The 70,959-nt window shown below is 45.4% G+C and overlaps 2 protein-coding genes across 6 annotated transcripts in view; one reads left to right on the forward strand and one right to left on the reverse strand.

Moving 5' to 3' along the window:
- Window positions 1–1,513: 1,513 nt before the first annotated feature.
- SPTY2D1 (SPT2 chromatin protein domain containing 1) lies at window positions 1,514–19,787 on the reverse strand. Of its 5 annotated transcripts, none has more exons than XR_008489301.1 (7): window positions 19,679–19,787; window positions 11,280–11,394; window positions 8,496–10,088; window positions 6,982–7,138; window positions 6,281–6,358; window positions 3,450–5,103; window positions 1,514–2,806 (listed from the first exon to the last, which is right to left on the reverse strand). XR_008489301.1 is itself a non-coding variant. In XM_054390287.1 (7 exons), the coding sequence occupies exons 1-6, from the start codon at window positions 19,736–19,738 to the stop codon at window positions 5,007–5,009; spliced, it is 2,100 nt and encodes a 699-aa protein (XP_054246262.1). In that variant the 5' UTR covers window positions 19,739–19,787; the 3' UTR covers window positions 1,514–3,550; window positions 4,997–5,006. The 5 variants fall into 5 exon arrangements, 2 of the variants coding, with proteins under 2 accessions (XP_054246262.1, XP_054246260.1); XR_008489300.1 differs by having other exon boundaries at window positions 1,514–3,055; XR_008489299.1 differs by having other exon boundaries at window positions 2,911–5,103.
- Window positions 19,788–64,921: 45,134 nt separating this feature from the next.
- TMEM86A (transmembrane protein 86A) overlaps window positions 64,922–70,959 on the forward strand; it is a 7,087-nt gene continuing 1,049 nt past the window's right edge. Inside the window, exons 1-2 of the mRNA XM_054390439.1 lie at window positions 64,922–65,038; window positions 67,115–67,379. Of these exons, the coding sequence (XP_054246414.1) occupies window positions 64,922–65,038; window positions 67,115–67,379 (382 nt within the window). The remainder of the gene's footprint in view (window positions 65,039–67,114; window positions 67,380–70,959) is intronic.

Below are 70,959 nucleotides of genomic sequence, written 5' to 3' on the forward strand. Positions count from 1 at the left end.
ATGACATACTGATGTGTTACGGGACCACAAAGTGTTTATGCAATGCAAGAGCTGAGGTGAGGGGAGAACTAGTGTGATAAGAGTAGAGATCAGCCCTATAATGAGCAATATATTTTTAGTCATTCAAAGAAGTTAGTTACCTCTCATGAAGTTCACAAAAGAGGTTAAATACATTGAGATGTAAAAGGCACTCAGGCCTATCCTGTTACACTCACTGTGCTTAAGCATGTTCTCATAGTTATTTCAAGTGCACTAAGAAGTGGAGTGCTACACTCAAATTTTTTAAGTCAGAATCAAGACCATTCCCTTAACAAGACAAAACCAAATTCTCATTGAAGCCCTTGATTCTCTCTAAATGGTCAATGGTTATCAACTTCCACACACATAGCATGATAGGAGATGGCATCAGGTATATGCCTTTCCTTAGCTGAGAGATGTTGAGAAATCAGGCAGAAGTTGCATCCAGCATACAGGAAAAAAAAAAAAAAAAAAAGTATGAATTTGCTAGTGCAGGGAAAAGGATATTGGTAAAACCCCATTACTCCCATGAAGAATTGCAGAGAAAATCCCCAAAGCAAATTAAGCACCACACAGTGTGGGAAAACAAAACCATTCATCAGTTTTGGACAAAGAAGTCATGACTGAACTGGGATGACTAAATTGTGTATCTCTTGTGGAACTAAAGTGTTGTTTCAAATTACAATTAAAAACTTCCCTCAAACAAGAAAAAAAAAAATCTGTAATTACTTTTTTCCAGGCCTGAGAACTCAATCTAGACTCACCCCCCAACTCAACATTTGCTTTGAAATTACAGCTATTAAGATATATTAAAAAAATCTTAGAAGAGATACAAACCAAGTAAAATTTCATGCCTTCAAAGCAAGGTACTCATAGGGCACTGACGAAATTTGCATACTGCTAATTTGCAGTATGATTAAAATAATTATTTCAAGCACTGGAGTGTGCAAGCTCTGCTGTTTCAAAGGGAAGGTGGCCGTGCTCACTGAGGTGTAACAACGTGTCTCGAAGTGCGTAGCAACACTGGCTGCTTAGAACAGTCACTGGGACTGACCTTCACCTGTCAAAGCAGTAAATTGCTCCACAAGAGACAGCAACTGAGGAGGTTCAGAGTCTTTACATGGAAATAATCTGAGAATGATGTTGTTTGTGAAACTGCAGGGTGAAACACCACATCCTAAATGGAGGAGACTAAATACAACTGGCACACTTGTACACATAGGCATCCTAAAATACATGGACCTCCAAATATATACATGTCATAAGCCTAAACTGCAGGAGACACCAGCAATTTTCAGATCTTTTCTGAATGCTTAAGTGACTCCATTAATTTTTCCTAAGTTCTTCCTGGCGGCTTGAGAACAATTCTTGGAGGACATTCAACCTAATCCTTGCTGTATGTGACAGCTCAGAGGAAGGCAGCAGAAAAGAATTCTGAAAAGTCTTTCATAAAGTAAACCAATGAGAAATAGCAGGAAAACATTTAATGCCTGTCATTTATTGTATACATACTCTGCAAAATGTATATGCATTTGGTGTGTGCAAAGTATACACTTTCTTGACAGCACCAGAAAACAGTTAAGCTATGTACGAGTTGAACCTGATTGATCACATTGTGTAAAAAGACATTGTGCATAAATGATATCCCCCAAAAGGAAAAATAAAATAATTGCCTAAAACTAGAAGCACCCTTATTTACACACTAACACTTCAATATTGCATCACACCCACTCACCAAAATAAATAGAAGTACATTCATCACGATTTAAACACCAGTCTCTCCATATATTTATTTTCTGACATGTTTTGGTCTCCAGAAATATGCAGTATCTAGAAATACGTATCAGCTACTAGATTATGTTACAAAATGCAAAAAAAATAGAAAATTCGTCTTCCTGGATAATATTTTGGACTTTACACAAAAATAAATCCAGATTTCCATAGAGATCTCATATATTTCTTGAAAGGTTTTTATTTTAAAGCACAGCACAGAGTTGCACACTAAGGCTTCCTGTGATATGCAAAACCCTGGCCTCCAAAAGACATCGCTGTAAAGTGAAGTACAGCTCAAGTGTAAATACAAGACATTTTCAAAAAGTAGTCATCAATAATAAGAAAGTGCCCTTCATCTGATTTAGCATTAGCAGTAAAGAAGTAGCTACTGTAATTGTGCAATCAAAGCCAGACCTGGAAGGGGTTTATGAAAAGTATGTCATTTCACACAATCAAGTTTAAGGATATAGAATCTGAGATAGCAGAAACTGACCAAACCTTTTATACTCCTACATTCATTGTTGGTTTTTTTGACACAATTTAGTGAAAAAGGCACATTGTCAAACAGTGAATTAAAAATCTAAAACCCAAACCAAAATTACACACAATTAAATTCTTAGCTTAATATTGGATCCTCAGAAACCAATGGAAGCATTCTTCCAGTTTTCCTTATTCACAAATTCAGATGCACTTTGATTACTGAAGTAGTCCCATTAGATTAACATTATTAATCTGGCAAAGAGTGGGTTTGCATACAAGGTCAGGAATTAACCCCCCCCAAATTTACTTCCTTCCTAGCCAATTTACAAATATGCAGCAAATGCAACCACTTTAAAACCCAAACCATTTGTACAAAATTTGAAACCCAATTATGAGAACGTACTTGACTGGAAAATTACAAACGTGTCTTGGAATTTTTCATATGAAATAGACAAAATCTAAACAAGGATCACTCTGTGAAGAAACAGCTACACAGTGTCTTAGGGAGGCTAGCAGAGTACATTCCAGTCACCACCTAAAAGACAAATGACAAAGTGCTTTACAGATTAAGAAATGTAACCATCTTGCATGTTTCAATAATCAGAAAGAGGTGAAATAATCAGATTTTATTTAATCTACCTTTATCTGATTTATTTCCCAACTGAACCAATTGTGAATTAATATTTCTTTTGCTTCATAAGAGACTTTTTTTTACCAGCCAGGCAGGAAGCTGCTCATAGCTGACATAGCTGTCTGGGTTGACAGATCCAGAACTTTTCTCCAGCTAAGAGGAATTAAGAAGTAAAAAAAACAGTAACTTGCTTATGGTCCCAGTATTCATTTTCTTGAATGCATAATTCTAGAATCACAACAGAAAACTTTAGATGGTCCCAGTGAAGCAGAGCAAATACAACACAATTCTAGACAAGCAGAGAGGTTGCACTATCTTGCAGGGCTTCAAGCGTATACACTGAGAAACAGTTTTTGTTAAGTTAATATAGAAAGTTAAAAATAGAGGAGCAACGATGGTGTCTTCATCTGGGCTCCCTGTCAACTAACACTGAATTAGTTTATAGAATCTATCCCAATAGCTTCCTCTATCAGTGTTTTACCGAGGCAGTGAAATGCTACACCATTGACAGAAAACGTCTTAAAAAGACATATCTGGTTTTTCTTACATTAAGAGTCAGATGTTTAAACTTCAGCAGCTTCCAAGATTGCTCCTTGCAGGTTGCCATCTGAACTCCTTCCCAGAAGCAGCACTGTTAAGAGTAGCCCCCTGCTAGGAAAGGTTCCTTTGTCATTTTTCTACAGGGTAATTTTATCCCTTTTTATCCCTTTAACTCCCCAAACACCCACATCCCTTTTTGTACTTTTCCAAGTACTTCTATCATTAAAACATAACAGCCTCAGCAGCTGAAGACAGAGGCACTATCAATGAAGCCCTGGAGCTTGAGGCAAAGCTAAGTAGTGATACTGTGAGCTTCGAAGGGCAACCTCAGGAAATCTAGGTAGGTGCAACACCAGATTTGAGCTTCAGGCTCTTAGTACAACTCCCATAGACTTCTGTGAACCCTGTGCTGATTGTAAACAAATTCAGTTACAGAAAGAAACAGTCTTTAAGTGCATAGTTAGAAATAATGTGCAAATATGGGCATTAAGATAAGTAACTGAACTAACTCTCCTGCTATGGACCAGTTTAGATTTGGTTTGATGAAATTAATCACAAGTATTAACTACATAACAGGAAGTTGTTAATATTGAAGAGCTGCAAATACATTATAATAAACCTTCATCTTGATGTGCTCTCTAAATTGCAAACCTAATTAGATAAATGACTGCTTCGCATTTTAAAATCATGGAACTCATCAGATGTTTAATGCAAGAACCAACAAGTGCACTGAACACAGTTTATAAGAGCTGCAGAAGCCGTTAAGTGAATCTGAAGATTGACAGGGCAGGAGGAGGATTCCCAAGCATATGCTTGAGCCCAAAAGCACAGGATACACACAAACACTAGGAATTCCTGTTTTCAGGGTGTGTATTTATACTGAATTAGATTGGGATTGGAATTCCAGACATAGCGAAAGCCAACAGTCTTTTGGCCATACCTATAACTGTACCATTTGCACGTGACATGCACTTTTCCATTCAGAAGTAAAGAGGTTCAGATTACTTTTATGGGTCCTCAAATCAGAAAATATGCAGCACTTTATTGCTTTGAACATCTGTGGCAATGGCTGAATTTACACCCAAACTGCTTCTCTACAGAGAAAGACATTTCAATACTTGGAGGCTCAGGCTGGGAGACAGAGTAGGGTAATAAAGCAATTTCTCTAAGTCTCAAGAAATATCAGGAACAAGAATGTTATACCTTTCTTTCAAGTGAATGCAAAATTGATTGACTGGTATAGGGGCCCCAACAGTTCTGAGTCAGTGCATAGCTAGTCAATATTTCTGCTGGCATCTTGAACTGGTTTAATCAATGGAAACATTATTAATTTTATTCCACTTAATATGCATTAGTGCATTAATTTCTCCATAAAAAACCAACCCTGGCAAGTATTAAAAATAAATATCTTATTTAGGTCAAACTAAACCCTTGCTTTTCAGTACTCTCATCCCTTTAAATACTCTTTTGCCCTCTAATAAGCAAATGGAAACTGAAGTAGAATAAGAGATGTATGGAGGCAGAGGGTAGCAGAAACATGAACAAAGTCAACACCGTAAGTCAGTTAACATGTCCTCAGCTTCTTAGACTGTCTCTTGCGTTTTAATTCTTCTTCTTCCCGTCTCAATTCTTCTAAGTCCTCCTGAACGCCGAGTCTCAAGCTGCCAAAGAAGATTAAATCTTTTACACACTGCTACAAACAGGAATTTTGACTTTTATCCCTCCCCCAGGAAAAGCAATCCTAAAATTATGACAGCTCATTTGAGTTAAAATTTTACCTTAATTCAACTATCAAATTTTCTCCAACTACATCAAGAAGATAACTTTAAGAAATCAAGAGTTTAATCATTACATTAGAATCAAATGTTTTCACGCAAAAATTATGCAAAACTTGTTAAATAAATCGAGATTAAAAAATAAATCGTAATACAGAGGATCATTTTTTCCTGAAAAGTAGTTTCTGAAGCACATCCATCAGTTCTTACTGATATAACTCTTACACACCAGTCACAGCAGGGCTGACTCATTTCTCTGAGAGCCACCTAAACCATTGACATCGGTGAGGGAAGGAATGGATGCGTCAAACAGAAGGAAAAGATTGCAGCTTCCTGGCTTGAGGCACCATTCAGGTAGCTACAAGCCCAACATGGCTCCTCCCTCAGTCCATCTGACTGCCATGGCTCTGGTGAACAGGCCCAAGGAAGAGACTCTGCTAACATGGCATGTTTTAGCCACATCCCTGCATAGTTTCTTCAGCTTCCAAGAAGTCAGTGTGTTGAAAGTGATACTTACACAGTATCTGCAATGACTGATCTCACCAATAAATAAGATACTAGGAACAGGTGTGACAAAGTTACTGCCTCATTTGTAGCCCCACTGAGCGAGTGCATTTGTACACCCATGGTTCATTATGAAGCACATCAGGCAGAGCAGCAAAAAAACTCCAAGGCAAAAGGTTTGACCACATCACCATGAGGACTCGACTGTTCTGGGCTAAACTGCTCCACTACAGGCTCATAAAACAAAAATTAAGCCTAATTCTTTACAGTACTTCACAGTGAGGGCATTGAAACAGATGTTTGGCCATGAATTTGTTTTGGTTTGTTGGGGGTTTTATGCAGGCAAAGTTTGTGATGCATGAGAATGGACATAAAAATTATCTACTGTACCCACCACTGGCTGGCTGTTTTCTCTCTCCCTAAGCTTTCTTATTAAAAATACTAAAGCTTCCTTACCTCTGCTTTACAAAGCAGCAGATACCCACTCTAACTTAGCTCCATGCCTCGAGAAATAAACCAACTCCCCCCCTTGCTACCTGAGTTTAAAATCCATGCTTACCTCCTAGCTTCTTCTTTCTGTTGCTCTCTCCAGCTGCTCTCCATATAACGTAAGGCATAATCACTTTCATCTTTGTATCTGCAAATTAAATATTGGCTTTCAGCACACAAAACCCATGATAATGGACAGTTGAGTTATGAATTCACATTCCTTCTTAGAGAGAACAATTACTGTGCCATATGCAAATTTTGTGCTACAAGCCTTTAAAATAGTTGCTTTCTTATACCTTATTGTCAGATAAAACTATTTTAACAAACCAAGACCCTACATTTTCCAGCAGTTCCTAGTCACACCAAGCTAGATCCTCTTACTGAGCAGCTAACACTGTTGCATTTATAGTCAGGCAGCCCCATTTGGTGAATTCTGGAATACTGCAGATTGTTAGGAAGTATTTTAACATCCAATAATAGGAAAGAGTTGCTATGAACTCTACAGGTGAGACCTTGAAGCTGTGTTTTTTCCCAGCTATGTCCTATTCTACCAAATTTTATTGTTCCCCCGAAGAGCACAGCAGGCTGTGTGAAAAGTCAAGATCCCTTCTGCACAGAAGCAGCTCTGTTGCTTGTTAAATTCCTGCAATGTGAAACCATTTTTGGATACCAGCACTTCCCCTATTTCTAAAACACTTTCATTTGTCGAACTCTAATTCTGTTCTTCTGTTGTTTTTTTCAGCAGTATCTCAAAAGTGGCATTTTTCTTGCCTTTTCCGGTCATAGCCAAATATTTCCCGAATATGCTTTGATATTTCTTCTTGGGGTTCCCCTTCATCTTCAATGAAGTCATCCATTTCAGAGTCATATTCATCGTCATCATCATCTTCTATTTGTCTCTTGTAACCAATAGGTGGTCTTCCAAGACCTAAATGACAGAGGAGTGAAAAAAAAAATCAATTAATAACATTAATTTAACAGTGATTTTCATTGCTATACCTTGGGCACAGCCCTTTTACAGCTCTGGGCTTCAAGGTGGAAAACTTCTGCATTGAGTCAGCTAGCAATTCTCAGAAAATTAGTCAAAGGAAATACTTCCTCTAAGCTGTGTTGTAGAAGATTACCCATGGCTTCCTGAGGAAACAACCAGACAGAAATCTACGTTCTTGTTCAAGGTTTTCTAGGCACTTATTTCACACAGAATCACAGAATGTTAGGGGTTGGAAGGGACCTCAAAAAATCATCCAGTCCAATGACCCTACCAGAGCAGGACCATCTAGGGCGGGCCACACAGGAAACCACCCAGGCAGGTTTTGAATGTCTCCAGAGAAGGAGACTCCACAACCGCTCTGGGCAGCCTGCTCCAGGGCTCTGTCACCCTCACAGTGAAAAAGTTTTTACATATGCTCATGTGGAACCTCCTCTGCTCCAGCTTGCACCCACTGTCCCTTGTCCTGTAACTGGTCACCACCAAGCAGAGCCTGACTCCATCCTCCTGACACTCACCTTTCACCTGTTTATAAACATGAATGAGGTCACCCCTCAGCCTCCTCTTCCCCAAGCTAAAGAGACCCAGTCCCTCAGCCTTTCCTCAGAAGGGAGATGTTCCATTCCCTTCAGCATCTTCGTGGCTCTGCACTGGACTCTCTCAAGCAGTTTCCTGAGGTCCTTCTTGAACTGAGGAGCCCAGAACTGGACACAGCATTCCAGATGTGGCCTCACCAGGGCCAAGCAGTGGGAGAGGAGAACCTCACTCAATCTACTAACCACACTCCTTCTCAATACAGTCCATGCTGTTTGTTCCTGTTCAGGAATGAACTTCTAGAACTGCTTGGTTACTGCTAAGGTCAGTTTGCCAAAACATTTAAAGGTCAGTCATGAGTTTGTTGTATGGTTTTAACTTTCATTAATCACTTCCACCATCAGTTATTAAAGACACTACAAATCTTTGAAGACTAAACAATGCAGTGTTTTTCCTTCTAACAGCTCTTATATACCAACATCCATCACAGGCATCTTCTTTCATGCAGTTCTTCACTACCCAGGTCTGTATTTCAAGGAATAAGGGCACAAGCAAAAATAATTTAAGTGTGACAAGGCAGAAAAAAACAAAAAAAAGCATTCTACTGTTAAATGCACTCAATGCAGTCTTTAAAAGGCAAATACAGTGTTTCGTCCAAGTCTTCCTACTTGCATTTAAAATTGTCAAAGACCTTAACTCAGATGTACAAAATACAAACCAAACAATTCAAAGAAAAAAAATAATTTGCTCTTGAACTTTATACCTTGTGGATGAAGCACAGGTCTATGCCCTTGGAAAGGTCTCATTCCATTTATCTGTCCATTGCTAGGCCTTGTGACAAGGTTTTTAGAAGAAATAGTTTCTGATACAACAGTACACTTGGGTTTTACAGCTGCACCCATGCCGCTGCCTGGTCGCCCAGGTCCAGTGCTTGGGCCAACTCCTGGCCTTCCCGGACCTGTTCCCAGGCTGCTGCCTGGTCGCTTGGCTCCTGTGCTTGGATTGATTCCTGGCCTTCCAGGTCCTGTTCCCAAGCTGATACCTGGTCGCCCAGGTCCTGTGCTTTGACCAGCTCCTGGCCTTCCTGGTCCTGTACCCGTGCTGCTGCCTGGTCGCCCAGGTCCTGCATTTGTGCTGCTGCCCGGCCTTCCTGGCCCACTGGCCAAGCTGCTGCCTGGTCGACCCAGTCCCACACTTGAGCTGCTTCCTGGTCGCCCGGGTCCTGTGCTTGAGCTGCCAGCTGGCCTTCCAGGTCCCACACCTGAGCCACTGCCCAGTCGCCCAGGTCCTGGGTTCGAGCTGCTGCCCGGCCGTCCAGGTCCCATGCCAGAGCTGCTGCTTGATCGCCCAGGTCCTACACTTGAACTGCCAGCTGGATGTCCAGGCCCTCCTTTTCCTAAGCTGCTGCCTGATTGCTTTGCATTGGACTTGACTCCATGCTGAAGGGCTGCAGCAGTTCCTGATTTTGTATGGGCAGACTTTTTCAGGTTGGATTCTTTTGCAGACGGCAGCTTCTGAGCCCCATTGGCTGCTGGTTTTGAGGGTGGCACATGAGAGCTTGATCCAGACTTTCCAACACCATTGACAGGTAATTTACTATGACTGCTACCAGTGGAGCTTTTTAAGGAGCCATTTTGTGAGTTTTTCTCCATTTGATCAAATCTGGAAGAAGATGACCTTGAATGTTTTTCAGTCATTGCTGGTGGTTTGGATTTCTTATCAGTACTACTGAGAGAAGATGACAGGCTGCCTTTTGGTGTGGAATGTTTATCTAGTGAGCTTTTGTTAAGTTTTGCACTTACAAGTTCTTTCTGAAAAGTCACCTTTTTTGAAGAACTGGATATCCCTGTGTTCTTTATCTCCTTCTCACTTTTTTTATGCATTTCTACTTTTTTGTTTTTGCGTACCAAAAATTCCCTCTCTCTCAATTCTTCTGCTGTTCTGGGTCTCTCTTCTACCTTTTTCACTACTTTTATTTCCACTGGTTCATGCTGTTTTTTCTCAGCAAGCCTTAAGAGCTCTTCAAAATTCAGAGGTGCTGGTGCCCTTTTGGGAGGAGCCTTTGGTTTCACTGCAGCTTTGGATGGCTTCTCTTCATATTCTTCTTGCTCATGCTCAGACTCACTCTGACTGTATTCAAGTTGCTCAGTTTCATCTTCTGTTACATGCTCAGCCTCTGAGGCCTGAGCAACATTCTCACAAGTCCTCCTCTTTTTAGGCTTCTCTTCAACAGGAATGCCATTATAGCCATAAAAATTATCCTTTGTTCGTGAGGCCATAGCTCTTGCCTTTCTGTCATGTTTCAGTTCAATTCGTCTAGCCAAGAGTTCTTCTTTCTTCCTTCTTTCTTCAAGTGCTATAATAGGAACCCAGGAGAAAGTTAGTGCTCTTGCATACTTTTTATTCCAATTTCTTCCAAACTGATAAACCATTTAGGACAGAATTTAAGGATATCTGGCTAACAGCTATTCAACACAAATCAAAAAGTGATCAGAGGTCTGCCAACAGGGCAAGCTAACCCATGTGAATCAGCTACTCTGACAAACAAAGGCAAACAATTAATCCAAATGCTGCCATTGCAAAACTCACTGAGGTGACTGAATCACAGCAGCTCTCAGAATGCTATGAAAACTAAGGAGTATTACTGTGTCAGGAGGTACAGGACTTAGGGGTGATTGAAGGAGTTCTGAGACTGAGCAAGGGAATTTTGAGACTACATAGAATTTACTATCAGATACTTAATAGAAGATGAGGAAAGGGAGAGAATCAGACTATTGGGGAGGTAGTGGGGAGAAAAGAATTGGAAAACAGACTGAGTGTGTGCATAGAGAGGTGCAGGGGAGAGACAGAAGCAGCCAACCACCAGAAGCTGCTGGTCATTACATTTGTCTGACAGAACCTTGTGCCTCCAGTCTGTCCTGTGTTCTCACTGAACTGGTTTTAGCTATTTTCTGCATAAATACATTTTGTAACCTGAGTCTGTGTGTGATCTGCTAACAAAATTTAGGCTGAACTAGCTGGTGAATAGGATGAGAGGTCTGAATGCCAGATACTAGAGAGATCAAGAAAGCAGTGGCCAAATACCAGAATGTTTTAGGAAAAGCATCAATTCCCAGAAAATGGATTGAATTAATTCTATAGACTTTTTAAATGAAATAATGTAGTGGAAGAACTGTGGCTCAAACAAAGCCTCTGCCATACAAATTTCAGAGACACTATTGATACACTATGTTAAGACACGATAGGAACTCTCTGCACCTTTTCATACTGATCAAGCTTTTCAAAGTTAAGTCACCAGAAGTCCAGAATCTCTTGACCTTAACTACTGCTTGATCTGCAACAGCAAGTGCTAGTGTAGCAGATTAATATTTAACTCCTTAGGAAAGCATGCAGATATTCCTTGTCCTTACTTAGCCCTGGTTTTCCCTCAGGATCAGTTATCAGAAATAGATATATAGCTCTATTTGCAAGAGCTTCAAATAAGGTGACAAAGCCTCTTAAAATTTGTCAGTGAAGATCTCCCAGAGGAAATATTTTGGGCTATTACCTTTTTTCCTTTTTTCTTCTTCTTGCCGCCTGAGAAATGCTTGCACTGCTGCAGACTCCACACCCTTGACTTTTGGAACCTTTTTGGGAGGGCCAACAGCCAGACTGTACCTTTTCTGTAAAGAACAAAGAAATGTCAGACAAGTTAAAAAATGTAAGCCTGAAAGCTGTTAAAGCTGACAAGTTGTGTAACAGGCATGCACTTGACTTCAAGCGTAGAGCTGGTCCAGGATAAACCATGAGTTCAGCTGAAAGAGTTGTGACAGACACTTGACTCAGCCCTGCTTTGTTTCATGCTCAGGAGCAACACGTCTCATGTCCTTGGGGTGAGCTTGCCAACTAGAAAGGCCCTGGATCAAGTACAAGGGAGTGAAGGTGTCTTGAAAAAATATTTTAAAATGTGGCTTCAAAACCCAGAAGCACAAGATGAAAGCCCAGCCCTGTCTTGTCTATACTGCTGACCAGCAGCCAGCTACTTCACCCTGTAAATATTACCAGCAGGATGGGTCCTGTTTGTGCTCTCCCTGAACTGCAGCTGAACTGCATACCAGGTGACCCTTTCCTTGAGCAGGGACACCTCTCAAAGTCAGATTCCTTACCTAAGACTAAGAGATCAATCCTTCCTTACCCATCACAGAGATCTTACTAACCACAACAGATCCTTGGTAAGTGACTGATAGCACACTGAATGTTCTGAGATATTACTAATCTGTGTAGCTACTCAATATTACTACAAGCATTGTATGGATAATTCCATTACACAAACCATTGACCAAGTCTAAGACTATGATTGGATCTAGCCACTCCTAGGCTCCAAAAGGAGTTAAGAAAGCTGGAGGGGGACAGACAAAACAGCAGGGTCCTTGTTACTCTTTGCATCTCCAGACTCCATGTAAGTCATTCTAACTGGATTCAAACCCTACTTTCATTCATATGTTTTTTCCATGCAGCAGTTAATAAGGTGCCTCCTCTCATTACACCTATTGAACCTTGCCAAATCACAGTTAAAACTTTAAGTTCCATCAAACTTATTCAACTGTATCAAATTCTTATTTTACCTCAAAATATATTGCTCCCTCTCTTTTGAGTGAGGTGCATTCCACTCATCCATGATCAAAGTGCACTCAGTTTTCTGAGGGAATTAACAGGAAAGCAGAAGACAGGTAGGGAAAGCAAGAGAAATGAGTGACATACACTAGACTGAGAAGGAATGTGACAGCTGCATCAGTAACCCAGTACAAGTATTTCAACTGAGCCTTAGTCTTGGACCAAGCAGGAAACAAAAGCAGACTACAGCCCAAACTGCCAGAGCCTGCAGGTTTACAGGTTCATGATGGCTTTCAGCTTTTTTCTGGATGCTCATTGCAGTCTCAGGTTATCTTCTTCAGTGAAAACAAAAAAATAAACTCAAAAAATGGAATTACTCCAAAAGTAATTTGTAACTGACTTCACCAGCATAATTAATGGGTTGATCTGAAGCCAGTGACAGACTGCAGCTCCTGCTACAGTGATCTTAAACAGAAGAATATTATACATCAAGGATTTAGTGATACAAGTAGCAGCTGACTTGACCAGGTACAGGCTGGCACCCTGGGGTAATTACTTGAGATCACTGGATGAATTCAGACTAATGGTGAAAGAATACATAGCATCTGGTGAACACACCACCTGCATGTGGTGTAACTTGCCTGGAGAAGAGAAGGCTCCAGGGAGACCTTGCAGCCTTCCAGAACTTAAAAGGGGCCTATAAAACGATCGGAACAGACCTTTTTAGTAAGGCTTGCAGCAACAGGACAAGGGATGGTGGCTTTAAACAAAGAGGGGAGATTCCGACTAGATATAAGGAGGACATTTTTAAGAGTATGCGTGGTGAGACACTGGCCCAGGTTGTCCAGAACAGTAGTAGATGCCCCCCCTCACCTGCCATTCCCAGAACCATTCAAGGTCAGGTGGGATTTGGCTCTAAGCCACATCTAGTTGAAGATGTCCCTGCTCACTGCAGGGAGGTTGAACTAGATGACCTTGAAAGGTTCCTTCCAACCCAAACCAGTCTGTAATTCTGTCTCAGTACATCTTGAAGCGAAGCAGCATGCTTTCATATAACATCCTTTTGCTAGGCAGAGGAAACAGCTGCTTACTTATAAGAACATCTTATAAAACCTCTAAAGGCTACAGTGCTGGCGATCCTCACCACAGACAGCATTTACAGTGTGCCATGCCTAGATGTCTGTCCAGTGTTGAACCTCTTAGGTTCCAGCAGCTAAGCAGATGTCATTTATGCTATCCCCTTTTTTCCTTCCCCTGTTATCTCCAGTAAATGTTATTTCAATCAATAAGAGTCCCAGTGCCTTTCTTACTGGAATCTATAATGAACACTTGCACTAGTGTGCTACACCTGTTCAGACACTGCCTTTCATAAATGTACCAATTAACAGATTGGGATTTAGAATCATAAAATGGAAAGAAACAAAGGCTTTTTGATCTTCTTCCTACAGACAGACTAGAAAAGATAAACAAAGCAATAAGAGGAGAGATCCTTGCAAAGATACAACAGAAGCCAGTTAAACCCAGAAGCAGATAGGATGCAGAATACATTTAGGAAAAAACCCTACTCTAGTTGAGAGTTGGATTTTCATTTTAGTAGTAAACCAACAGATTATAACCTAAAAATCAAGATTTAACACATGGAAAGTTACAATCTTTACCAAATTAAAGAGTTGTGAAATAAGAGTCCCAGATTAAAACAATAATAAAAGCCACACAAGTCAGTATTCCCACAAATACCTTCATATTCTCATTTAGCTTTTTGAAACCTAAATCAAAAATTAAATAAATATCTGGTAAAGATACTACATCTAAATGTTCTAGAAGCAATTACAACTCAGAAATTGCTAAACCAAAATGACAGACTGTCCACGTGCACTGCAGTAGTAAAACCTGACATGTTGCCTCATCACATTAAAGTCCTACTACACTTAAGCTCATTTACCAAGATTCACCTCTGCATGGGAGTTTACCACAATCTGAGATCTGATTTTGTAAATCTTCACTCGAAGAGTTTCTAACCCAGAACAATTTTTTGGTATTTACAATTGAAATCACTAGATTTGAACATCATAGCTAGGACTATTTAAAGGATAAGATAGCTGAAGCCAAGCCCCTCTCTCCTGGGATGCTGAGGTCCTTCACTCCCTAACTTGTGCTGTTTACACCAAAAGTATTCCAAGACCAAACTGTTTAGGAAACCCAAACCACAATGCAATACTGTGTCTCACTGTTTGCTCAGATGTGGCCCATGTTCGTCTGGCATGCTCTAAATCACAACAGACGGAAGCAAAGCACTCCACACATTATGAGAAATCCTTTCAGGAACAGGTTGAAGGGAATTAGTACCTTAGAAACAATCTGAAGTACTCTGTAGCACACTCAATATTCACACAGGTAGCAATGCAAGGTCTGAGTGATCAATTCTGCCAAACCTGGTTCTCAAGTCAAGCACTCGTGCAACTCGTCATTTTGGCTAGGGGTTTGCACATGCCATGTAAAGACAATTCCACTTGTGCTATCCAGTGTGGACAATGTGCAGAGGTCTCACAGGGTGGGGGCTTTTGTCTGCTTTTCACTAGCCAGATGTGACCCTTGTCTGTTGCAACACTCTTCCTGCTCTTCCTTACCATTCATCAAGGCATGTAACCTTATTCAATGGGAAATCTCTGTTTCCCCTTTTAATGTCCTTCAGGATATAACTTTCTGATAATGTCACCAATGGTTCATTTACCCACTTCACCCACACATATATTGTCTCACTCTTCTCAGCGCTCTAATACTTCCTCTAATGCCTTCCTTGAAAGGCAGCTTTCCAAATTGCAAGTAGCCATTTGTGTTAACTGCACAGGGGCCTCAGCTGTTACCCTGTGCTGGTGCTTCCACTGTCCACTCTGCAGACAGCATGCTGGGGTTACCAGCAGCTCACTCTGCCATTAAGACCTTCTTACAATACATGCACATAATGCTTTCCCAACTACCATTATCACTATCTAATTATAGCAAAGTAACTGGCAGTTGCAGTAGCTCAAATGGAATCTATCCTATAGCATGAATGGAAAGATTTGCTAAAGCCTTGAGCCACAGGCAGTGAACTTAAGTTGAACTTACACTTGGTTATCTGAAGGAAGCCCTGAGACCAATGCATCCCATGAAAAAGAAGGTAACACCTGTTAGCTTCCTACATCCTGTCAAAAAAGATAGCCACATTCACCAGCAGAGGTTGTATCCTTGAGATAAAAGGAATGACCCATCTGAAGACAGAGGAACAAGATGACCTCAGACCCAAATTTCACTATTTGAGTGAAGAGTCATGTGAAGGGAAGATACCTTACACTAAGCCTAGAGATTGCTTTGTTCAGGGTCCCTCTCTGGAGGCACCTTGTCAGGCTGGGTTGTGGGGTTGTTTGTTGTTGGTTTTGTTTTGGGTTTTTTTTTTTTTGTTTGTTTGTTTTTCTTTCCTTTCTGTATCATCTAACAAGTTATTTTTATATGATTGGAAGCCTGAGACTGTGCTACAGGAAACCCAAGGCAATGAAACTTATTTTAACAGTTACCAAGCATGCTTAAATTTGTTTCAGACTCTTCAGGTTCTAGCAACCCTTATCAAGAGAAAAACACTACTGAAAAGAGGATCTTAACTACCAGCTCCTACTGTTGTCACCTTCCCAAACCAAGCTAACAGGCTCATATCACTTGACTCTAACAATTGCAAAAATAATGCTAAGATTTCACAATTTCTGTCACAACACCCAAGCTGAACCATTAGCTGAAAAAATTGCAGAATGTTCTTCTGTTAAGTGTTGCTTTACACAGCAAAACATTAAACCCATACTTTATGCTTTCCTTTCTGTAGTGGTATCATGGTCCCCCATTTTTGTCTGCTTATGCAAAAAGAATAGAAAAAGTTGAAAGCTTTACACATTTTGCTCAGTACTTGTGGGCTTCTGGCGCTTAGCTATCAAGTTGGGTCAAGTCAAGGGTAAAGCCCTCCTCAGCCCTTGCCAACTATTTATATCTCAGTTCTCCTCCTGTGGGTGATGATAAAATACAAAACATTTCTAGGCCCTGTTTTGAGACAAGTTTTAACTACGTAAGTACACACCAAATAGGAGTCTCTGACAGCAATCTGTACTTCACTGCCACTCTCCCGGTTTCTCTTGCTAGGCTTCTCTCGCCCAGGGACAAGTGCTCCATTGTAGATCACAATGCTCTGGGCAAGCTCCTCTGAACAAACTCTGAGATTTTGCTACTGTTTTACTTCACAAATACTCTGGTAACTCCAAGTACATCAGTTTCACTGGAGAATACTTTGTAAGGAAGCATACTTACTGTGTATCACTGTGACTTAAAAATGCAACTTCAGCAAGTGCTGACGTGGATGACAAGATGTTTCAGTTTTGGGTGAACTCTTTGTGGTTAAATGCTACTCAGTATCAGTTTTTTGGTAAGTTCTGTACACCAAAGATTCAACCTCAGTTAAAAGTAGTAGGGAACTAAATGAAGCCATTTATAATAAATCATTTATGCCAATAGAAACAAGGTGAAATGCAAGAATGACTTGGTTCCAACTATGCTCAGGGGTTTTTAAAAAACTGCAACAGAATTTCATACTTTGGAGAATATTTTTCCATACAAACATACAGAAGTGCTTCAGCACATCCATTATGTCACATAAAACTCACAGCATAACAGAGTACGTTAATTTCAGTATGCTAACAGAATAGGCTAATTTCACCCGAAAAGGGTGAGAGAAACTATTTATACCTTACTGAAATCAACATTGAATCTCAAAACTAGCATCATGTCTAAGGGAAGCAAGATGACATTGGAAATCAGATGAACTGCTAACAGGGACACATGTAACAAGATACACAGCACCATAGCCCCTGTGGAACATAGTGAGAAAAACGAACACTCTCCTCAGCAGCTGCTACGAAGATTATTAGCAACACATCATTAATAGCTTATACCCTAGTTCACAGATGTGCTGTTGTATTTAGAAACAAAACCTGATGCAGCTAATAGGGCACTGAAAGGCTGATTTCAGCAAGGTCCCTTTTGAATCTGGATTTCCACAGGGAGATGAACAAGCAGATTCATTTTCCCAGGGACATGATGCAACACTCTTTCTATGCAGGTCCCTCTTTCATGATACAAGACCCTATGGTTTCTTAAATAGAGTTTCTCTATACTTTTCACTTTTGAGGTATATATACACTACTTGTAGATATAACTCTATTTATTGTTAATATATGGAATATTTAGTTTAGCGCACTGAAGTTTGAAATAAACTTCTCAAAGGGAAGTTTAAGGGATATGTTGATTAATGCAGGAGTTATCATTTCTAGAAACCTGGTAACTTTACATACCAGTGAATTTTGTAATTAGCCTGTATGGTGTTTTTAATGGAAATAATTATATTCTTCCTGTAAGAACTTACTTTATGTACTAGCTTTAATCTAGTGGAGTCACTTTGATGTCCATTGATCAGAAAGCCTCCATGGGCCCTTCTTTTGAAGCCTGACAGCTGCAGATAACCACAAGCAGTGGCAAGTGCAGCTCCACTTTTGCTCAGAGACTAAGGCAAACTTTACAGTTAAAAGCTGCACTGATGTGCTACAACAGTAAGAAAACAAATTGCTTCAGCTATGGATTCAATTGCACTCTCTCTCCATGAGCTAATTAGGTAAGCAAAGCCTAATCCTGCCTTTTCTAAAAAGAGTAAGGGCACCCTCACCCATTGCACAACAAGCAGGATTGCCTCTCTCCATCATCAGTGACCATGGCAGATACATCATCAGTTTATCATCACAGTTTATAACTACTTGCGACAAAAGAGTACATTAAAACTGCATGAGAAAGCCAAGGGGAAAATACATTTGAAGTATCTAAAGAACTTCCAGCCTGTAATACACTGTGATACTGCGTGATACTACAACCACCCAAATGTCAACTTCCTGTAAGAGCCTAAGAGCCACAAACCAGGCATTTTACTATCTTGAATTATTTATGTATTTGATACTTCCATTATTTATGTTACAAACCATGTACTCAGAGACAAACTAAATCAGGCTAAACATTAAAGACTACATTTTACAAGGTTTTCAAAACATGATGGAATCTGACAAACTACACCTACCTACCATATGGCTGGGCCATATTGTTAACTGGTCACAATATTAGTGGACATCACCAGAATTTTATTGGTGATATGAAGAGACTGAGGATACTCTTAATTCTTGAGCATCTCCATTTCAGCAGTGTAAAGAGTGTAGTGGTTTGGGTTTTTTCCCCTGTATTTTATGTTAAAAACTTGCTGCTCCTCTCATTTACACTGGTTTAAGAAAGCTAATCATGGAAACACAGAACTCCAGCACTCAGTTAAAGAACAGACAGCAGCTGTTCTCTAGCTGGTGGCTACCAGGGAGAAAATATTTTTTTTATCCAAATAAGTACACACGACTTATAATTTGGGTCCTGCCAAAGGAATGAAACTCCGTGTATTAATGTACCAAGAGGCCACACACCCTTCCTACTGCCAGCCTTCGTTCAGCCAAGCAAGAGGCTTATTTCACACTGAATTAACAAACCTGATAGCTTGAGTTAAAAGACTAACTGCTGAAGTACAGACTACAGAACAACATTCAGAATAACCCAAATGCTTTCCACCAATTAACTCCACGTAATTGTCACAGGCAACGAAGTATCCTTAGCAATACGGATAGGACGGTGTTGGACAATGCGGCACATGCACCCCAAAAAAACCTTGTCATTCTTTGTCTCCGACCCGCATTTGAGACGTGGCAGGCTTCTGTTTTCAGAGCAAACAAAAGGACTTACCCGACTTTCGGCCACAACCGCTGCCTTCCCCTGCAGCACAGGTTAGCTTTCGGGATCTCGCTATTTTCGGCGACCAGAAGGCGCAAACCCCGCTGCCCCTTCCCAGCTCCCAGAGTACGGGGACCTGTTGACAACAGGAGCCCCGCTTCGCCCCCCGGCATACAGACGCTTATCCAGCCCGCAAAAGCGCGTATCCCCGGCCGGCGGAGCGAGAGGCCCGGCCTGGCGCGACCAAGCAGGCTCCCCAAGCGTCAGCCGGCCTCGCAACCGACTTTCCACGGGCGGGGTGCCCAGACCGGGAGACAAACCCAAGCAAGCCCATTGATTTCCCGTGAGGGGAACGCGGGGTGGCCGGGCCCGCGAGCCCCGTACGGCCCGAAGCTGCCGGCAACTACCGTCCCGAAGATCACCGCTGAGTGCGGGCAGCCGCGACACCGCCGCCCGAACGATGGTAACGGTCACCATGCCCCAGCCTCACCGCCCCACTAGCCCCCTACAGCCCCCTCAGCTCACCGGCACCGAGTTCAGCCCCTGCTGCTCCGAGGCCATCACCAGAATATTGCGGAAATCCATGGCTGGCTGCGGGAGAGGGTGAGGCAGCCGTCCCGCACCTCCCCGCTCTTCTCCGGCCCCAGCAGCCCCACCACCCGCCTGCCTCTGCCGCGCCGCTCGACTCCCCTCACTTCCGGCCGCTGCCGCCTATCCTTTATATCACCTCGCCTCGCGCTGGCGTCACAGCGTCTTGCGTCACTTCCTGTGTGACGAGCGCGCGGCCGCAGGAAGCATGTCTGCTGGGTAGCTCGGCAGTGCTTCGCCGGCAGCGCGTCTCCGACAGCCCCGCGGCACTGGCAGGGCCTCGCTCTGCGGCGGGGCTGGACTAAATAAGGGCTTGTGGGACCGCCCCTGCCCCATCCGTCATTCTCGGCCGGCAGCTGGCACCGCTGTGGCGGTGGGGCTGGGGTTCATTCCCAGAGAAATGCGTTGTCAGCCCCCCGGCCTCCGCATGGAGACGTGTCAGCAAGCCAACGCACATGGCTCCACTTCTTCATTTGATTTTTTTTAACATATGTCAGCTCTTAATGTTCGGGTGTCAAGGAGGTCTGTGCGGCGGCGGGGGGCGGGGGGCGGTGTTTGGGGGGTGTGTGTGAAGGGGAGAGCTGTTGGAAGCTCTCCCTGACACCTGCTCCCGTCCCTCTCGCATTCCCGGCCACCTTCCGCTACCTGCTCAGGCTGAACGCCTGGATCAAGGGCCGAGTGCTTGGGTACTCGGTCTCGGCAGCGATCTTTAGCGAGGCTTGACAAGCGGCGCTTGGCTCCCAGGGATCGTGTCACGGCCACAGAGCGGTGTGCTCCTGCCCGCTTGAGTAAACAGGTCTCCTTCGGAGCGGCTAAACCAAACGTTCTGCGTGTATCCAAATATTTCCCCAAGTTTCTGACGACCCGGGAAACTCTGCAAAAACACCAGGTGGCTGAAGACTCTTCCCTTGCATCGGCTGTCAGCTCTGTTCGTATCTGATACATTCGACATAAACTCCTGAACTCCATACTGCTATTCATAGAAACCTGGGCATGGAAAGGAAGCTTTTTTCCTCCAATTTATCCACCTTTAACATAAATTCTTCTTTAACATTGCTATTACTTGACCACTTGCTTTCAGAACGTCGAGGTTCTTCCTTTTCCAGTCTCATTTGCCTTCCCACTGTCCTCTTCATTTTTCCATAGCTGAAATTCCTTTCTAGGTGCAGCTCTGAGCCACGTGGCAGCCTGGTGTGAAGACACCCAGTGTGGTCCTACCTGAGGGCAGGAACAAGATGGTTTGAGTGAGGCACTGCACTGGTTAATTTGCAGGGCTTTTGTAGTTCTTGAACCACAGGAGATGTGAAGGTTGTTTCTGTAACATTAGCTGCGGCATCTCTGCTCTGTGCTCCTCCTGATCTCCCACTGGTTTCTATGGGGCCACAGTCCTGTTTTGACTCCTTGTCCTGTCAAAGTTTGATCTTTCTGTCTCTTCCCCTTGTAATTCTCACCTCCATAAACCACTGCACCAACTTTCTACTTCTGACTCAGACCTTGATCACCTCTTCTAGTTTCCACCCTCTTAATGTTATTGCTTTGAATTTTTGGTTTAAATATTTTTTAATTCTAGGACTCCCTAATCAGTCTCTGTCACTGGCAGTGAGTGCTTCACCACTTTTTCTCTCATTTTTGGCATTCTGTTACTCCCTGTGGTACCATGAAGAAGGACATGATGCCATTGTCTGCCACCCCATCACTGCTGTGCTGTTTCTTTAATCAGAATTTCCCTGCTCCGTCTTGAATTTCTTGTATCTCCACTGTGCCCTTCCTTTAGAGGCCTTTTAGTGTGACTCAGATTCCTGTATAACAACACCAGCATTGACAGAGTGATGATTGTTGCTCTTTGGCTTTTATGTTTGCTTACTTTGGTCCATGTTAGAACTGGCAGGAACACTTAGCTAAATGCAGTCTTTATTTTGCTGACTGCAGTCCTGAAGATGAGTGGAGAAAATCTCTCCCTGCATCTAAAAGAAGAGTTAGGACCAGGCCAGGGGATGGCATTGCAGTTGGTCGTTGCACAGCACATTGTGGAAACCCTTAACCACAGTCATTACCTTGTCCTGTATATGACAGTAGTGTGATACCAGATGTCCTTCAGCCAAGGAGACTGACACCTGTGCTGGGGCTACTGGGAGTGATGACAGCACTGTGTAAATGTATGCTGCTGGCAATTTCTAGGGCAAGTGACACTGAGTTGTGGCAGGACTCCCACTTGCACCCATGGCACTTCAGCCCAGATCTAGCATGTGTTAAAATGCCAGCACAGTGCTTTGATGTGGTCCAGCCTCTCTCTGGCAGATGTGCACCACCAAAGGGGAACCTTGGTGCCCTGTATGCCTACAGCTCTGTCCTCCCTCAAGCTTAAATCACTTCCTAATTTGTGTCTGCTCTTCATAGCCTTTGCATACACTTATGGTGTAAAGGACTGATGCTGACAAGACTTGCCAGGACTCCCAATACAGCTAGTCTGTCAGCAGCAAGAGGAGAAACAACTTTTGTGCTTTTAACCAAACTGATACTTCTGCTAAATAAAAAACAAGATGGAAAATTCTTCTTCCTCTTTTTATAACTCTGATTCTGGGCATAGTTCATCTCAAACTTACTTTGAAAAAATTGTTAAAGTCAGTGAATTTAATCATACATCTTCCAGAAAACCAAACTGCTCTCAGATCTCCTAAGGACATGAAATTTCTGGCTCTGAAAGAGTCCAGATTGATTTATTTGGTTTGTGTGTAGTTTTTTTTTAAAGCAAAAATTTGGTTAACTTTTATTAAATATCTTCACATTAGGAAATTATGTGGGACTAGAGCTGTTCAGAAAAAAACTTAGAAAATAAAAGGCAATATTCCACCAGGAAGTGTCTTCATTGCAAGTTTTTTATCAGCTGTATTCACCAACAGTTTTTCACCTCAGCCATGCTCAGTTCAAGCATGTGACAAATCTTATTAAGTGAAGTGTATTTAAAGGATTAAATTCTTAATTGCAGGCTGTCTGCAGAGGTCAAATATCAAAGGCTGTTCAGAGCCTGAGTTTGAGCATTTTCTGAATGAGTAACATTGTGTGAGTTTTCCTTTCCCCTTTTCATCCTGCATCCTTTCTGCAGCAAGTTCAGTGGGTGCCCCACTGTGGCCTTTATTCAATTAACTGAATCACCCCAGTGTCCAACAGACAGGTCTCTAGATCATCAGCCATTGGCAGGGCTGGCAGCACGTGCTCAAAAGAAGCCTAGGACTTGGAAAACACAGATTTGAACAAATCAGGTTTGCAGAGGGTGGTGCCAGTCTACTTCATAGCTGCTTCTCTTTTGAATTATTAACCACTGCAATTATATTTTTTCCTAGTGATCTATTGAACAGAAATTGAAAGCAAGATTCTTGAGATGATAATTAGCTGGTATTGACATCGTGTAATTTAGATATCTAACTTAGATATCTAAATTATGACCTTTGGCTCCAGAGAGGAGTACCAGAAAAACAGGGATGGGAATTATCTCCCTCCTCTCACTCAAAAAGCAGGATCATTTCTATTTGGGTAATTTCTGGCAGACACTGGTGTCCAATCTGCACTTGAATACTCCAACCCCAAGGCTGTTGTATTCTCTCCTGCTGTTTATGAGAAGGCACTTTCTAATATCTCCCCCAGACTTCTGCTCAGCATATGAGATGAGCTTATCACCCTCTGCCTTAGAAACAGAGGGCACATATTTAGGGCTCCAATTGTGGTGGTGTGCAATCCCTGCCCCCCAGCCTGCCCTTTATTTCCTGTAACCCTGCCCAAGTGATAACCACCAGTGGGGATGGAATGGGAGTGTCTGGTCGCCTGGACTCACAGGAGACAGATAACAAGATGCCAGCCAAGGGGGAATTGGAGCAATGCTCCCACCTTACCATGCTGCTGGTCAATGTGTGACTCGAGACTAATTTGGCAGAAACTATCATCTACAGCTGATAAATAAATAAACAAATGTTTGCAAATAAAAACTGGGCTGCATCAAAAGCAGTGTGACCAGCAGGGCAAGGGAGGTGATTTTCCTCCTCTACTCTGCTCTTGCAGTCAGACCTTGCCTGGAGTACTGCATCCAGTTCTGGTGCCCTGAAAAAGCTTCTGTCTGCATTTCATCTGTGCTCCCAATTACGAGACCAAATATTTGCACGGAATATAAACTGAGAAAATGACACTTCAGGTGCTTGGAAGGCCCTAGTGAGCAGCTGTGAGCACACACAGGTAGATAGAGATACCTGCCTTCTGCCAGCTGTGTGGCTCCACCAGGCGTCCCTCTGTGTCCCCATCTCACACATCCCCAGAAGGAGGTAGTGCAGTGTCACTGCCAGCTGCTCTTCTGCAAGCCAGCTCATGTGGTCTGTAACAGGAGATTGTTCTTTCTGCCTGGGACCAAAGAGAGAAGCAAGAGGTAAGCATTGAAAGCAATGCTAGGAATGACTGTGCTGAGAAATGAAGGTGCTAGCCCGTGACAGCCAGTGGTGGGCAGGGGCAGACGGGTGTCCTGTAGGACTTTTACTCCTTAGGCTGTTTAACAAGGGTATCACCAGCAGAGATAGGAAGTCATTATCCCACTCTACTCAATGCTTGTCAGGCTACACCTGGAGCACTGTGTTCAATTTTGGTGCCCACTATGCTAAAAAGAAAGAAGGGCCACAAAGATGATCCAAGGACTGGGAAGCTGCTATATTAGGAACAGCTGAGAGAAGTGGGTTTGTACAGTCTTGAGAAAACAAGGCTTGGGAACACCTTTATAACCATGTCCCAGTATTTAAAGGGTGGCTACAAAGAAGACGGAGGCTCCTTTCCGACAAGGAATCACATGGAAAAGATGAGAGGTAAGGGGTACAAGTAGTTGCTCCTGGGGAGATTCTGATTAGACGTGAGGAAAAATTTTCACAAGATCAAGCAGCCATTGGAATAACTTCTCCAGGGAAGTGGTGGAGTCCCCAGCATGAGGCAGTTTTAAGATTCAGCTGGACAGGATGCTGGGCCATCTAATCTAGACCATGCTTTTCTCAGGAAAGGTTGGACGAGACAGTTCCTGAGATCCCTTCCAACTCAGTGTTTTGTTTCTAATTCTTCTCCCTGCTCCCTGGTTCGGGTTGGGTTTATGACAGCAGGTGGCAGTGGTGTCTTTGGCAGAGCAGCAGCTGAAGCCTGCCGTGTGGAAGCACCGCACAACAGCACGTTCAGACAGGCATCTCTGACCCTTCCCCGGTGCCAGCCGTTGTTGTTCCCGTTGGCCGCTTCTCAGGCACTTCTGTACACAACGTCTTCTGTGCTGCAAGGCTCAGCAAAGTCTCCCACCCCACCCTGAGCCTTCCAGGAGGAGATAACTCCACAGAACGCTGCTGAGGGAGAAGTAAACAAGAAATAGAGCATTCCCAAAGAGTTATCTATTTTACTGAAAGTATTGGAAGCTGTTCATAATCTGAGAAATGTGTGCTGCCACATGCAGTTGCAGATGGTTGTGGCATCTGAAGCAGATCACATGAATTGTACATTTTCTCATCTCTCTCTGGAGCCAAAGCATCTTCGTTTCAAACACACAGGGAAATATTTGGAATTATTTCCCAAACAGTGCTGTGAGCCTGATTTGAAGTTCTACCTCAGTTTTGGGGTCTGTGGCATTTCTGAAAGCTAAGCTTCTAGCTGCTTATATGGATCTTTGCTTTGCACAGGAAGAGAAAAACAACAGAACAAGTTGGCAAATGGAAACAACCTAAAGTTAACTGTTTCTTGGAGCTCTGCTCCTCTGCCTATTGCACCTCTTCATCTTGTCCTCTCCCTGCCTTGAAGAAACTCATGCCCAGATAAACAAGTGCCTCCCACTCTGCAAGATTAACAAATCCAGTCTCTTTTGTGTATTATCAGGGAACAAGGTCCAGAATCAAAGACACAAACCCCTGCACCTCTCTGTCAGATCAGTGTTATCCTGAATGTTTCCTTCACTTCTATTCAGCTAATCACAGAATCACAGAATCAATAAGGTTGGAAAAGACCTCAAGGATCATCAGAGTCCGACTTGTCACCCAAGACCTCATGACTATCTAAACCATGGCACCAAGTGCCACGTCCAATCCCCTCTTGAACACCTCCAGGGATGGTGACTCCACCACCTCCCTGGGCAGCACATTCCAATGGCCAACCACTCTCTCTGTGAAGAATTTTCTCCTCACCTCCAGCCTAAACCTCCCCTGGCGCAGCTTGAGACTGTGTCCTCTTGTTCTGGTGCTGGTTGCCTGGGAGAAGAGACCAAACCCCTCCTGGCTACAACCTCCCTTCAGGTAGTTGTAGACAGCAATGAGGTCACCTCTGAGCCTCCTTTTCTCCAGGCTAAACATTCCCAGCTCCCTCAGCCTCTCCTCATAGGGTTTGTGTTTGAGGCCTCTCCCCAGCCTCGTTGCCCTTCTCTGGACACATTCAAGTATCTCAAACGTAGCAAAGTTCAGTATAAAACCACACAGAAAGGCAAGTTTGTTTTACTTTAAACTGATTTCACACCTACTTTATCTCACAGGCTGTGTATGTGTATGAGGATGGAGATGTGTGTGCCCAAGCTCTTTGTTGCAAGCTAGGAGCTGATGGTGATGCAGCATAGACAGTGCCTTCACTGACTGGATGCAGTCCCTGAACATGGCACACAGAACTGGCTACTAATAACAGGATCCATCAAGAGTCCCAAACATGGCAAAGTTAATGAATTAGGTCCAGGAGATATCCAGGAGGAGCAAGAGATGGGACCAGAGACAAGGCTTGAAACAGGCTGCAGTGTAGATCCAAGGTCCAAGCAGATGTCTCTAGAGGCAAGTTTGCTCCATTACAGATCTAGGAATTCGGGCTGCAGGGAAATTGCCTCCAACACAGGTCTGAGATCCATCCAGGAGGCAGCCCTTGTTTTTGCAGGTGCCTTCAGAAGCTGCACATGCCATTCTTTTGCCCCTTCTTGTTCTTCACACTTCACACCCTGGCATTCATACCTCATTACTGCCAACCTTAATGTTTCTATGTCCAATCCCTATGGGTGTAGGGTCACAGGAGAGGCTGTACCATCACTGTCTTTATCTGGTGGCCAGGTTCTAAACAATTCAATGCAAACCAACACTTCAATCATCATCAGGAAGCTCATCAAAAGCTTGTGCAGACTGAAACAAGCAGTGTAAGATGGTATCTCTGTGAAATAGAATTGAGCAAACAGGCTGCTGCCTCCTACATGAGCTGTCTTTTGAGTGTAGCCCCCATATTGAGCACTTCACAGTAGTGTAATCTCACACACAATTTTCTCAGCATGGTTCTCTGCAGAGATAAACTGTATTTACCATGCAGTTAGCACAGTCAAAAATCAAGAGTGTTATATTTAAAGCTAATACAATGAATTCTTGATTATCATCTACTGGTAAATCTGGCATTGTGCAGTCTGCTGAGCCTCAGTGCAGGGATTGTGGACTTAGAAATGAAGAACAGAAGGTCATTTGGAGCATGGCATCTCAGTTAAGCAAACATGAGTGTATATTTATTCCAGTACACACACAGCAAATCATTTTGTTTCATACATTCAAGCTTTTATGCAATTGCTTATCAACTAAACTTATTTCAACCTCCATTTTGCAGATTTCATCTCTGATTTCCTAGAAGAAGGCTGTCAGTTGTGGAGGGTATTGCACTCATTTGGTGTCACTTTAGACAGTGGGATGGGGTACACCTTCAGCAGATTGGCAGATGACACCCAGCTGAGTGATGTGGTTAATATGCCAGAGGGATGGAACGTCATCCAAAGGCACAAGCTGGAGAAGTGGGACCAGATGAACCTCATGAGGTTCAACAAGACCAAGTGCAAGGTCCTGTGCCTGGGTTGGGACAGTCCTTGTTATTGATACAGGCTGGGGATGATGCCACTGAGAGCAGCCCTGTGGAAAAGGACTTGGGAGTGCTGGTGGGTGAGAAGCTGGACATGAGCCAGCAAGGGGCACTTGCAGTCCAGAAGGCCAATAGCAGCCTGGGCTCCATCAAGAGCAGCATGGCCAGCAGGTCGAGAGAGGTGATTCTGCCCCTCTGCTCTAATGAGACCTCACCTGGAGTGAGGTGTCTAGCTAAGGGGCCCCCAACATGAGGATGTGGATGTGATAAAGTGAGTCCAGAGGAGGGGCACAAAAATGATCAGAGGGCTGGAGCACCTCCCCTGTTGGGGCAGGCTGAGAGAGTTGGGGCTGTTCAGCCTGGAGAAGAGAAGACTCCAGCAAAACCTTGTAGCAGCCTTCCAGTACCAGAAGGTGTGTCTACAGGAAGGCTGGGGCTGCTTTCAAGGGCAGGCAGTGACAGGACAAGGGGCAATGGTTTTAAACTAGAGCAGGGGAGATTCAGACTGGACATTAGGAGGGAGTTCTTTGCTATGAAGGTGGTGGAAGACAGGTTGCTCAGGGAGGTGGTTGGGGCCCCATCCCTGGACACATTCAAGGTCAGGCTTGATGGGGGTCTGAACAACCTGAAGGATGTCCCTGATGACTGCAGGGGGGCTGGGCTAGATGACCTTTAAAGGTCCCTTCCAACACAAACCATTCTATGATTCTATGAACTTTGTAGAGAAAAGCTGTGGGGGGCACTGTAATGAACAATGCAATCATTCCTGACTCTCCTTCAACAACACTACCTTATTTAGAGTGGCACACTGCAGCAGGCCACCATTTTATCCTTGGTGCAAAAATTTAAAGGAAAAGCAATCCATTTGGTCAGGACATACCTTGGCAAATCTGATTCCATTCCAATAAATGAGCAGTGCAAAGAGGATTGGAGCTTACCAGGAAATACTGCAATAAAGGTCAGATTTGTAGCAAGCATAAATCAACATTCTTGCATGGCTTAAGTGGATTTATGCCCATTTATACCAGGCAAGAATCTGGCTCATTACCACTGGATGAACTACAAATAGGGTGTCAAGCAGGAGTCTGAGTTTTAACACTTATTTCCTTGACTTAAGCTTAAATCAGGTTCTAAATACTTTGAAGACTTTTTGTTCACCATAACTGAGGAGGAAGTTAGTCTGGAAGTTGGTTAAATTCCCCCTCTTGAATGTAAGATTTTCAGACAAGGTCTGTGCATTGTTATTAAACAGCTCAAGCAGAATGAATTGTTGTCAGCTTTTCCAATCCATACATTTCAGGTTTTGAAATGCAGCCTTTAGGGCAACATAAATAACACAAAATCAGCTGGTCGATTGCCCAAGGTTGTGATGATTTGGTGGTGCTCAGCAGGAGATGATTTGGTGTCACAGGCTCATTCCCCTTTGAAGCACTCTCCTCCAGATAGTGTGGTGTGAATATTTAACAGCCTGCAGCACACAGAAATTGAGCAGAGTGCAGCACTGGGAGGAGCAAGCCCATGCTAGGATCTGCACAGAATTGCAGGAGAGGCTGAATGATCATCTGCCAGGGTTTCACATTCAACGTGGTTGCATCATGCTTTTCTTGGAGCAGGCATCCCACAAACATTTGTGGATGGTCTAAGCCAGCACAGCTGCTGGGAGAAGAAACCTCTGCTCTGCCTGCATTGCTGGCTTTTCCATCACCCCTTATTTGTGCTGGCATCAGGATCTGTACAATTGCACAATGAAGCCAACCAGGAACCATTCAGCTGGAAGCAAACCTAACAACAACAAGTTAGTTCCCCTAAGGCCACTGTTTTCAGCACTGCAGCCAGACTGTTCTTCGTTGAACTCTGCTCTCCCAGTGGGCTGGAGAAGAAGGTTAAGGTCACTGCTCTGCAGAAGGGTGGCTACCTGCCATTTTCCCTGTTAGATGGGCTCAAGTGAAGCTGGGACAATGGATTCCAGTCCCAAAACAGTGATTACTTGCCCCTCAGCAGGGCTGGAAGGGGGAGAGAGGTAGTGACATGCAGGAGGGAAACCTGGCCCATGGGGAATATCCCTGCAGGGCAAAGATGGAGGAGATCATAGATCAAGCACTTGACCTATAGGATCTCTTCCTTGAGACCAGCCAGGCTCTGATAAAGTCAGATATGGTTTGTGAATCCCAAAAACTGCTCAGCAATTTCCCCCCTCAGGTTTCAATTGATGAATAATGAATGTTTTTATGCTGTACCATTCTCTTCACTTCCTTTGCTGTTACTAAAGCTGTCTGACTTAGAGAGGTTTTTCTCCTCTCAGCTTGGTGTCTGTAGCCAGATCCCCTGGGCAAAGTCAGACTCCTGGGTATGAACATGGCAAGTCCCAATGCTTACTGCATGTTGCTAAGAAGAGTGAAGACTTCTGAAAAAGTATCATTATTTGAACAGAAAGTTCCTCTTTAACTAGCAAATGTGTTCCAAAGTATTTCTACTGAAGCATTTGAAAACCCAAGCATATTTAGAAGCAGAATACCCTGGATGCAGAACTGTGCTGTGATATCTCAGAATCTTCAAGGAGGTCTGTGGCTGGAAGGGAAACTGCAGAGAAGCATCAGACACAGCAAGGAGCTGTGTTGATGAACAAGCAGGAACACCCTCTGGGAATCCCTTGCCCACCTGGGCTGTCTTTTAGATGAATCAGAAAGCAGAGGCCACTTCCACTTGCAGATGTGAGATATCTCTCAGTATTTCCCACAATCACAGGATTTTTAGTCTTCATGTCTGTCTTTGCTAAATGCTGCTCTTACTAATTCTGTTTCCTTTGTATAAATTCCCTGGCAGTTTTCAGTTCAGTTAGTTAAATAAACCATCATTTCCTGCCTCAAATGTCAACTATTGTGGCCCAGGGTTCCCTAAGGGTCTTGCTGCCTTAAGATCAGCTGCTTCACAATCTGAGCACATTCTCCCCCTTCTTTAAAGCATTTTCTCTGCTTTTTCACATGAGGACTTCCCCTGCACAGGAAATCCAGGCTTTAACAGTAAAGATAATAGGCAAGTCATTCCCTTCAGCATCAGAGGGATTGCAGGAAGCAGTGCAGCTATGGCACTGAATCCTAGATTCAGCAAGATTCAGTTCATGTCACTCAAAGGAGACATTCTTTGGTTGGCAGTTCAAATGGTTGAGGGGCATTGCAAGTTATGAACTGAGACGTCTACTCTCTTCTTGGGAGCTACAGTCCTTGACCATGCTACATATTTTGGGGCCTCTCTTCCCAGGCTGCCTCCATATGTGGGTTTCTGCATTTCTGCTTTCATGGTAAACAACCCTGAAAGCTTCTGAAGGTAATTCTGGCCTTTCTCTACAGGTGGGGAGGTCAGGGCTCCTTTATCAGGCAAACTGCTGACCCAGCATCAATGTACAAATAACCGCAGGTTTTGAGGCTGCAGTCAAAATGTTAACTCTTTCCTGAGAATTAGCATGCTAGAGGTGGAGCATTGATATCCTTCTTTCTGGTAAATGATGGCTAAGTGGCTCATATACGTTGCTAATGCTACCCAGCATTTGGTTAATAAATGCCACTTCTTCCTGAAGGTGCTGCTGTGTCTGAGCAGTGGAAGGAAGGGTACTGATTCCTGTTGGGTCCAATGCTAGAGAAATGAAATGTCTGACATAAACTAAGAAGCTTCTTGATCTACTTGTTCAGCAGCACATGGTTCAGCTGGTGTGCAGCTCCTCTCCTGCCAGCCAGTCCTCTGGTCTCCATCTGGATCCACGGAACACTTCTGCTGGGAGCAAAGTCCACAGACTTGTTTGCATGTTTTGAAGCTTGATCTAAGCAGCCAGCACTACTCAGAACTGATGGTGGCTCCTGCATAATGCAACAGTAACACTGCACTGGGGGAGCAATGGTGTTTCTTTCTTGGGCAGGGCAACACTCCACTCTTGGCCATTTTTCCAAGTGCCCAGATACTCATGAAGGTCCCAGCTACAGGCTGTCCTATGGAGGGACCTGCAGAGCACTCAGGGCCCTGGCTGTAAAGCTGGGCAGCTGTCCACCTGTGCAGTAAGGTAAGGAGGTCTCGTGCCCTCTGAGAACTCACCAGGCTTGGGTGTTACTTGAGAACAGCCTCTGCCTGCTACTTACCTCCAGGTCCTGTGTGTGTGGTTTGTGTGATGAGTGGAGTGCAAATTGTGATGCTTTGTTTATACAGTCACACAGTTAAAATTAAAGGTCAAATCCCAAGCTCTTAGCCAAGTGTCTGTTTCACAACCTAGACCACATTGGGTAACTACTCTGTCAGTGGGAGACCTCACTGACTTCAGCAGTTAACTGAGTGGTTTAGATCCTGTCGCTGTCCAGGCCTCAGTCAGGTGGGGAAAAGAAGATCTTCTTGATGTCTGCTCAGTATAAACTCTTGTCCCAAATTTTCCCAAAGCCCACACAAAACAGCAAGCCACTGGGTCTTCTAATTTATGCTCTTTGAACCTGAAGTGGTGAGAACCTCCTGATGTGCAGAGCAGAGTGAGCTTTCTGGTGCTGGCTATGCCCTGCTCCTGCACTGCTTTTTCTTTTTCTTTAGAGTACTCAATTTTCATTACCTCACTCTAGTTGTCTTCAGTTTTATGTCACCTCTGGCAGTTGTCATATAATACAGAAGCTGCTGTGACACTAATGCAAACAAAACCCACTAATGGCAGCATCTTTCTTTCCAAGTTTGAGTGTTTACAGAAACTTGGCTCCCTTTGTGAATCTTCCATTTTCTTGAACCCTTACCAAAACCCAGGCAGAAGCCCTCTTACTTCTGTAGTGTAGGGTAAGAGGCAAATGTATCTATGTAAATGCTTACATTGCTGTATACATGAACATCATCAAATAAAAACTTGCTGCCAGCTTTACTGGCTTGTAAATTCCATTGTGTATGGTTTGGGAGCCTCTGCTTGAGGAGTGCTTGTAAATACTCACAGAAAAGACTTCTCTCTATTTGGAATAAAAGGAAATGTTTACAACCCAGCTTGTGCCACAGAAATCTGGTTCTGGAGATAAAACTGGGGTATGGAATTGCTATTGACATCTCTTCTTATTTACCTATTTACCTGAAATCCAGGGGAGAAAATATCTTTCAACTAAGCTGGGCCATGTTCAAGCCTTTGCTGATAATGGCTGGGGCAAATTCACAACTCTGACATTTAATGAGCACAACTGATGGCTCTGAGGTGTTTGACAAGCTGCCAGATTGATATGTCTCTGTACCCCACCAGTGGCTGCTATATTGCATTTGTTTGGGTTTTTTTTTCCTGATCTCTATTAAACTGATTTTGGGGCAGTTTGTGTTTGGCAATCTTGCTGGAGCACTGCAAAGTGGACACGAGATAGGAACAATGCTAAGCAACCAGATGTCAAATAGACTGGAGCAATAAGAAAATGTATTTGTGTTTTTTCACTGTTTAAACATGATTTACCAGCTGGGAAACTGTCTTGCAGGTTATATTGCAGTTCCATTAAACTAATCCAGAGCACAAACACACCTCACACAAATACCCCTGTGTGCAAGAAGTGATATGGCAGGAATGGCTTAGGTGATAGGCACTGGAGACACAGATGGTAACAAAGAGCTGTCTAGGAGCAATGGGACATTAAGTCAGATATGTCCTATCTAGGTAAGGCAACATTTTCCCCATGTGTGAGGGATTTCCATCCACCTATCAGCAGCTGCTATGAGATCCTGTGGGATCACTGGAGCACTGGCAGAGCCAGGGCTGGAGCTGGGATGAAGAAAGAGATGAGAAAAGTGCTAGGAAAGAGGGGCTGATAAGAGGACTTCAGCCAAATTCATGCCATAAGCACAAAATTAAAGCCCTAAATATAGGCAGCTAAAACACAGCAAAAGCCCTGCTGTGGTGGAGCATGAGACACTGCTCTGCTTACTTCTTGAGCTGCACTGCCTGTCTCTTCTCATGATATTTGTCCTGCCATACTGTTGGGCTGTCAGACAGTGTTGTCCTGTTGCTCTACTCCATCAGCCAAGAAATCTCTGCCACTCCTCCAGGGAAGAGGAAGATGAGGACTGTTAGAGAGCAGGGAAACACAGGCTACCTTCTGCACTGCTGGTGTTTATACTGAGGCAGTTACTTGGACAAGGAACTTTAGGTAGGCACCACTTGAAAAAACTAAGAGAAGGCCATTAATTGTAGGGTTCCCCACTGCATCCCTACCCTGCTGCCTGGCTTCCTGCCTATAAACGTCGCCTTTCCCTGCACAAATCCAAACCCTGTATGCTTTTCTTACAAAATCCTCCTCTTTTCCTGGTCTGAGAAAGAGAACAGGCCAAGCAGAATGCCATAAGTTGTGTCATTAGGTGGAATAATGTGCCCTAGGCTTTTGCTTGCTGGTCATGAAACTGCTCCTATGTGCAATACCAGAAGGGAGTTTCTAAGGCAGTACATCTCATTATTTTGCCCCATTTTGGCCTCTCCTGTGTCTATTTTGACATGTACAAGATTAAACACCTCCACCCACACTATTTTAGTCTTTCCCTGACTTCCTCCAGCCTTATCTCCACCTCTTGTTGCTGTCCTGTCCCTCCTGGATCATGGTTCTCTCCTGGCCTCAGGTTCTCTCCTGCCCCAGCCAGGCTACCTCTTTAGCTCAGTTACCCAGAGGACAGCAGCAGGGAAGTGAGCAAAGCATTGGCTCTACCACTGCCAACTGAGCTGGAAAGGTCCCAGTGTGCTTGCTGAGCTGCTTCCAGGGCACTGATGCACTGCCCTCAGCTCAAAGTGTCTGTTGTAAACCTCACTTGGAGCTCCCCTGGCTAAGCAAAGTGGCCCAAACCCTGGGTAATAGCCTCAGGTCCAAGAGCTTAGGTGAGGTTACTTCCACTATTAACAGCCCATCTTCAGAACTGTTTTATACCTGAGGTTCTGAAAAGTTTAAGGATGAAAATGGCCACTGCCCACTATTGGGAAGGGGAGAATTTTTACTTCCCTGTGTAAGATTTAGTTCCAGGCTTGTGACTTTGCAAGAAAAATCCATCAAAATCACCTCGTCAGGATTCCTGTCACACCCTTTTCTTTCTTTTCTGCCTTGATTTTACAGGCTCCTATTTTAATAACTGTTTGCAGTTGAAATCAATGCCATGGAACACTGAAAAGGCTGAAATTCCAGCTTTCCCAAGGGAAAGCTTTTCCCCACCCATCCCTGTGGGACTGTTCAGCCATGTGTCTGTTTAACAGCTCCAGATGCCTCTTGGACATGCTGCTTTCATCTTGCCTCCTTCCCCTTGTTACTCTGGACATGGAAATTCACAACCACAGCACATTTACTGCCTCTGCTCTGCTCTGGTGAGACCCCACCTGGAGTACTGCGTCCAGTTCTGGAGCCCCTATTACAAGAGGGATATGGACATGCTGGAAGGTGTCCAGAGAAGGGCCACCAGGATGAGCAGAGGGCTGGAGCACCTCTCCTATGAGGACAGACTGAGAGAGTTGGGGCTGTTCAGTCTGGAGAAAAGAAGGCTCTGAGGCGACCTATTAGTGGCCTTCCAGGATCTGAAGGGGGCTCCAAGAAAGCTGGGGAGGGACTTTTTGGGATATCAGGTAGTGTAGGACTGGGGGGAATGGAATAAAGCTGGAAGTGGGGAGATACAGACTGGATGTGAGGAAGAAGTTCTTCACAATGAGAGTGGTGAGAGCCTGGAATGGGTTGTCCAGGGAGGTGGTTGAGGTCCCATCCCTGGAGGTGTTTGCAGCCAGGCTGGATGAGGCTCTGGCCAGCCTGATCTAGTGTGAGGTGTCCCTGCCCATGGCAGGGGGGTTGGAACTGGGTTGATCCTTGTGGTCCCTTCCAACCCTGACTGATTCTATGATTGTATGATTTACACACCTCCACATACATGGATCTGCTGAAGTGCAAGGACCTCAAAAAAGCTGAGCTATATGGAGATGTGGTCCTTGAACACTGGTGCATGCATTACATTACTGGGGGCTATTTTCAGCAGCTGCAGTTGCAACCCTAAGTCACCTCTGAACTTACAGTCATAAAAATGAAACTGAAAAACAAATTAATTGGATCCCCAGACTGGCCAAAAAGGAATGCTGTCTCAATATTTATAGAAGAAGTAAATATAAACAACTGTAAAAATGTCTTTTTGTTCTCTTTGGTTAAACATAAACCTCCTCTGCTGCTGTGCTCCTTAGGCTGTGCAGTAAATGTCCCAGCATCCGTGCTGGGAATAATTGCTGCTGGGAGCTGTTGGTTTTTTTTTTTTTTTAGGTCAGTGCCACAAAACTCTTGTGGCTATTGCAAAGTGCAGGAGCTGGCTGCCAGGCTTTGCAGCCATTCTTGTGGGCATGAAGCTTTTTTCACTTTAGTGTACCTGTGCTGAAATGAGTTGCTCCTGATTTGCACTGGGGGCAGTCAGAAGAGCACCAGTCTGCTCGTGTGCAGCTTTCTTGGCCAGTTTGACAGTCAACCCAAATCCACAGAGTTCTCTAGCTGGGGGAGCAATGTCATTTGTCCTCACTGTAGGTTGCTCTTCGCTCTGTTCTCTTCTGTCTGTGAATGCAGAGGGGTTTCTCTATATGTCTGCTATTTGATTTTAGGTTTTCTCACACCCAGCCTGTCTGACTGCCTTCGCTTTTCATCTACTGTTTCCCAAAATGGCCCCAACCACCCTCCTTTGCCATCTCAGAGGAGAGGCACAATTGCATTATTGTCCCCAGTGAATGCATTTTCTCATACATGTAACTGAATGGGAGATTATTTAAATATCTTAAACACTCTCCTAATGGGAATAGTGACATCCTAGGAATGGGAGTGCAGGAGAATTAATATTCAGACTGCTGAATTTGAGTGAATGAGTAATCAACACTCCATCCATTCCTACAAAGTTAAACAATTTTGTAAGCAAGTGGTTACCATTAAAACACCATTTGACTGCATTAAAACAAACAAACAAATGCAAACCTGAGAACCTTTAGATCATGTGCAAGCTCTCCTTGCTGCCCTACCAGCCCCTGCCCTGTGCCTGTCCCAGCCATCCTGGAACAGGTTGGCCAGGGATGTGGTTGAGTCTCCATCCCTGGAGACATTCAAGATCAGACTCAGTATGGCCCTTGGTAGCCTGATCTAGTTGGAGGTGTCCCTGCTCACTGCAGAGGAGTTGGACAAGATGTTCTTTGAGGGTCCCTTCCAACCCAATGCAATCTGTGAATCCTGCTTCTCCTCACCTAGGGTCATCTTGGTGCTCATGTCAATGCCAGAGCACAAAAGCCAGATCAGGGTGGGGGAGATTGGCTAAAATATAACCCAGCAAAATGTGTTTTCTTGCAAGCAATCCTTGTTTGGAAGGATGCTTGGTTTCCCTGTGTGATTCATGGAAAGTCTGTACCAAGCTCTGTACTGGCACAAGGGCAGGAAGGAGCAAGGGGGAAATGCAGCAACCCTGGAGCAGAGAAGGAAATTATTGCTGATATTGCTGCCAAATATTGTATCTTCTGAATCCCCTGCCTTAGAGCAGAGCAGCCAAACCAGCACCTGTAGTCTGTATCTTAGCAAGGCTCTCCCATCTTTACATCTTTGCTTACAGCCTTATTCTTGTCAACAGGTTGGTCAGGTTATTGCTATAAAGTTAATTATCTGCCGCTATTCAAAAGTCAGCCTTTAGTCACCTAATCTAATCTAATAATTTTAACACAGATGATCTCATTTTCCTGTCATCATATTCACAATAATTAATCAACAGTTTTGATTGTTTAACTAAAAAAAGGCCTTTAAGCAGTTCTGAGTGATTAAGCTTTGTTGCTGCTATTCTCTTTTGCATCCCCCAGAACTATGCTTTTCTTTTTACTGTTTCTTTCCTGCATATTGTTTCTGTAATTAATCTCACTGGGCTCTATCAGAAGCCCATGAGGTGAATGCACAGACTTTCATTAACTTGAACAGGCTGCAGATCAGGCCCCCTGTAAATGCCTTAATAGGCACAGGTCAAGGACTTGAAATGAAGACCACCTGTTTTACCCTGTGTTTGTGTTGTTATTACAGCTAGCTCTATCTGACTAATGGTACTGATGGAGAAATGCAAACTCTGGTAGGCACAGCACTGGAAAGGAAAAGTCTGTGCCACATTTATTAACCCAGTGCTTAGAAACGCCAAGCACAGCACAGGGTACCATGTGCCTCACTCATGCACCCAGCAAGGGACAGACAGAGAGAGATACACAGGCAGTTTGTGGCAGAACTGAGACTTCAGTCCAGGTTATGTAAGTGCAAGTTTAGTGCCTGTCCCATCCCCACTCCCAGCTATGCCTCCCATTCTGCTGAGGTGCAAGAGCACATGTACCTGCACAAGTGCAATATTCTCTAATCACTGCCTTGTCTGATAACGTTAGAGGAGGCAAAACACTAATCCAAAAGGAAGGGCTGACCCTTGGGTGGTTCTGGCAACCCCAGTGCTCTTTGCTTGCACAGCAGCAGTCACAGACTCTGCCACTGATAGCAATGAGTAAGTCTTCCCAGTGTTTCCTTCATAAGGAGACTCTTCACAGAGATCATGTGTAGATGTCTCACAGGGCTCAAAGTTTCCTAATCCTTCTGTCATTCCACTTTTCAGTGTTATCAGATGTATGCCATATCCAGACTTAGAGGAGAGGCTCAAGCTGAAGGGACTTTTGCTGCCCAGTTTATATTGCCCTGCTAGAAAGCAGCCATGCATGAGTGAGTGCAGCAAAAGCACAAAAATTCCTGCTCAAGTTGAAGTACATCCTAGTTCCCATTAATTACTCAAAACAAAACATGACACCACCCCTGCTGGAAGCTATACCATGCTCTCATGGAACTGCAAAGTTAGCCTTAACTGCTACAAGAGCTGTAGTTTTTCACATGAGCAGCATGAACACACAAGAGTTATCATGAGATGAAAAGCAGGCACTAACAGCGGACTGTCAAAGTCAGCAGGTCTGGACAGACATGCTGATCTCAGCACATTTACCTCACAGCATAACTACACTGTTGTCTTCTGACTGTTCCCACCACAGGAAAAGAAATGAATGTTACCCATCCTTGGAGTCATAGACTCATAGAATGGTTTGGGTTTGAAGGACCTTGAAGACCATCTAGTTCTAACCCCTCTGCCATTAGCAGGAACACCTTCCACTAGACCAGGTTGCTCAAGGCCTCACCCAGCCTTGAACACCTCCAGGGATGGGGCACCCACAACTCCTTGGGCAACCTGTTCTGGTGTCTCACCACCCTCACAGCAGAGTTTCTGCCTAGAATCTAATCTAAATCTACCTTCTTTCAGTTTGAAACTGTTGCCCTTTGTCCTATTACCACACTCCCTGATAAAGAGTCCCTCTCCATCTTTCCTATTTTAATCCAGAAGCATTAAAAACTGAAAAAGCTGTAAAAGAATTTGAAAAGCTATTACAGAGCTTCCTCTGTGCCAAACAGGAAAAATCAAAGTTATTTATCTGATAGGACAATGCTGATAATAGTGCAAAGAAGCACTTTGGACTCCTCCTGAAGGCTATGCTAAGCTTCATTATCTTCTATTTGCATTTCTTTTTGCCCTATGGAAGAAAGATTAGGAGAAAGGCAGCTTAGCTCTGTGCTTAACAGGAATACAGAAGATGATAGCTGCAAGGACACATTATTTACTTGATCAATAAGAGTGACTTTGGAGTGCAGTCTAATGTGCTTTCTGAATAATTGTCTTAGACTTCAGCTCCTAAAGGGCTGCCCAGTTCTCAACTGGATTTTTAAATGACTTCCCTCCTACAGCTGGTTAGTAACAGGAGCAGGAATTTTAGGCACCATCTGGATCTTCCTCTGTAAAACAATTTCTCTTTAGCTAAAAATCTTCAATAGTCTAAGTACAAATTATAGTTTAACCATCTCAGTCTTGCAGAAGGTGACTCACAGGACAAGCAAAAGGGCAGCTGAGATCAGACAGATTGGCTATGGTCCAGTGAGCAAGGTACAACTGTTGTATTCTTTGCTAAAATACAACATGCTTGTCAAAAAGCTTTCTTCTGAGGCAATCAGCCAGCCACCCCAAGAAGGGAACCACTGGTAACCAGATCTTTATGTTTCTCAGGGCCTGAAGTTGTTTCCCAAACACATCAGTTAACACCAGCTTTGCCTATTTCTGATTTAATTTCTAATGTTCCTCTGTATCTCACCCACAGGCAAATGCCTGAAGTTTGGATATTTTTAAGGTATACCTCTGGAGGAGCTGGAAAAAAAAAAAAAGTCCCAAATGAGCTTAAAATATTCCCATGCTTGCAAGAATGAAAAACTAAAGATTGAATTTCCTCATATCCCCATGTTCCTGGGACAGAGCTTTTACAGGGGCAAGCATGAGCTTGCTGGTGCCCAGGGAGCATGAGGTGGGTCAGGAGGCAGCCTAGCAGCCTTGTTGTGCCAGCCTGGTGCTACCACACTGCTACTTAACCTAAAATATCCTCTTTCACTCTCTGCTCTTGGCAGCTGTGGTAAAGCCTCAGTGCACCAGGTGGAAAGGACTAGCACCAGCACCTCCCCTTCCCATCAGGAGACTCATGCCCTTTATTTGCAGCATCTGTCCTTCTTGTGCCCCTCTCAGAACCACAAACACTGAAGCACTTTGAAGTCTAATGGCTTAGCAGAACAGCTGAGATGTTAAAAACCTACTAAGAGTGGCAGAGGAAACTTATTGTCTCTGAGGCTGCCATCACAGATATTTATGGTAATGAAATGCTGGTGCAAATTCAAGACTATGCCCTCTGGCTCAGCAGCTTAAATCAGGTGAAGCACGGGGGCAGTGTGGCTGAAAAAGGAGCTCCTCCTGAGTTTGTGTGCTGCAGCACCTACTACACTCACAGACAAAAAGGTGCTACCCCAGGTAAGAGGGCAATGCTGGCAGCTAGCCTAAGCTGCTGTCCAGATGGCTACATGGGTGCATGTCTGTCTGCATTTGCCTGTTGAAACTGCCACCATGCACTGCTCCAGTTCTGGCTGGAGGAGACCAGAGCAACCGTGCTGGGAGCAGAAGTTCCCAGGCTGGGCCATGGTGTGACCAGCAATGCAGAACTGCACTGCTGGAAGAGAGCCCAGGGCCTAACAGCATGCCCAGGAAAAGAGAAAACCCTAAGGGAAAGTAAGCAAAACAGACCAAAAATAAATGTGAACAGAAGGGGCCTGCAAAGGCTCCTTACATGGGCTGGTAGCTGCTGGCTCATGCCTTTGGTCCAAGGGTTCCTGGGGGTACCTGAGACTCAGAAAGCCTCTTCCAACACTGACTCTGTCTTTGCTAGCACCAGTCACATCACACAGGTTCCCACCTGCCCTGTAGGTGGTGTGTTGGCCTTGGACAAAGGGTAGCCTCTGACATTTGGGCTGGGAATTGCCCTTGTGCTCCAGAGCAAGGTCTCCACCAAAATCCTCCACGTGAGCAGGTGCCTCCCTGCAGCGGCACCTTCCCACATGGATCACTCATGGTGCTCCCTGGGCTTCTTGCAGGTTCTTCACAGAGCTGTGGGCTTCCTGGCAAGATCCTGACACAGCAGGTGGGAAGGCTTGAGAGGTCCAAGCAAACAGCATGGCCACATGATAACAGAGCAGCATTAATGCTTGAAAAAGCAAGCCCAGCTGCTTTCTTCCAATGTTTTCACTGGATCTGTACTGTATGGGGTTGTAACTTTTCTGTTCCTCCATTTCTTTCTCCTAAACATGAATTCATTGTTTCAGGACGTGGCGAGGGAATGAGGTTTGGGTTCTGAAATTTCAGGGAGAGAAGGAAACACTGTGTCTTGTCTTTCCAGTTCTTTATAATTATTTGGCTTTCTGAGTCTTCCCTGGGGGAGTCTTCATTTCCTTCTGCCAGTTATGTACGGAAACTACCCACACTGATTCACATTCTGAACCCTGGCATGTGCTGATGAGGTGTCTGGAAGGCAAGGGGGGTGTGTTCTACCTAGGGCACCCTGAACTCATCCCAGAGAGGTAGTTAAGTGAGGATTTCCTTTAGTGCTGAAGTTCAAAAACCTCCTTCCCTTCTCCACCTCAGGCTGCTCATTGACCCTCTCCTGGACTTCTCCAGCCCTCGGTTTTTCCTTTTTAATTCAGCAGAGCCCCACAGAGAGTTACATGGGCACAACGATGAGATCAAAGAAAGGATCAGGGATGGCAGGGAAAGAAGTGCCTGTCCTCACTGAGCCTCTGCAAAGGGCTTTTAGGTTCCAGTGATGCCTCTGGGGATGAAAACCCAAGTTGCAAGTGCTTTGCAATTCCAAGTGGCAGTGATCACGTCAGGAGCCAGGTGTGATTCTCTAATGCATAAACACTGACCATTAAAGTGAGGGCTGTGCTACCAGGTCTGGTCTGGGGTCAACATTCACATGGAGGTCCCTTGTGTCATTTTTGCAGTCAGAGGTCTAAAATGCCAGGTTTAGGTTTCTTTCTCATGGCTGACTCACTGGAGCCAAGCGTGACCTATCCAGAGTGTTATGAACACAGCTAAGTCTGAACTGTAGGCTCCAAGACAAAGCCATTTTCAGGAAGGACCTTTTTATAGCCCACATGTGGAAAGAAAAAAACTCTTTTGGCTCCCTTCATCTCTTCTGGGTTTGAATTTGACTGTGAGCAGCCTGGCAGTCAGGTATGCTGAGCACACACAGGGGGGAAAGCTCCCCAGACTGTTATCCTGCTCCTTCAAGAACTGCACAGGAGCTGTTTCTCCCATATCTAAGCTTTGACAAGACTGTAGGGAACAAAGCAATCTGAAGAAATGTCTGCTGAAGCTGCTTCACATCACAGATTAACCGGAGCTGTACACAGTTTTATTGCATCCCTTGTGGCTGTCCCCAGTGGGCCATGTAACAGGAGGAGGGACAGACCATAGTGCTACTTTCACACTGGGTTTTGTTACTCTCAAGCTATTTTGGGGGTCTTCACTGCTGACTTAGCAGCTCTTATGGTTTCTGCCCATATCTGTGGAAAAATTGGGTGCTGATTCAGCTGTGGCTATCTCAGGAAGGGGAACCTGAGTTTAGGTTTTGAGGAGGGAAGCCAGCCTCCAAGAGCCTTCTCTGTTCCCAGGGGAACCCCAGAGCCAGGGACGAAGGCAAAGTACAAATTTCAGTTTCAATTCACTTTTTTGAAATACTGCCTTTTCAGAAACCAGTTTCCATAGCGATAGGGAACTGTGGCACCATTGTGAAGGTCCAAAAAGCCCTGGCTGAGTATTAGCCAGAAATTCAGCAGTGTGGCCAGCTCCAGAGCAGCCTGCCCCCAGCCCTTGCTGCCGTCACAGTGGGGCTCTGCTTCAAACGTGTCCCTGCCCTCCAGCCACACTTTCAGCTGTCTGTGGGCTGTGCTACCCCTGAGCACTTCAGCTTCACTTAGTGGCAGGTAAAATGATGTCTTTCCAACTATGGTGTGGTTGGATTTAGCTGTATCCAAGCTTACTTTGCCAGAAAGAGAAAGGCCAGATTTGCAGATAGCTTCCAGGCATTACCCCCTGCTGCAGACTGGTGTGTAAAATAGGAAATATGCTCATGCTCACCTGGCCACTCAGCAGAGGAGAAGCCCAGCTGAAAGCCCAGGCAGGTCCCATTTGATTCTTGTTTACCAAGCACGCTCCCTCCTGTTACCTGTCATGCTGGGTACCTCCACCCATCTGCATATCCCAGACATCCCAGAAGGACCAGAGAAACTTCACACAATCATCTCATTCTCCTGGTCCTCGCTGTAACACAGCAGCAGCATGCCAGAGGGGCTCGCAGTGCCTGCCAGGTCCGGCTCGGTGCCAGGCAGTGGAGGTTTGCAAGCGACAGGTGCCACCACTCATTCACAGTGCTCCTTTGCCCTCATCCCTCCTTCTCTGCTGGATTGTCTTGCACTCTGTAGCATGCAAAGAAACACAACCCCTGCACTCTTACAAGTCGAGCCTGGGCTAAAATTACAGGTACCTGCCCAGTGCTTGTGCTGCTGGTAGCTGTTAGGTAATGTGAACTACCCTTGTGGGAGAGGTGGAGGAAAGAGCAGTTGTGCTCTTTGTACTGATCTCAGGAACTCTTTCAGTAGGGCTGGCACTTGTGCCTTTCCTCACGACTCCACGAGGCCATGGACATCAATGAGGGTCTCTGTTGCCTGTGGTGACATTTAGGGTGAATACTGCTTTTCAGCAGACCCAGCCAGCCAGCTGGGGACAAGGATGCCTGCCCAGGGACACAGGACATAATGGCCCCAGCAGGTACTGCTCTGCATGCAGTGATTTCCAAACAGAAAGGAGCTAAGGAGCTGCACCATGGAGCTGGCCAAGGCTCTTCTGGCTCCTAAGGCAAGGTACCAGCCACTTCCTTCAGTCCCAAACCAAGCACTGTCAGTTTTATGATAAACCAACATTTTTCTTAGCTATTTTACAATCCTTATTCCCATCCTGCTCCTATATATATCCATGTGACACTTTCAGAGATGAGACCACAAGGAAGAAAACAGTGAGACTGGTAACAAACGTAGATTTTGTCAACTTGCTTCCTGGTAAACCATTGGAAATGGCATAACCAAACCAAAAAATGTCCTCTTCTGGTGCAAGATTTCAACTCAACTGAGAAGAGGCAAATTTAAAGCAGTTCTTATAACACTGTTTCTAATGTAAGGGTAGATGTACTGCCACAGGCCAAGGGTTGGTCCTAAGGCTGACAGCAGCTAACTACTGCAGGGCTCCAGAAGAGGCTAAGAGCCTAGATATATTTGCTTTGTATATTCCCGGCCTCCAGCAGCCAGCAGCTCAGGAATTTAATAAGACAGAGGTGAAGCTGTGTACATATTGACAGGACATGCTGAGTAAAATAAAGAATTATGTATGTCTTGAAAATGAATCATTAGGATTCACCAAGACTCAGAAAGTGCACCACTGTCTGATGCTTGTGAGATAAGGCATTGTCTTTGGGAGGTATTTCCTGCAAGAGACAACATTTCCCCTTGCTTCCTCGAGACCTTCAAGTGACCCTACTGAATTGCTAAAATTCCATTAGAAAGTGGCTGCTGGGAACATGTGCAATAAATAGCTGCTAAGATCAATGGCAGTCTTGCTGATTTAAAATCAATGTATTGCTTGCTGACAGTGCTGGCAGTGTTGTTCTCTGGGAAATGTAACAGTGACTGGCTTTAAATAAACATAGTAGTAAAAAACTTTATCTGAACTCATTAGTGACTCAGACTGATTTGAAAGTAAGTCAGATAGCCCACAGACAAGACTTTGAGGTGGTCAGAGACTCTGGATGCTGCACTATAGGGTGGGCCACAGGAAAAGATCATAGAACAGAGCAGAACTTCTGAAAATGCTCTGTGGAAAACAGGTACTGAGATCATCCACTGCAAACCACTGCTCACTTCTGAACACCTCAGACAAACAACACCAGGTTACTACAGCTCTAATGACCACCATTCACCTTTTCCAGGCTAGCTCCTTGCTGCCCTCCTAGCTTCTGGCTGGCCCTCATCCCATGTGATGCCATGCATCATGATGGGAGCAAGCCCATCAAAACCTAAAATGCCACTTAAAGTTGGTGTCATCCACCAGTCACCAACATTTAGCTTTGGGTAGGGCTGAAATACTCTCCTCTTTCAAACTTATCACTCATTATGAGTACAATTTTTCTGCCAGGTGCTCAGCTAGATTGCTTTTTATGAAAATAGACATGAAAGCATTTCCTCTACTTAGGTTCTCTTTTGTAATCTAACTATTTTATTGTGTCATGTTCTTTCCCTACAAATCATCTGATGATGTTTCACAGGACAAGCCTTCACCTCTCTTCATGCATGTTGTAACACTCCAGCTATTACACCTCCTGGTTGTAGAGAAATACATCATTAAATGACTAGTGAATTGATCACTTGGATAAATCAGAGCTCTTCTTGGTGGGTTTCTATCCTGGGAATTGGGGCAGCCAAGTGAAGAACAGAAACTGGAACTGTATCAGAACTTTGATTTGAGGTAGGCTGTTCCAGCTTTTTAATTTAAGAACTTTTCTTAATTTCTTTTAACTTGTTAGATGTTACATGCTTTAAAGGAGAGTACAGAGAGATAAAACTGCTGGGTAACAAATGGGAGGAATTTGAAGCCACTGTGCAGCTACAATCTAGTTGCTATCACTGAAATGTGGTGGCACCAATCACACAACTGGAGCTCTGCATCCAATTGTTCAGAAGGGACAGACAAGGACAGAGAGGCAGGGGAGTTGCTCTCCATCTAAAAAAAAAATGGATTGACTGCACAGAACTGTCTTTGAAAAGCAGTGATGAGCAGGTTGAGAGCTTATGAGTAAATAATGAGGAGGCCAAGCCAACCAAGGAAACGTTGTGGCTGGTGTTTACTGCAGGCCACCTGAGTGAGGGGAGCCTGCTGGTTGTGCTTGCATGCTCTGATCCTGCTGGGACACTCCAATCACACTGATACCTCCTGGAAGAGCAGCACAGCAAGCTGTAAGCAATCCAGAAGACTCTTGGAGTGTGTGGATAATAATTTCTTAATCCAGGTGAACGACAACCTGACCAGAAGAGAAGCATTACTAGACCTGTTGGTTACCAACACAGATGAACTAATTAGAGATGACAAGGCTGGTGGCAGCCCAGGCTGCAGTGATCACACCCTGGTGGAATTCAGAGTCTTGAGGGATATGGGCCAATGAAGAGCAGAGTCAGGACCCTGAGTTTTAGGAGAACAAACTTTGCATTAGTGAATGGGATCCCTGAGAAACAGCCCTCAGGGATGAAGGAACTGAACAGAGCTGTCAGTTCTTTAAGCATCTTAGAGCACAAGATCTCTTGATTCCCATGTGGAAGCAGGAAAGGAAGGCAGGGGACCAGCATGGCAGAGTAAGCAGCTCTGGGTCAAACTGATGTTTAAGAAGTCAATGCACAGGCAGTGGAACCTGTGACAGGTATCCTGGGAAGAATAAAAGATGCAGTCTGGATGTATAGGGATGGAATCAGGAAAGCTAAGGCTCATTTGGAGATGAATGGAGCAAGGAATGCAGAGAACAGTAAGAAGCTCTTCTACAGGTATGTTGGGCTGAAAAGAGAGATTAAAGAGTTTGTTTTAAGCTGAAGAGGAAGGACTTAGACTGGATATATGGAAGACAGTTTTTAATGATGCAAGTGGTTACAAACAGGTTGTCTGGAGAAGTTGTGGGTGTCCCATGATCAGAAGGGTTCAAAGCCAAGATGGACAGGGCTTTGAGTAACCTGATCTAGTTGAAGATGCTCCCTGCTCACTGTAGGGGCTTTCTATAAAGTGGAAACATTTTAGATTTTGTGATTTGCTTCCATACTGTAGGACAGAGAATTTTATAAAAAGAAAAATAATTTTCCTTCCCTGTTAATACTTTTCCAGTATTTTAATGTGTTTGATTTAGTGGCTGTTAGGATAGGAACCAAACACAAATAAGTAAAGTCTCACAAAGGACATGGCCTCTGAATCCTGCTCAGCTCTACACACAGTAACCTTTCCCTGCACATGTGCAGACATGCACACATGCAGCATTTATTAAGCCCAAACAGCAAATTGATTTTATGCCTGGGAAGAAAACTTATAAATTCAAAGATGATGAGTTGCCTTTCTGGCTCAGTAAATAGCCTGAAAAAGTGCTCTCAGGAGGGGTGAGTTTGCAGTGTCCCCCCCTTTATTTCACTGAGATGTCAATTTTGCAGTCTACATTTAATACTTTATTATCATTATAGGAATTGCCATCATGCAGGAAGCAAAAGCACTTTCTGAATTTCTCTAGGCATCAGGAAATAAATCTGCACAGAAAGGAAACAGAGCAGCATGTCCTCACGTGCAGGGGGAAACACCACAGTACTTGCCACAGGAAGTATCAGGAACTAGTTAGATGACCAGTGTACAAACCACAAATGGGCCTAAACAGAGCTGGACATGACCAAACAGAAAGGCACTCTGGATGTCTCCTGCAGAGGACAGGAACACTGCTGTCCCAGGATCCTGGTGCATTGTGCTTGGAACAGCCAACAAGGAAATGACTCAGGAGGATAATCTCCTATAAGGAAGAGCTGAAAAACCAAAGAGCTTTATGGTTGTCCCAACATTCTCCTATAAACACCCATACATTCTGTCATGTCAGTATCTACAGACCCTTGCACTGCAAAGGCAATCAGGTTTTGGAGGAATCTGCCTTTTCTGGATGTGTTTGAACTGTTTAACAAGGTGGAGTTCTGAGTGCTCCTGAAGTGCTGGGCTTTGGGGAGCCCCAGCTAGGAGGGACTGGTGGAGTCCATGGACTGACATTTCTCCAACAGGAGAATAAACCAGTGGAAAAAAAATACAGAGAGGCGAAGAAAAAAGGTCAAGTTATTATTGGTATGTAAAGTGGTTCAGTTCAAAAAGAAATAACACACCAGCACAAGCCACAGAGCTACTGTGCACACATGGAGCCACAGGGTTAAGTGCAGCAGACTGAACCAGACGGAGTCCTCCAGAAGACAAATGGCTCTGTAGCAGCTTAGCTGAAGATACAGCTTCTCTTGCTTGCTGGTTTTTTCCTCCAAACACCACAAACATGGCCCAGCAGAAGCATTTACAAACACAAACATGCACAGAAGTACTTGATACTCTGTTTTGCTCTACCCAACCCCCATAAATTTATGCTCTTGTAATTACTGCTCTCTGTTTGCCTACTGATAGCGAGCTAAAAATACCACACACACCCCAAATTAGAAATATTTTCTATTTTTTGTTAAATTCCTGCATTTGATATAGAACAAAATGTTGTGATGAGCCACATGAGATCTCTCTTGCCTGTACTAGTCAGGAGAGGAGACTACAACACCACCACCAGCAAGGGAACCCCACCAAAACCATGGCATGCCCAGAGCAAGACAGATTTGACCCTGTTACAAAGCCATTGATCCTCTATTCCTTTTGTTTGCTTCATCTGTTGCTTGTTTCTACAGTGGGAATGGATTTGTTTCTACAATGGGAATGGATTTGTGCCAGGACCTGTTCTAGCAGAGCTTGCATTTAGATAAAATGTAAAAGATTTCTGCTCTATCCAAATTCATACTCCAAGGTGGCCCTAGCTTAGATTAAATGTAAAATATTTCTGTTATGTAAACCGTTTCTGTTCTATCCACATTCCTCATTTATACTCCAAGGTGTCTCTCATTTACAAGGGATTACTTATTGTTGATGTAGTACTTATTATCATCCCATTAATAATCTTGTGACTTGTGTGAAATTAATCTAGTATTAAATAACAACAAAAAATTGTCACTTTATATTCAAGTTGTAAACCCTTTGTCATTGGAGCCATCTCTTCAATACACAGAAATAGCTTATTTACTCTTAGGACTTTGGAACCTCTATTTTTAAAGGTTTCTGGAAGAAACTCTCTGGAAACCACAAAAGGTCAACTCCCTCTCAAGCAAAACTAATGAGATTGAGCTCCACAGTGCCTGTTTGAGATGGGAAAGGCAGGACATGCACACAGATTCCCCTTCACTTCTGATAGGTTTCTTTGAGCATGAAAATTCACCCTGAAGTGTTAAGATATTCTGAATGTTTGTATCAGTGACAGAAATCCCTTGATTGTGAGACCAGCCCAAGCTTCAGCTGGTAACCAGTGAGGACAGATACTGCACTAGAAAAAAAGAATGAATGCAAAGCTGCATCCATTCTAATATTATCTCTACTTTTGGAGCAGCAGAAACAATACCCCAATGCAAACGTGCCCCTAACCACTGTGCTGCCTGGCTCATCACTTAAATAAAGGCCAGGATAAGCAAAGAGTTTGGCTAAGGACCAAGGAGAAGATTTGACTTTTTTTTTTTTTTTTAAAGTATTTAAATGCCAAGACATAATCAAACTCCCAGAAGGATTTTCAAAAGTAATTAGGAACTGAAGTCCTGAGAGTCCTTCTGGAAATCCGCTACGCTATCAAATTAACTGCGTCCTTGGACATGTAAATATCTCTCTTTCCTTGTGCTAGTTCTGCTAGGGATGATCCTCCTTGATTGCAGTAGGAAAAACCTGCAGTTTGTGAAAAGCAGTGAAGTTTCTTCCTAGTCTTGTTCACCTGGCTGTCCTGAAAAAGGGAAAACTTGTCCTTCTCTTCTTCCTTAATGAAAAAGTTACTGCCCTGTGACATATTTAACTGAAATCGTTAAGAACAGCACTCAGTCCCCTGGCAGTGGCCACATGGGGTTTTGCTGTACAGAGAACAGTTTGCTTTGATCTGATTGAGGTTTACTTGTCACGGATCTCACTGCAACGCCTCTCTGATCTGTTAGTGCCAATGTGCAGCTCCTTTTATTCGGGCAGAAATCCCCTTCAGGCTGGAAAATGACGCAAAGGTTGCAGCATCCATCTCAGTCCCATCAGATGTTGATGGGCCAAGAGCTGCCCTCTATTTACACATCTCTGCTCATATAAATGGGGTTGCCTGTGTGGGATCTCGGGGCTGCTGGTTGCATACATTTTGTCCTCAGAAACACCATACCAATCCATTGCACAGACTGCAAAAGCATTGCACTGTGGGTTGTTTTTTTGCTTTTTACTTTATAGAAGAAAATGTTCCTCTTGATGTAATAAATACAGAACATGACTTCTGCTCAGGCTGCAAATAGCAGATTACTTAATTATCTACTATTTAAATACCTGTTTGTTTTGTTATGAAGTGAAACTTTTGAGCAAGATCGTATTACATGTAAAGTGGCTTCCTGCATCCTTAAATACTAATCCTCAAGTGAAAACAGATTGAACGTAGTCCCATGGTCACTTTAATGAGCCTGAGCTGCTGTATCCCAGTCTCTGGTATCCCACATAACACGTTCCTTGCCCTGAGTTGGTGCCAGCACTAACATTTTTACAACCCTGAATGACCTTGGCAGGGGCCTGGGGATGCGGAGGTGAGCTGGGAGGAACACGCTCCTGGGGGGCACCAGATCAGGGAGAGGAAAACATGGCCAGCTCTGCAAGGAGAGGGGCTGCAGCGCACCTGCCTGGCTTGAGATAGATGGCCGTGATGGGGAGTTAGAGTGGCAGTTGCTAGAGAGATAAGCCCCCGGGAAGGGAAAAAAGGGGAAACGGGATAGTGAGGAGTCAAGGTAGATCAGACAGGGTGGAAAGGTGCAAGAAACAGCATTTTATCGGCAAGGAAGAGGAGCATGGTAGACAGCCGCAGGGAGGCTGGGGAGAAGGTCCTAGGCAGGTGCCCGAGTGCCAGGTACCAAGAGTGATGTGGGTGGAGTGCGTGCTACCCCGTGCCTGGTACCGACGGCACCGCAGCTCAGGGCCATGCCAGGGCAAATGCCTGCCCGGCCCGGGGAGCCTGTCCCTTGAGCCTCCGAGGGGCGGCCGACGGTCCTCTCGGCCGAGAGAGAGCGGTCAGAGCAGCAAGCCCTGGCTACAGCAGCGGCGCAGAGGGCAGCGCGCCCTGCTTCGGCTGTGAAGGAGCCCGATTTCGGGAAGGGCCAGTAACTGGGATCGGCGCAGCCCCGCGCAAGGAGCCCGCGCAAGGAGCCCGCGCAAGGAGCCCGCGCAAGCACCCCGCAGGCCGCGTCCCCGCTGCGGCCGCCCCCGACAAACAGAGGAACGAGGAGGGAAGGCGGCACAGGACCCGGCCGCTGCCAGCTGCCCAGCGGGCGCAACGCCAGGAGCGGAACGACTCGGCTGACGCCGCCGCTGGCCGGGGCCGAGCCAAGTGCGCACCCCGCTGCTCGTGCTGCCCGCCCCGGGGCGGGGCCGGGGCCGCCCCCCTCCCTCTCCCCGCAGCGCATTCGCCGCGGGGACCCCTCTCCGGTGACGTCACCGCTGCCTAAAAAAGCAGCCCGGCAGGCAGGGAGGGCAGCGGTCAGGTAGCTGTCGGAGCCGGTTGCGTCCCGCCGCCGACATGGTGTCCCCTGTCACTGTGGTGAGTGCGGGCCGCGCGGTGGAGCAGGGAGGGACCGATACCAGCGCCCCTTCCCCGAGCGGTACCTCCCCTTCCTCCCTTCCTTCCCGGCCGGGGCTCCTTACCCGGTGCCCGAGGGCCGTGGGTGCCCAGCTCCGCTCCGCTCCCCTCCTACTGCTCCCTGCGCGCCCCCAGGGCGCGAGGCAGCGACCGTTGGCTGAGCTCCGCCGCGCGTCTGACGCCTCCCGCGCCGGAGCCCCTCCCGGCAGCTGTTGCTCCAGAGGTGCGGCTCTTGCGAGGCTCTCCGCCGCTTCCTCCCCCTGCCATCTCTGTGCTTAACAACATCTGCAGCACATCTTAGGGGCACTGACCGCATCTGCCGGAGCGTCTCCGTGGCCGGGGCTGACGCCGCGGCAGCGCCCGGAGCATCTTGCTGCTCTCGCATCAGCAGCCGGAGGCGGCTTTGCTGGCCAGGTGACCGCTTGGGCCAGGGCCAGCGCGTCCAGCAGACCTTTCCGTAGGCTGCACGACCTCCCACCGAGGCTCGTCGCCCCTGGCCAGCTGGCACTTCCAGTACCTAATACCGCTTCACGGGGGTGGTGTCACCTACCTGTGTCGTGAGGCAGTCAGGATGCTCAGTTACCATCACCAGCAGTAAGGCAGCGACCGGCTGCTGGCCTGTCTGTAGGTGACGTAGCAGCACACCTGGACTGATGGAGCAGAGCTGGTAACTGGAGTGGCTTAGGCCGGCTGTACCAGGTCATGGCCCTGCGTGGAGGGCTAGGGGAGGTGATTCAGAGCTGAAAGAGGACAAAGCGCTCCCAGCGAGCTCAGCGGAGAAGCAGCGCTGTGGGGACACGGGGCTTTGTGTGCTCCTGGTTCTGGAAAGCGAGGGTTTGTCCGAGCAGGCTGCTGGGTGCTGCAACAGCTGCGTCCTGGTGGTGGGAAAGTTGTCGGGGCTTCTCTGCCGCGCTAACGCCAATTGCTGCAGCTCCGTTATCATCCTGTTTTGAAATGTCTCGGTGAATGGGCGTTCTGCTGCGCTGTACCTCGCAGGTAGAAATCCCGGCCTTTCTCCCTGCTTAGCTCACAACTTGTAAAGGGCTTTGCCGGTTCTGTGCAGCACCTCGCATTGTCTGCTGCTTCAGATGCATTTTCCCCCAGTTACTAACGTGTACCTGGTAAATTCATCAGCAGCCTGGGGCTGACTTTTATCTTAAGAGACAGAGGGAAGTAACTTGTAAATTATAGTGGTGTGGTGCCAAACCTTTATTTCTTTTCTTTTCAAAAATAACTGCAGAGTTTGTGCTTCTGTGCCATAAGATGAATTCATCCTTAAGCAATGCTTTTGCTTACAGTGAATCATGGCCATCTACCCTGGAAGCGTAATCTTATGCTGGGACAGTACTGGAATGGCTCAAAAGCTGCCAGAATTGGTTTCAGAATTCAAAGGTGGCAGTACTTGGTGGTAAGGCTAGTGAATCTGGGTGGTCTTGCAGAGTATGCTTGAATGAGCTTTGAGAGGAGGCAATGAACAAATGTGTATATTGGGAGGGGTGTACATAGTTCCAACTGGAAGGCTTTGCCTACACCAGTAATTACACTTTGGGAGGGTAACTTGGGACGGAAGGTAAAAAAAAAAAAAAAAAAACTCAGGCTTTCTTCATGTGCCCTTTTGACATGTAACAAACCACCCTTCTCCTCTGGCTTCATCCCTGGCAGACTGACTCTTTCCCTGAAGACAACTAATACAGGTGTCAAACTGTGGACATCTGGAGGGACAGCGAGACAGGAACTGCTACCAGAGCTGCAGCTGTTTGCCATGGCCATAGAGGTGGGAGAGGAAGGTGTCTGATCCTCCAAAGAGCCCAGAAAAAAGAGCTGCAAGCTGCCAGTCTGCTAAGGAGCAGTTCTTTGAACATGGCCTTGACTAGGATTTCACCTTGCTGTTCCTCCCAAGGAGCACACCATGCTGCTCTGGTGTCAACCATGCTGTGGTTTATGGAGGGCAGGCTGAAAGGTCGGTGTGCACTGCCTGGAGCACGGTGTGGCCCTGGCACAGCTGCTGGCTGGAGCTGTGCAGAGGTTGAGAGGCAGCATCACTCTTTGGCAAGTCACTTGCCAAAGGGAACAGCAGTGGGCAATCGGCCTGTCCACCCTTGGGGCCTGCTGCACTACCTTTGGGGGCCTAGATTGACCAGAGGTTGGAGCCAACATGGCTGTTGCTGTTGTGACACATGATGAGGACATGCTCTGGGAGGGTCATCACCAAAGGCATAATCAAATTAGCCGGAGGAACTGATTTGACCACAGAGTGTGTCTTTTCCCAGTACACTGCAGCTCAGCCTCAAAGAGGAGGATGCTAGAAGAGCACAGCCCCGAGTGACATGATTTTGCTTCCTGTTCTTACAGTGATGGCCTCTGTACATAACTGCAGCAGATGGCCCTGACTGCTCACACACAACCTGGTGTCCTGCGTCTCCCCTCTTTCTTCTTTAGGACACTCTTGTAACATGAGTCAGAAACCCTGAGCTGTAGGCCTGCTGTAAACTGACAGATGGAAGAAAGCAGGCAAGGAGGCAGGGACCAGAGGCAGGAAGCTAGGGAGAGATGCAGCTAGGACTGCTTGCTTGTGCTGGCTGCCAGGTGTGCACCGTGGCCCGGGGGTTGGCATGGCTGCCCAGTGTGCTAGGGGAGATCACGGTGCTGTGCAGAGCTAGCCAAGCTGTTCTGTCTGCTGCTGCACAGCTCAGATGTGCTGAGGGAGGAGCATACCCTACATGAAACAAGGCTGGGGCCAAAATACCTTTTAATGTATTGTGCCAGGTCCTCAGCTGGAATAAAGCTCTAGGGTCCTGCTGATGCCAGAGTCCAGACTTGCATGGCATAGCACTGGGCTGTGACAGAGAAGATGCATTTGTCTGCCAGCCCTGTTCCAGCTGGTGAGCAACGCTCATGCTGCTTGGAAGTCACCTTGTTGGGAAGCTTTCACTGCAAACTCTGCTAGGCAAGCAGGAGCACCCTGCTTAAAAAATAGTATTTTTGATACTGCTCCAATGAAGAGATGCCTTTTTTTGTTTTCCTGCATAAAGCAGTGTGGACTGAGAGCCTGTGGTTAGAGAGCAGTGTTGATAAATGATGTGTTTGCTTTGTGGATATGTGAGGTGGAATTCCCTTCTTGTTCAGTCATCACTGGTGTCAGCTTAATAAAAGACCTCCCTGAGACTGCCTCCTTAAAGATTTTTTTCCCTGGTTTTTATTTCCCCTGCTATATGTTAAGCACTTTTAGTGCGAGTGTGTGGGAATTAGGACCTTGCTCTAAGGTCCTTCCAGCCCAGCAGGCACCATGATTGCAGGGGCCACATGTGCAGGAGGTGAGCCTGGAGATACACAAACATTCTGGCATTTACATAATGCTTCGTGCTTGAAGGGACTCTATTCTTTCCCCTAAAGTTAGGACTAAACTTAGTACAGGGCTTCACACTGCCTGGAGGAAGACAGGGCAGGGGAAATGGGAAGACATGAACTGGCTGAGAATAGATGTCTTTTGGGGGACACTTACAGTGACATCAGGGTGTCTTTTTTGAGCAAGATGAACTCTGGGTTCTTCCCCCTACCACATCCCCTCTGCACCTGGCTTTTACCTGGCCTAGCACAGTCCTGTGTAGGGGAGGGAGGCAAAGTTTTGCCCAGAAGCTGTATCTTAACATTCCTCATCCCTTTCCCTTTGCCCTCTGATGTATTTGCATTTTTAGACAGGTAGCTGGGTTGGGGAAGAATATTTGTTTTGGCTGGACCAAGAAAGTCAAGTTCTCAGCTAGTTCTCTAGGTGGGAAGCAGCCAGCAAGCTCCTGGGAATAGCCCTTCACAACCTCTTGGATAGATGCAGGATAGCACTATGGGGGGGAGTATGAAAGTCACTGACAAGAACTGGCTGAAAATTCTGAAAGGTATGATCTGGAAAGTTATTCACCTGCAGCAAATACTGAGTTGAGCTGAAGAATTGGGCAGGTATCATTTGAGTTGGAGAGGGACTGAACCACACTGATTCAGATGAATAGAGACTTGATGTAAATCATGTTGCTTAGAGACTCTGTTCTGTGGGCAGCTGCAGCAGTAGTGGGTCTAAGCATAGTTTTAGTCCATAATCTTCAAACTGCTGCTGAAAACAAGAAAACCAGAGCATGCTTGGAACTATTTCAGCCTTTGCTTCTTAAATAGAGGATGTATTATTTCTGCATTAATGAATAAAGGGTTAGCAAGCATCTAAGTCAGAATGGTTAATTTTACTTGTTCTCTTTGCTTCTATGCAAAATCGCTGCTTTTCTCATTTTTCTTCATTACTTATACACATCATAAATTGAGGTTTTATTACGCAGGAGGCTTGTAAACAGGCACATTTATATACCACACAGACAATCATGGAAATGCAGCACTTGTATAAAACCCAATCCAACCTGAATGAATTACAGAAAATATTTCTAAGCCTCTGTTCTCAATGAAGTAAGAGAGGGAATCATCACCTAGGTAAGCTTAGCAGGAGCTTAGTAACGTTTATGCCTGTCACACCTTCTGGGAGAAGCCTAAAAGCTTTGGTTCTACTGAGCAAAAAGCTGTGCTGATTTATGCCAGATAGAGCCTAGGAGCAATGTCACAAGTGTCAATTTATTTTTTCAGACTGAACTTGCACATTGAATTCTTTGCTGGAGCTGTTGCTATGAGAGGGTGGGCTTAGAGATGGGTAACTGCAATTGGAGGCTTGGCAGTGCAGGCTTCTCTCATGCACTTCCTGGTCCCAGGGTGGCTGCATTAAGCAGTTCATGCTGATTGGTGCTGCAGATTAAAGGCTTCATTAACTCAAGTCTATCACTCAAGCTGCACATATCTGCTGTTCCAAGTGTGCTTTGTACACTGAGATTATGGGTCAGTTCAGAAGCCTCTGCTTTCACATAATTCCCCTGTGCGGACAGAGAAGCATTTATTCCATCCTTTTTTCAAGTATCTATATCCAAAACACACAGTGTGACAGAAGAGCCAAAGTTATCTTTCTCTGTGGGTAACTGCATAACACTGAGGAAATAATAACTCCAGTGAAATTAGACACAGAAAAAGATGGCATCTGGAACTTGTCTTCTGCTGGCATGTGGAAACTCTTGAACAGCAAAAAGATTATTAGTTATATAACTCCTTTCCCTCCCGAGGCCTGAGTGGTTATTATATTAGTGCTTAACTTTTCTCCTGCCTTTCATGTCACACAATGCCCAGCAGATTTGTCATTACAACACAGATATAGGTTTTGCTTACTGCAGCATGCCCAAGGTGATGGGTGTTGTTGCTTGTAACCCACTTGTGCCCTTCCTATATCCTTTTCTCATACTGCCATAACATAAACAGCATTTAAGCTAATGACAGGTTTCTGAATGACAAGTGACTCCATCTAGAGATAATGATGAATGTGAACAAGTATCCAGGTGACTTGGAGCAGAAAACTGTGCCTAGGAGATGACATGCCACCAGAGCTCAAAAGTGGTAGATGGGCTGGGCAAGAGCTTTCCTGGAAGATTTCAAGCATGCTGGGATGGGAAGGATTTCAGACATTCACAGACAGCCATGGGTCTCACACTGCAATCTCTGATCCATAATTGCATAGGCACAGTTTCTCTCTGGGTAAGCATAACTTACCAGAGATTCATAGGATATGAATTTGGGTTGGAAGGATCTTTAAAAGTCATCACTTGTCTCCTCCTGTGTTAACTTAATGTTGCAGCCTGATCTGGGGGTTGCAAATTACCTATAAATGAGGATGGTGGTTGTTTTCATTCACCTTGCTGTGAGCTTATGGAAATGCCTTGTTTCTACCAGCACCCTACAGTTTATCCCCAAGCCTAATTCATGTAGACTGCTGCAAAACATTTACTGTCCAAGACTGAGGGGAGATGAGACAAGACATGTTACTGAAATGGCCTTCAGACTGTCGTCAAGTTTAAATGGTGAGGTTTCATTTTTTACCTCTTACCAGATACTAGCTTTGAAGACAAGAAACCAGTTGGCTTCTTGTAGAGCTGCAAGCTTTCCCAGCCCCTGGCAGCTGCCTTCTCCTCCTGTCCCAGTTCTGCTTTCCTGTTGCTATTTCAAAACCCTCACCTGCCAGGTGTGCACAAATCTGTTGTGTAAGCCAGAAAGGTGAGCTACAGAAGTGCCTTTTGGGTGCTGCAGGCAGCTGCATCCTTGGCATGTCTTTGTGTGCAATGAGGTCTTTTCTGCTGAAGTTGTTTCTGGATGGAAGGACCTCCCTTCCCTCCCAGACACCAGTCCTTTCTGGGAAAGCAGCACATGGCAGGGTAGAGCTTTACCAAGTGCCTGTTCTTCTGCACATCCTCACAGCCAAATGATGGGTGGCTGGGGACCTCCAAAAAGTACATAAATGTTGTGGGGTGCAAATAAGGCTGGAGATGGGAGAGTGAAGGCAAAAGGTGGATTTCAGCCCTAAGGACAGTCTGTCTGCAGCTAGATCCCTCACTGCTGTTACCCTAGAGACTGGTGTTGACAAGGAAAGAGGTAACAGTTCTCCCTGGAGCATTTTGTTTTGGGTCTGCACCTATCTCAGGGTGGAGAGAGGCCCCAGCCTTGCTGCACAGTTTGTGGGGCAGATATCAATCTGTTGCCCTTGTCTGCAGCCATGGGGTGCAGACAAGAGGGTGCTGCTTTCTGCTGTGATCCTGTGCCCCACAGCTAGCACCTTGGGCTTGTCCAAGCTCTCCAAGGAAATGCTTAGAGTAACATAAAACTTATCACTTCTTTTTCCTGGGTAACAGAAATCTGCATTCTCTTTCACAGAAGAATGTGATATAAATAATAACTCTCTTGAGAACGTGTGTTTGCAGCCTGGAAACCATCCCTAAGATGAGTTGTGGAGAATTTTCCATAAGTAGAATTTTTTTTTTAATCTGGATTTTAGTGTGACAAGCCAAATAAGTGTCCCTTCCCATGCTGAGAGCAATTGCCTGGGACAGCCACCGACTGCACATTTCAGGCTGCTGCTGGCTGGCTCCTGAAGTTCCCTGTGGCTTTGCAACATCCTCCTGAGGTCCTGGGCAGCATGAGGGGACACAGCCCCCCCCGATCTTGCTCTCTGAGGAAGGGTGCCTGCCTGGTAAGCAAAATGAAAAGACAGATCCATTGTGGTTGAGGTTTTTAAACATCTGCAAGGGGTTCTTTTGTGAGTGTTACAGCAAAGGAAATGTTCAGAGAGGCTTGCTTTCTGCCACACACAAAGGAAGATCTGGAATGCCAGGAGGGAAAAGCAATCTTTGCTGACACAAGATGCTGTCAGGCAAATGCTATTTTTTTGCTTTCATTTCTGAGAGCCAATGGTCTACCCTGAAAGCTTTAGTCTGTGGCAGCTCCTACATCATTGCCCACATTTGAATTCTTGACTGGTTTAATGTTGTTGGTCATTGGCAATGGTACATTGCTAAGTGTACTCAGAAGGCAGCTGCTGACAGCTATAGGACTGCTATCCATGTGGAGTCAGTTGTTACTGCGGCAGATTAAGAAGAGGTTTTTAAACAGCCCTGCTTGTGGTCCTGTGCTCATCCAGTAGGCAGCACAGATGATGCTTGGTAATGAAAAAGAGCAAACCCAACCCAAACTAAACAAGACCTAGCAAAAGCTGAGGCCAGTTCAGAGTGAAATTCGTCTGTAATTTGATTTTTATGAGTTAAAATCTGAAGAAAGGCTTCACCATCTTGAAGGTTTCCCTGCAGTCCCCAAAAGCTAAGGGCAGATACCGCAGTGACTGTGTAAGGTATTGGCTGGTGTAGCAGTGTCTCACTTTGTCTTGATAGCAGCAGGTCCTGCATATGGAGGAAAGCCCAGAGACAAGTGTCACATAGCTTCTTGACCACATTTACCTAAGCTAATGTGATTTCTTCTTCTATCCAGAAGAGGAGATTCCTTTATGGATGCTGTGACTTTCTGAAATGTTGGAGTTTTGAAACATTGTGTTCCAGTGTCTCAGAACAGCTTTGGGCAGTGTTACGGTTTAAAAGACAAGCAGGAGTGGGCTTCTCATGCAACAGGCAATGCCCTGATTATCTCCTTGGCTCCAGAGCCGCCTGCCTCTACTATAGGCTGTTATAGGACTGTTCCTTCACATTTCTAAGGCCTTCTGCCAGGAGGGTTTTGAAGGTGAGGCTCCAGTTTCCTTGTTTTCTCTGCTGTTAGACGTCCCAGGTGTCAGCCCCCTTTGCTGTTACCACTCATCTCCCTCCCTGACCACTGCACAGGGATTCCCAGTTGCAGGTATGCTGGTGTCCTCTGGAGAAGGCCCCAAAGCTTGTCTAATATTCCTGTCTTTTTACCTTTCCGAGCCATTTATTTAAATACCCTTTGTACCTCATGTGTTCCGTGCAGTTTTCTCCTGAACCCTCTTGTAGCCAATCCCCTCCTGACTCCCGTACAGCCGAGGACAGGGGTTAGGTGGTAGATCACAGCACGGGCAAGGCAAAGCATCACGTAGCACAGCCTTCTCTTGAGCAGCGTCTCTGTGGCTGGGGACAGACAGCAGACTGCGGTGGAGACATCACACTCGGAGAGCAAACGTCAGCCAAGAGACCTCTGCAAGAGCCACGTCTGCAGTCTGCTGAGCCTGGCTCCCGTGCTGCCCAGCTGGCTTGGCACAGAGCGCCTGTTCTCGACGCTCCTCACCTGCTGCCGCTTGGCTGGGTGGCCACGGCGTGCCCCGCTGTGCCCAGGCGTGCTGCAGGGACAGGAGCTGTGCTTTCCCCTGGGAGAGGCTGGGGCAGGCGGCCGGTGCCCTGCTGCCGGCCGGCTGCGGGGAAACCGCTGCTCCCGATTTCCTTCCTTCCTCCTGCATCTGGGTGGAAGATGCTGAGCAGGTGCTGAGAGGTGTTCACCCCCCCTGGTTAATCTGGAGATTAGGTTGAATGTTGATGTGACTGCAAGCTGGGCAGGACTTTGGCTTGAAAACGAACATTTTTGTTGTGGTTCTCTTTGATTTTTTTTCCCCTGCCTGCAGCTGTGTGTGGAGCAGCCCAGCCCTGCACAGGGGCCCTTGCCAGTTGCCAATCTGATTAATCCTCACCCACTGCCTGCTCTCCTGTGCCTCCACCAAAGGGTGACTTTTCTCATGCCAAGAAGTTGTGCAGCAATATAGCTGAGCTAACCACCCAAGGACTGTGAGGGCCTGTGCCAACATTTAAATTGTATTTTTCTGGAAAATAGCCAGAGCCTGGCTTTAAGGAAAAGAAATGGAATATTTCTAGCTCCCAAGCCTGTGTCAGCCCATTGTGGAACAAAGCTGGGAAGTGTGGCTGGAGCTTATTTTGTTTAGCTGGGGGGAGGAAGAGAATACCCAGGCTGCTGGGCTAGAGGGTGAGATGAGAGAAGCCAACAAACCAGCCCTGTTTTGCAGGAGGAGCTGAAGAGACCCTTAGGGTAGAAGAGCTGCCTTGGACCCCACTGCTCCTGCCACATATGGCTGAGCTGGGAGGTCGGTCCTTTTGCAGGTGGGAAGTGTTCAGGCCAAGCTCTGTTACTTCTGGCTTGCACTGAACCATGGGAGGCTTTCCTGTCAGATAAAGCCATGATTTTCTGACCACTTGTGAATGGGTCTGGCTGGGCAGCCAAGCATGAGTCAAGTTTCACTGCATTAGCCTTGTAAGACAACTGGAAGCCCTGAGTTGTGCTGGGGAGTGCCAGTAGCTCCAGTAAAGCACTTACAAGGCCTGGCAAAACTCATTGCATGAAAGAAGCATGATGGAGACAGAGGATGATCAGCAGACACATTCTCCCAAAGGCAAATCATGTACCACCTTCTGGATGATTATTTTACAAGTCCATTGTAGATGGAACCTCTATGAACTTGCCTCTGCTTGAGGGGAGGAGGGTTTGTCTATCCCCTTGAATTTCCTGCAGCACATGGAGTCTATTCAGGAGCCATCTGCCTTGGATGCCTCGCCCATGGCATCTCCAACACAAACCCTCTTATTTATTGCACAAATATATTGCATGAACCCAGTATTTCAGTCAGGTTGATTGGCTGGTTCAGTAACCACCACCACCCTACATACACAAGCACTTTTTCTCACAATTAACCTCAGGAAAAACTTGGCATGTACCCACCAGTGCCTTCCTTGACAAAAAGCAGTTGGTTCCCCCCCACTCATTTTGGCTAAGCACAAAGATGGGTTTTCTGTAGGCTCTGCCTGATGGGAAGTTCCATTGGTTCCCCATTGTTCTGTAGAGGAGAGCCTGTGGCACATACTTGCAATGTCCTAACTGCTTTCCATTCCTAGGCTGAAGTAGCTCTCCCTCTGTGACTAAGACTGCACAGGGGACCCAGAGTGCCTTGCAAAGAGCCACGTATGATGGGGAATGAGAAACACAAGCCAGGGGCTTGCAGTGGCAGCATAATACCTGGCAAAACAAAGCCACATCAATATTTATTGGTGCACAACTTGGAGTAAGAGCTACTGGCAGCGCAGGGCAGAACCAAGGCAGGGTGCAGGGTGCCAAAAACCCAGGAGAAACAGCTCAGCTGTGGATACACAAAACAGTACTTGGCCAGCCAAGGCTGCTGGGAGGAGTGGGTGGAGGATAACAGCCCAGCTTTTTTTTTTGCTTGTGCCCACAATCATGCTCAAGTGTTGCTCAGTGGAGTAGCTTGGGCATTATTTTTAAAACACTTTTCCTGGAAAGCAACATTTTAGAGCCCAATGAGCATCAGCTGTATCTCCACAGCAGGTTGGCACACAGCTTGTATGTGGAAGAGGCTATACAGAGATTTTCTGTGCAGGCTGGTGTAAGACATCTGTGGAGGAGAGCATTATTTGATACTCCATGTTCCTTCCTGGGACCAGCGTAAGGCTTAGGAACAATGAACTTTGTCCAGCTTTAGCATGTCAAGGCAATCAGCTTCTGACGTTCTGTGATATCTCAGGTTCAAGATGTCTCCTTTCCTGTGACAGCTGGATTTTCTTGATCCCAGTTGCCATGTAGTTAAAGACAACTGACTCCAAAATGTTGAAGAGAATCAGAGCACTGACTTACAAACATAGCCATGCCTCTGGAGGCAGCGCATTCTGGGGTAGAGGAGCTAGCTGTACATGTTTTGGCTCTGTATGTGCCTGCAGCAGTCAGCACAGGCTGACTGTGGTGCAGAGGAGCAGCACAGATGTTCTCAGGCCATACCCTGTAGTGAATATTGGTTTACACAGATGTGAATCCTGAGCATCTCACAGTGCTGCATAGCAGGGAGGTGCAAGAAGAGATCATCCAGAAGGGACCCCTGGGCTCTTGGCAAGCCACCAGTAAGTAATTTGCAGATGCAGCTTAGAAGCTGTTGTCTGAAGGGTTTGGTCATCCTTGTGTGCTACATATTTTATGTGTTTTGCACGTTGGGAACTTCTGTCAGTCCTTCTTACCTGTGCTTACTTCTTTGGGTCTGCCACTTCTTCTGTAACTGTGTTTCTTCATCAGCTACCCTAACGTCTCATGATGTCTTACACCAATACCACATCACAGCATGATTGGAATACTTATGTAATAGCATCATCTGTCCTGCTGAACAACAGCAATGAGCACTATTTCAAACTGGAGCAGAATGGGAACAGGCAAAACAAGCAGGGATACTGTAAACCTTTGAATCCCTTGCAGGGAGGTGGATATCCAAGCCCTGAGCCTCCAGAGAGCTCCATGTGCCAGTACCAGTTTCTGTCTGAAGATCAGAGAATCACAGAATGGTTGAGGTATGAAGGAAACTCTAAAGATCATTTGGTCTAAAACCTCTTGGTGAGAGCCAAGACAGAACTTCCTTCTAGTTTGCCTAAGTCTCGAAGAATTTGATTTGGTTGGATACAGATAATTTAATAGATGATAGTTTCATGGAATTCCCCAGAGGTAGTGGCTTGACAACAATGTAAACTGATTTCTAAAAACTTAGTTATGTAGTTGTAGCAGTTGAGCAAATGCCTTAAATAATGCTCAGTTTAGAAATTCAGAATTTGGAAATACTCCCTTGCCATTGCATTCAGGATGTTTTCTTGCTGCATTTCAGCCCAGAGGAAATAAGCAATGGAAGAAGAAAAGGAGTAGGAAGAAAAAATGTGATAGAATTTATAACAAAATGGCAAAACCCATCTTAAAGCCATGAAAATCACACTGATTAGCAAAAAGGACCTTGTCACCTTCATTAATGTCTGAGACAGAGCTGCAAAAGGAGATGGGTGTTTTGATGCAGCCAACTAATAATGTTCCCTTCCCTGAGGTACAGGCAAGTCCAGTCATGAATGATGTGCTTGGCTTTTCTCAAGCCAGCCTCCACTCACTGGTACATGGTTTCCCTGTGCCAGCCTTGACTTGTCCTCCAGGTGGCAAGTTGCCCCATCACCTCTTCCCAGGCCTTGGCCACATATCCATATAGAAGGAAATCCCCCAGCTTCATCCCCTGGTTTCCTCAGTTTTTCTTGGGAGACTTCTCCTGAGTATTTCCAGTGCCACACCATCCCAGCAGGATGTGCTGGCCAGCACTCAGCTGCACAGGCACCACTGTCACAGTAAGTGGAGTCCCTCATGGGGCCCTCATTTGTGCCAGAGCCAGCACAAGGGCTCCACTGAGCTGCAGCTGATCGTTCAGTAATGGCAAGGGCAGGTGTGGAAATAACTCATTTGAAAAGTAGTTGTAGAAAAAAGTGTCAAGGAGTAAAGCATTAATGAGTAGATACATGAGGTTATTCTTATGCAAAGACTGTAACACTGCAAATTCCACAGTTATGAGTGAGTAACTGAGACTGGAAACTCCTTATGCTTGAAAAAATTCCTTAATTGTTATTAGAATGGAAACACTACAGACCATTATTTTCAAATAATGCTGTCTGGGCTTGGAAAATTCATATTCATATTCAAATGGTAATTTTAAGGTTAGCAAGCAACCATAATCTTTCAGCACAAGTGCGTATCTTATAGTCAATAAGGCAAGGCTCTTGGGGAAAATGACGAGTGTAATTAAAACCTGTCTCATCATGCATGCACACAGGGGAGGGCAAGCTGTGACTGTAATGGTGACTTCTGCTAGCAGGTGTTTTTCTTTTAATATGAGGTATTAAATAAAACTTCCTGTGTTTATTAACCCAAATACTCTCCTGTATGCTTCTACCAGTGCCTCTGGGATGTGTTGCAGACAAGGCTGAGATTGAACTGTATCTTTCAGCATAAACTTTTGTCTTCAAGGGTACAAAACCACCTACCTTATCTGGGACTGTTGGAGGGACCTAGAGCAGTGTTGATGCTGAAAATGCTTTCACACTTTGTAGCTCTGGAGGTTGTTAGCTTTCCTTGCTGAAGATCTTGGTCTCATTAGGGCATGGTGGGGGAGAGGTGGAAACCCTGCCAGAAGTGCTGTCATCTGTTGCTTGCAACTGGAGAGCATGAATGTGATCAGCTACATCCTTAATAACAAAGAATCAGAAGGGGAGGAGGCAGAGCTGGAGCTGGGCACAGGCTTTGGACAGCCTAAGCCTGATGCATCACTTCAGAAGGGCAAGGTGCTGGCTCTGAAGGACGAAGCTTGGCTCCACTCTTTGGCCTATGATATTTGATAGTTCCCAGGCACCCCCTATGCTGTGAGACTCCGTGGGCTTTTATGACTTTTATGTCAAATTTGTTGCCAGAATTCTCCCAAGGAATGTAGAGAAGAAGTGGTAAATGGTGATTAATTTAGACAACCTAAGCAGAGGGCTCACGACAGGCTCCCCATGTAATACAAGAAAGTTAACGGCTTGCTGCAGTCCCTCTGTGAGTGAATTGTGTAGCCTGCTTGTTTAATGGAGTGTTTAAAAATTGTGTTGGCAATAGCCTATGAATAATGTATATAAGAATAATGAAATACCTTCCTGCTAAGAAACTGCTGTTATGCTGGGGAAAATTCCATCAGAGAACAATTTTGAAAGCACTGTCTTCTTTGCATGCCCTTTATTTATGGTCTTGTTTCTTCAGAGACTGCATTCCATTTTTAGATACTGCATGTAAAGGTGTCTTCCACTATCTCTGCCTCTGTCTTCCAGCTTCTCCAGCTCTTTTCTCTTGTGTCTGTAAAAGCTTCTGAATTTTGATGAGTTTAGGCTTTAATAACTGAATGCTGTAAACATGGAGACGTATTCAATGTGCAGTCTTCAGCTATTTGAGTATCTGCACCAAGGCACGCTGCATCAAAGGAAGATGGAAGCTAGTTTTGTGTCCCATGATGCAGGAAGCAGAAATGGGGCCAAGTGATTTGGAAAAAAAAGACCACTGCTTCTCTTGCAAATTTTTCAGGCATGGGCTCCTTGCGTGAGCATCCCAGAGTGTGACACGTGGGTGTTCAGATGTGATGGACTTCGCAGTGTGAACCCAGCTCCACTGCCTCTAAATTCTGCACCATGTCCTCCTCCAGTGCATGAGGCCTCTGTGTGCTTTGGCTATGAATAGTGGGAAGTTGTTGTGATACTAAGCAAGTAAACCTTGATTGACCAAAGAAATGAGAAGATTGAAGCAACCTTTTCTTGCAGGGGACTTCTGGAGGTCACACTGCCTTTTCTGCAGGAGGAAACAGACCTCCTGAAAGAGCAGGGCATAACTCAGGCAGGCACCTGAGGCAATCACAGTCTATTTCTTTCTTTCTTGTTTTGGCCCTCAGCTGCACTCCAGGAGGAAATAAAACCACAGCTTTGTTTTTCCTGCAGGGTTTTCCCCACCTGCAGGAAAATGCAGAAGTATCACTGGAAGACAAGTGAACACCATAGGCATCTTATCACTGCCCAGAATGGTCTCAGCTAGGTGTATGGTAGCAGGCCCAGCTTGTGGAGTTTGTCACTCTGGTCCCTACCTCTGCTGTGGCTTTGTTACGAGCAGCCTTGTGGTCAGGCTGCATTTCTGTGCCTGGATTTACACAGCAGAGCCCTGAGTCAAAACGCTTCCTGCAGTATGGGCAGTATGTTATTAGCGTATTGCTAGAGCAAAGCAACACCTGATTGATGTTGTTACTGGCCAGCTGAGGAAGTGATATCCTCCCCTGGGAGGCTGAGGTGATGGGGTTTGAAGTCATGTGGTGATGCCAAGAGCAACCTCCAGGCATGACCCCATAGGGAAGGAGAGAGAATAGCAACTGGCTAAGCAAGGCGATTCACCAAAACGTGGGGGAAGGTCTGCACTTTCATTGGCTTGGCTGCTGGTAGATACTCCTGAGGAGTGCAGTATTTTCACAGCTACAGGACAGGAGGTGTATAAAAGGGGTTAATCCAAACACAAGAGAGGTGGCAAGGCCACCAGAGGAATTTGAGTGATAGCCTAGGCGTCTTCAGCAGAACAAATAAAGACAAAAGGTATCCAAAACTTCCTCCATCTCCACCACACAAAAGCCATCCTGTCAGTCAAGAAGTGTTTTCAGCAGCATCACAAAGGTCTAGGGTGAGGATTGTGGTCAAGTTCAACGAGCCTTTCTTAGGGCAGAAGTGCTGCTAGCTGACAGCATACCTGAAAGAGCAGGTTTCAAAGGAAGGAGACACCTCCATTCTGCAGTTTGTTCCACAGATGCTCCTCATGACCCTGTTAATTTATCTGTTTTCAATGTTTGTTTCTTTCAGGTGAAGAGTGAAGGCCCCAAACTAGTGCCCTTCTTTAAAGCCACTTGTGTCTATTTTGTCCTCTGGTTGCCAACTTCCAGCCCCTCCTGGTTCAGTGCTCTCATCAAATGCCTGCCCATCTTCTGCCTGTGGGTTTTCCTTCTGGCTCATGGAATTAACTTCTTAGTGTCGCACCGGAGCGCCAGCCGCATCCTAGCAGGACTCATATTCTCGGCAGTGGGAGATGCCTTTCTCATCTGGCAGGAGCAGGGCTACTTCATTCATGGTGAGTGTGGTGTCAGTCCTAAAGGGATGCCACAGAGGCCAGCTGTTACCCTCTTTACTTAGTAATGAGTTACTGGGCCACATGCTTTGTTTATTCATGTACAGCTTAAGCCCCAAGCAGTGGGAAGCACTCATCCTTTGATTAAAATCCACCGTGGTTAGAGGAGTCACACCACCGATGAGTCTTTCTCTTGAGGTTAGAGAGGTGGCTGGGGCAGGTTTGGTTCCCTGGCACGTGCTCACAGCATCTTAGCTGGCTGAAGCTGGGAAAGAGGCATGGACACAATTCCTGGGGAAGAGAAGGAAATGCTCATGGCACTTGGCAGCTCCCACGAAGCTACAGGAAGTATCTACCTCCTGTCTCTCTGCAGGGAGATCTGACAGCCCATTGCTACAAGGATCAGAAATAGGACACATGGTGCAAAGGTCCTCAATGGAGAAGAGGTCTTGTTTTGATAAGACAAGCCTATAGCCTGGAGGAAGAGTTTAAGTGGATGTTAGAAACCAAAGCAGTAGAAATCTTGTCCTACTTGCAGGTTCATCAGGATGAATCATGCAGCTTGTTGTTCAAGAGATGCCTTGTACGCCAGACATGTAAATGTGGTCATGGTAGTTGGGTTATGATTAGGCTTGATTTTAAAGGTCTTTTCCAACCTTAATGATTCTATAATTCTATAAATGATGGGGATTCAAAGACCAACCTCACCACAACGGCCTGTCTTCTCCATGTCACTGAGCCAAACAAGCTTGTTCTGTGTTGCTAGTTGCAAACCAGAACATGATGATCTAGATTAATCATTTACAGCCATGCGGAACCTGCAACTCCCTCGCCCTGGACTGTCGCAAGAAATCAGCAGCAGTTGGGTCCTTCACTAAACTGACTGGTGGGGTTTCTGAAGTTAATTTAGCCAGCACAGGAGCTAATGTAACACCCACCATTAACTGGCTGCTGTGACTGTCCTACTGGAAAATGTGATGAGGGAACTTTTCTGACTTGTGCTGTTGTCAGCTCTGAAAATCAAAGGCCTATTTTCTCCCCCTCTCATGAGGTCAGTGTTTAGTTTTATTCTGGGATTCCCACAAGCTCTTTATGAAAATGTGTGCAATGCCAGATAGAAAAGGCCAAATGCTCAGAATCTGTTTTTAATCCTGCTTCCCAAGAGTTCATCCCAATCTCACTAAAAGGTCATGTAAATTTTTTTACTGATTTTTTGGTGGGGTTTAGATTAGCCCCTGAGCACTGGATCTATCTCGATCAAGCTTGGACATGTTGCTGAGGAGCTCCAGGTTTATCTTGAGGTGCCAACCCCTCTGTGCTGACTGTTGTCATTCTCACTGGTGGCCTTCCTCTTAACAGAGGTGCCTGGCTCATGCAGGTCCCCTCAGCCTGACTGCCTGTGCTCCTGTTTTGCCTCCTGCATTTGTTCCTTGAGCTGTGGCTTGGAAAACATTCAAGGCCTGATACTCACCATGACTGTTTTTGTACATGGACTGTTCTGAGCTTCTCCATTCCCATGTAGCTGGGATATCTCTGAGTTCCCTCTCCAGTTTAGTGCTAGAGGGAGGTCAACCAGTCCCAGCAATTCAGTATCTGGTTAATGTGTTTTAATCTGCAAATAAGTTGGATTTTTCAACCATAGTCTCACAACTAAGGTGTTGCTTTGTAGGTTTAGACATACTTTAATTCTTAATGAGAACAAAAGCTCTCTTGGAGCATTTGTAAAATCTCAGCCTTCATCCTGGCTGTCTCCTGCCTGCCTCAATCCGTGATAATCTGAGCTACCATCTTCTGTAGTGAAGGGCTAAGGTTTGTGTTTTAGCAGCTAGCAGATAAAGCACACCACCCTTGCTTTATCCCTCACCTCTCCTGCAAAGCATAGTTTCTCCTGTTTAAAACTCAGCAGGCTGCTGTTGTTGACAACTGACAATGTTCAACCTTTTGACATCATTGTTCATAGGAATTTGAAAATTTAGGAGAATAAGAGGAAATACTACATAAAAATGTACTTTTTGTTCAATTTCTACAGCTTTTGGGCTGAAGAAAAGGGTTGGGAACTGAGCTGGTTTGAATAGCGGTTGAGACAATGAGTTTATAAAAGGGCAGTTGTTCATTACTGTATAGGGAAGTGAGAGCCTGGGAACCTGCTCCTGGCACACTGAACTTTTTTATCATTTTTGCTGTTTCAGTCAACTAATGACACACTGTTTTCTGTGTCTCACTGCCTGTAGAAGATACATTACAGTGTTAACATCCATCTCCATTGATAGTGGGCACTTAGAAACAATTTATACATTGGGTGAAGAAGACAAGGACTAACAAAAAGGCCTGAGGGGGAACTCTAGGAGCAGAGAGGGGGAAGGAAACACAAGGGAAAGAAGCAGACAGAGAGAAGAAGGGCTGACCTACCTAATGTGGTTGTGAGGACCATGCAAAAAGTTGAGAAAGACAGCAGAAACGCACCTCCCCTCCCTGTGCAGCTGTCACAGGTTTTCCCAGTTCCTGGCTTCATTTGTGGCTGTTCAATTAGCAAACCTGGGAGCTGACTCCCAACTCACCACATATCACAAAACTGCTCCTGCCTTTCTGGGCTTCTGCTTGGCTGCCACATCCTGTCCTCTTCCTCCTCCTTGTTGCCAGCTGCCTGCATGGGAGACACATTCTTCAGTTCCCCATCCCAGAACTCTCCTTGTAATGACACTGAGGGACAAAGCACTCTTCACTGCTAGGGTGAAGTAACCTTCTTACTACCCCAGGGCAACAGCTCTTGTCCTAAATCCCTCCTTAGTTTCCTCAGTGCTGTTCCCATGATGTGCATGCAATAGCTCTGTGAAACGTCATCTTCTCATTGCTCTCCTTTGCATTTCTCTTCCTCCCCCTTAATGCTGTCTATTTTCTCTAGTCTCACCTTGCAGACCAGATCCCCACCAACCCCTTCCCTGCTGCAGGTTCCCCTCTCATCCCACCACAGCAGAGCTTTCAGTGGATGTCCTGTCTGGTCCTGCCCAAAGGTGGGGAGACACTTCCCCTCCTTTGAGCTGCCTCAACACAAGTGTTTTAGGGTGAAGAAATGTCTGCCAGCAGCAGGTATTAGTGACTGCCCTTTACACCACAGCATCGTGATTTATGTGTACAAAGGTGTTCTGCTGGAGGACTCAGTTTCCAGGTCCTTTTCCTCATTTCATGCTTTAGACCTGTGTAATAACTTCCAGCTACTCCTATAACCCTGCCAGGCTAAAGTGGGATAGCCTGCAGCTGCACCATGTGTGGGTCTGAGAACCAGAGGTCCTCAGGAGCTGGACTCAGTTTGGGGCCCATTATCTACAGCTGGCATGACAGATAATTGTCAGCAGCTGACACGATGATATTTTTTGTCAGATGTTTTAGGGGCAAGTGAATAACACATGGGCAGTACCTTCCAACACCCACATCTGGCATTTCTCAGGGGTGTTTGGCTTCAAAGAGACGCCAGCATTTTGTTTTCCCTGATTGATTCCAGCTAAGGTTCATCTGAATCTTGGAAATAGCCATAAATTGTTGGCAGACCACATTGGTGCAGCCCCTGAAATATGCCAGCTGCTTC

Source organism: Indicator indicator, chromosome 21, assembly GCF_027791375.1.
Source record: "Indicator indicator isolate 239-I01 chromosome 21, UM_Iind_1.1, whole genome shotgun sequence".
NCBI lineage: Eukaryota > Metazoa > Chordata > Aves > Piciformes > Indicatoridae > Indicator > Indicator indicator.

What these genes read in the sequence shown, in the direction of transcription:
- SPTY2D1 (XM_054390287.1), bottom strand. Translation starts at nt 19,738, where the DNA reads ATGGATTTCCGCAATATTCTGGTGATGGCCTCGGAGCAGCAGGGGCTG. An exon ending in TTTGGCTATGACCGGAAAAG is followed by an intron (nt 6,359 to 6,981) that starts GCAAGAAAAATG and finishes TTTAATTTGCAG; the next exon opens with ATACAAAGATGAAAGTGATT. An exon ending in CAGAAAGAAGAAGCTAGGAG is followed by an intron (nt 5,104 to 6,280) that starts GTAAGCATGGAT and finishes CTTCTTTGGCAG; the next exon opens with CTTGAGACTCGGCGTTCAGG.